Source organism: Megalops cyprinoides, chromosome 19, assembly GCF_013368585.1.
Source record: "Megalops cyprinoides isolate fMegCyp1 chromosome 19, fMegCyp1.pri, whole genome shotgun sequence".
In the NCBI taxonomy this organism is placed as follows: Eukaryota; Metazoa; Chordata; class Actinopteri; order Elopiformes; family Megalopidae; genus Megalops; species Megalops cyprinoides.
The window spans coordinates 19,836,562-19,907,208 of NC_050601.1; the positions used below are offsets into that span (position 1 = coordinate 19,836,562).

Sequence of the window (70,647 nt, forward strand, 5' to 3'; positions counted from 1 at the left end):
AAGCAGTACCATTGAATTAAGGTTCTAAATGCTGTGAACCTTTCTTCCCCACAGCTGGATTCATAGCAGCGTCACAGTTCTGTCTGTCAGTCACTCTAAAGAGCTGTCTTGTCTTCTCACTCCTTCCCTCCCCTCATATTCATGCAGCCCACTCCCTCCCTCACACACATCTCCCACTTGCTGTGGTTTAGAGAGAAACAGACAGACAGTCTCATCTGTAAGACATTCTGTCCTCACACTTCAGCTCCATCAGGCAGCAGCCAGGTGTTTTAACAATCAGACCACCTTCAACACAAATAAACCATACAAGCACTGTGGAGCACGCCTTGTTTTTTCCTCTACAGATACTGCAGACAGCACATGCTGACCCAATGCAGAACAAGATAACGTTCTGCTCTCAGAATAACCCGCACAGCATTGCTCTGGGGCTACTGCTGATGAATTGTTTTTTAAGCGTTCCCAGTACTAAAAAAATTATTTATGGATGCCACCTGGAGAGGTGGAATACAGCGAACTGTTAAAGCTGCTTTAATCTTCCTGAAGTTACTTGGCACCAGATACAATTGCACCTGTTCACAAATGTTTTGCCTCAGATCCTTTTCTGAAGGTAGGAAGACAGGCTTGTTTGTCATGCAAATGTCAGTTCTGTTAGGTGAGACTTCACAAGAAAAAAGTGAATTCCCCTGTGATCTGTTTAAAGTGCAAAGCCTCAACATTGTGCTGTGTGATGGGGGTTTATGCTATAACCGGTCCACCAACGAAGCACCTGATCTAACTTTATGTAGAGAGCAAGTGCCATCCAGCGTTGACTCTGATTCAACTCTTTGCACAAAATAGCTGAGGTGGTCATTAGGGCTGGGTCAGCTGATCCTGGGTCAGTCCTCAGATCATGCCACTTAACCCCAGCCTCAGGCTAGCAGTGTTTTTGAATCTCTTGAAATCTCCATCTCCTCGAAACACGGGAAACAGGGCGAGCATGGCAAACTGATCTGAAAAAAGGCTTCCTGTAATCACTCAGATATAAAGGAAACCATGTGACCCACAGGGCCACCAGCTGGAAATCCCTTGTGGGCTCCTTCCCAATCAGCATAGTACATGTATTCATTCTCACAGCAGGTGAAGGAATGGGAGTGTTATGTAATTGCCTGGATTCATGCACTGTGGCTGTGTGAGGCATGTATTAATCTAACTGTAGAGGACATAGCAGCTAATGTTATTCATCGCTCCAGCCCAGATTGTATTACATTCATTTCAAATGCGAAGGTGTCCTTATGAAGCATCATTCTGAAAAAAAATATGCCCAGAAAGATCCACTGCTTTATTTGGAATAAGCTTAATAATTTATTTTAATTTACATTTGAATGAATTAAACTTTCCATAAATTGAACATACTTGGACCGAGTGTATTACAGGTCATATTTGAGTATTCATTTTTAGATTTCAGTAGTCCATATACCCCAGCCATACTGAGTTGAGTATTAAGCTTTTAAATGAAGTAAATATGAAACCGATAATCAAGTAAATATAAAATGTTATTTTTGAGAAGTAAAATTGTTGGCCTTAGAGATGTGCTTACCACAGTAACCTGGGCAATTCTCACAAACTAAAAGAAAGTCATTGCAGTAATGGTGATGAGGATGATGATGATGATGATGATGATTATTATTATTATTATTATTATTATCATGATTACTAGTTGTAGTAGTAATACTGGTAGCAGTAACAAGAGTAGCTGTAGTAGCAGTGATAGCACTGTGGTAGTACAGTAATAAACACACTAAAATAAGTTCAATGCAATGATGATTCAATAAAACTGACTGAATGTAAATACAACGTAACTGATGAGTCCGGCATGACATGCACCTCCTGAAGAGAGTCTTTATAACTAATTGTAACTGGTATTTATTTGATTTGGTTTGATTTGATTTGATTTGATTTGATTTGATTTGATTTGATTTTTTAAATTTATTTATTGGGTCACTAAAATTTGTCTGGGGTCTGATTGTGGAAATGCTGTCATTGTGACACGATGGTATACAAACACAAATAAAAACACATCAGAAACATACATGCCAGGCAGAACAATGTGTCTACAATGTATGTATGTGCACATCAGCATTTCACTGCACTTACAACCTCATTAGGGCCACAGTCTGAGCTGCAACTGCATGGAGCTCAGGCCTAAAATCACTGCTTAGAGATGGACCCTGGGAAGAAAACATTGCTTTTAGACAGTCGTGTATACCGTATCATGCTGAATTTTGCATAAGTTTCCCATTTGCTTGCTAAATGTGCCATTTCCTTTAGCTTTGCGGGGGGGGGGGGGAGCGTGTGGTGTAAATCCCATAATGAACTATTTGTATTGCTGAATATTTTTGGTCATTCGGGCCAATGTGATGTTTCTAGGGAAAGCAACCAGAGGTCAGTACCCCTGCTTCCTGTGGTTTACACTGAGCCTGGGAGTGCCCCTGGTCCCTGACACGAAGGCCCCAGGCAGGAAAAGGTTAATGCCAATCTGCGGCCTGCACTTAATCACAGCAAAGGAGGAGTAATGGATCCCGGCCTGCGAGCCGCTTTGTTTCGCTGCAAATTAGGCAGCAATTTGCATAGAACCTTTGCTCATTCTCATCGCTATGGAGACAGTTTGTCCTTTTTTGGGCCCAGCCGAGCGTAGACCCCCCCCCCCCCCCAGGCGGGTTTGACAAATGAATTTCGGTGTCCCTGTTCTGAGGCGAGAGGCTTGTGTGCGCTGCTGGCAGTAATTGATAGCTGACGTGGTAAATAGTGCAGAACTTTTTTAAATTGGGAGTACCAGAGGTGTTTGAATGTTTTAGTAATTGAGAAATATGACGGGGGGGGGGGGGGGGGGGGGGTGAGGGGAGACTGAATGAGCTCTGCTTGATTAAAAGCACCGATCCTTCAGCGGGCACATGTGCTTCTGTGTGTGTGTACTGGAGTGTGTCTGGGGGAGCAGAGAGTGACTTTAGAGGCCACTTAAAATTGACAGTTGAACATTTGCTAGCCAGCTGTATATGATTTCTATGCTGTATCCATGACAACTAGTTGCTCAGAGCCTGCGGGCCACACACCGAGGACGTTGCGTACTGGGGCAATGGCGGCCTGCTCTGGGCGTAGGCAACCTGTAAAACGAGCTTAAAGGTCATGGGAACACCATAAACATGCTGCCTAAACTCTCTTCCCGCTTTGCTTATGTGCCAGGGAGTGGCAATGAGCCACCTCGAGGATTCACACATACTATGGCCTAAAAACACAGCAGAGAGCATCCAGTGCTGTAGATGCAGTGCGTACTGTACAATGTGCATCCATTGCTCTGTCATGTCATTCATCGCAGATCACAGATGTAGCTTTACGACGCATCTCCATGTCTCCCAAGCAGAAGGATGAAATTCTGGGTGGTTTGGAATTGCTGCCAGTGCAGCCCCTCCCCTCTCCCAGTACTCAGTGCTTCCTGTTGACAAGTTATATCTATCAATTCCAGCATCACAATAAAAACTCTGGAAAACAAGCTTTTGCAGGGCCGGGAGCAGGCATTGTGATGTGTGTAGCCATCCAGCGGTCACTACAGCCTCATGGTGGAGATTACACAACATGCAAATAGTGCCCTCCAGAGGGGAATCTGTGAACTGCAGTCTGCAAATAAAAAGCTTCCTTGTCTACTGCCCTTTTTTTTCTACTCTTGAATCTCCACCATAGAAGTTCACCTCACTCAGAACAGACATGGAAAACGGTCATTGTCAAAGCTGCAAGTGTCCCGATTTGTAGGCTCAGTATGAACATTCTTGAAGGGGCGTGGTTATTCATGGCAAGAACAGGAACGCAGAGAGTTCCGGAGCCTTCTCTGACCAATGGAAACCTTGTGGGGAGAGGATGGAGGGAATGCATTAGCTGAATATCCAGTCATAATAGGAAATAATATCTGTGCTGACTGCGTTCTAGGGTGAAAGGGGCCTCCGGAGGGGCGTATGACTGCTATGAAGCCCAGAAGGGAGAGGCTGCAGGGGCGTGGCTGGGGTGGGCCAGGGGTGGGAAAGTGGGAGGGGGCGAAGCAGGCTGTCCCCCAGACTCTGACTCCACCCCATTCCCCCATTGCAAGAAACACCAGACCAAAACACTTGTTACTTGATAGGAAGTGCTGGAAATCCATAACATTTTATCTGTTTCAAGGTGTGATAGCTGCTCTTCGAGTGGGATGGGAGGGAGGGGGGTGGCGGGAGAGCTGGTTGATTAATAGAGGCTATCATTCACTGTCCCCCATTTTGAAAGGCAGCTCAGTTCCCTGTAACCAGCCACGGGAATAATGAGGGGTGGCGTTCCACTCCTCGTTCTGACGGAAAGTCATTACGCCAGTCAGAGCCAGGGCCGCGGTGCCATGAATCAAGCCTGCTCTGCTATGAAATTAAAATCAAGGCCACACGCTGCTCGTGGAAAAAAAAGAGACTTCCTCCCTCCTGTCTCCTGCTCCTCTTGCTCACCCCCCCCCCCCCCCCCCCCCCCCCCCCTTCCCCTTCCCCTTCCCCTTCCTCCTCTGAGCTTCAGGCTCTGATCATCTACATAGGTGGGTGGGAGCAGGATGCAGACACAAAGAAACACCATCAGGAGCTTGCGGTGCTCAATCTCTCTACTTATCTTTGGTCTCTTTCTCTCTTTCATTTTCAGTTTCCCTCTTTGCTCTATCTTTCCTACTCTCTCTCTCCCTCACTCTTTGCTCCCACTTTGGGGTATCTGTCTTCTATTCTCTCTCCCTGAGTTTTACTGAGTGGAGTCATTCAATATTCCACACAAATGCTGTGGTGAGGCAGTAGCTATTAGGAATTTTGTACAGTATTTGGTATGACTGTTAGACACAGCGGGAGGGTAATTTCGGTAGTAATGGGATCTGTGAGCTCACTGTGTGCACTGGATAATACACAGCAGTTCAAACCATCTCTGAAACATCAACGAGGGAAATGGTTTGCTCCAGACGTGGCTCAACCGGTCTGTGCAGGACTGTCTGCTCAAAGTACACATGACAGAGAGCTGCAAAGCCTCCGCACTGCTGAGTCACGGTTTGGAGACCTTCAGCATTGCTGAGTCATCCTCCTCTTGAATCAATATTGAATATCCATCCTTTGTGTCACATGTGTCTGTTTCTGCTGCAATGTGGCCTATGAATGCAATATGAATGGAGGTCATAGTAAATGGAAAATTCAGACTCGGGGTCCGTGGGAATGAGGCAGCCGTTGAAAGAAATGTCAGTAAATATCAGAGGCCACAGGGAAGCCCTGGCCAAATTAAAGGTGGTTATAACTGTCTGTCAGTGAAATATGGAAGGCCATTTCATGTTCCCATGGTCATGATGTGCATTATTTACTTCCTGAAAAAACAAAGACACACACACACACACCTCTTAAACTAGTACTTTCCCATTCTCCAAACTGTCATTTTTATATTGATTTAAAGGCCCTATATATTATATGTTGTAAATTATATGATGATATTAATAATAGCATACATGAGTAATACTTGAAATAGTAGCCTATCCTAGAACCTAAACAAACAACATTGACATGGGGTATCATTACTGGAAAAGCGCAATCACACAGATATACTGTCAGTAAACGTTTGATGATAATAAACTGTTGTGTCCAGCTAGTATCCAGTAGTACCAAGCATTACTGAAGTCTTGTGCAGAGTCTAACTACACACATGCCTTTGAGATCACAAATAAAATGCTTTTGGCTTTAAATTACAAATACCACTAGAGGCCACAGAAGGACTGTGCTCTGATTGCGTGAGTAAAAATAAAACACTTACAGAATTCCAAGGTACGCTCTCAGCATTGCTCAGTTCTCAGTATCCCTTTTTTTTATCTTCTGCTTATCTGTGGCAGCTTTGTGTTATAAAGAGGACCTCACATGGTGGGCCCCTGAGTGCAAACAGAGCCAAAATGTGTTTCTACCTTGGCAACATTAGGCTGTCACAGACAATCCATAAAGCGGGTTGATCTAATTGCTGAAAGGATCCAGGTGGCGGCAGTGTGGATGCCAGCAGCCATCCTAAACATAAACTGTATTGGTAGCATGCCAGAGCTGTCTCCCTGTCTACTGTCACCCACGTATACTGAATAGGGCAACTGAGTGCATACTGCACTCTGGTGGCCACCGTGGGAAGTACAGCTTTGATGCAACATTTCATTTGAATAACGGTACCAGCCTTTATTTTCAGTTAATGAAGACATGAGGATAAATGTGATGGACTTCACACCTCGTGGAATGTCATAAAGTATTGAAGAGAAACTGGAGGGGAAAATAACAGTTACATTCCTATTGAAACTGTTATCTTTCAAAATAACGACAGTAATCTTCCCATCAGAGCTGGCTTGACTTCACTTGGCGGAATTCAGCCTACAGGGCCCATACACAGGGTGTACTATAATCATCTTACTGTACCCAGCCTAGCAGTAAAATAAATGAATAAAAAGTGAAATAAAATGTTCACTTTTATGGATAAACATTATGCAGAGATCCTGTACCAAAGAAATGAGGAGGGAGTTGCCAGCTGGGGAAAGACAAATTCACAAAAGACTTCTTACAGTGTTTGAAAACCTACTTGGAAGTTTGAAAAACATATGAATTCCTTTAATCAGCTATCTCCCCTCTGTCAATACTGTTAAAGATAATCATATGTGTAAGGGGAACTAAGTATTAAAGCCTACAGAGAGTGTCTTATGATCAAAGCTCTTTTTGACTGTTTCTTTCAATAAGTTGTGGATTGAATGGTATTTTAGCACATTGTAGTTAGTTGACATACATGCCATAGCAATGGAGCGATTATGTAATTGCCTGATTACCTAACTTACTTGGGCTATGCAAGTAAGTCAGCATGCACATTAGTGGTTTAAATGAAATATGATAATTATTTCATAATAGTTGTGCCTTGTTCAAATATCTTTTGAATCACAGCGTTATTGAGAAATGATTGCTGTTATAATAGATTTTTGTTGAAATTTCTTATTGAAATATTGAAAAAGTAAACAAGATCAGCTGACATCTTGTAATTTATTCAAAGTCTAAACTAAAAACACAAAATCACCATTATGCAGACAGTATTAAATGATCCACAAAAAAGTCCATTTAAAAAATATTAAAATCCATGTTAATACTGAATACTTTCCCTTATGAACAATTTCATGAGAGACATTAGCATTCTAGGCACTAGAATGAATTAATATCTTAAATGAAAAATGGAATTAATCTTTTTGAATGAATTTTGTCAATCACAGTAGAAAATGTACCACAGCAATTTGCATTGCTGCTTACGCATATTGCTTTGCATAAGCTTGCACCTCCATGGATATTGGCAGAACGTCTGGATCAGAGGATGCATATAATGTAGCCTGCTGTAACTCTGTGGCTGGCTATAAATAATTTATGCTATAAACTGCCATTTTTCAAACGCTTTTAACCAAACCATGTTGTCAAATGAAAGAATGTATTTGAAAATTGGACCAGCTGCGTGCCTGTAATAAATGATCCCTTGTAGGGAAATTGTATGGGAATGCAGGGAGTCTTCTGCGCTCGCGTTCCTTTTATGTTGCTGCAGTTCCCATATTAGACCAACAGAGGTCAGTGCAACTGCACAAAAGCCTGCTTTCCTTGTTGGCTTCGCAGCAGCGGCGTTGAACTTGAGGATGTGTACCAGAGCTATAAACACGTAGGACAACCTTTATGGAATGTGGGTTGAAAGTGAATCAGCACTCTGGACTCCACCTCCCTCCAGAGGTCATTGTGATTGATCAATTACATCATTGTTCTTACATTCCTGTCATTGCACAGGACAGGGTCACATGTCTCTCATTTATCGCATATGACGGTCACAGGGAAACGCCTTAAAAAGACAAGATTCTGAACATTACATTATTTTCATTTAGCAGATACTCTCATCCAGAGTGACTTACATAGGTTACGATTTTTACATTATCCATTTATACAGCTGGTTATTTTTACAGAGGCAATTTCGGGTTAGGCGCCTTGCCCAAGGGTGCAGCTGCAGTGCCCCAGCAGGGCATCGAACCAGTAAATTTTTTTGGTTACAAGCACTGCTCCTTGCCACTATGCGACACTGCCACCCATGAACATGTACAAATGTGTTCAGGCAGATGACCTCACACAATGCGACTGGAACAGTGTTGGCTGGGATTTGTACTCAGAACTGTTCAATCACAACTTCAGTGCTTTAACTATTCAAAGTCACCTGTTGTGCTTGTACTGGCCTGCAGCTGATGACGGCCCACCCAATAGCATCGGGAAACATTTGCACAAGGCCCTTGTTCGTTGGTCAGATGATGCCAGTAATCAGTAATGAGCGCAGCATCATTCTTTAACAACCCCCCTGGACGGTTTTAAGGGGGAGACCTTGATGTCATTTAAATATTTCAGACATCAGTTTCCTTAAGCTAATGAAATCACTTTGAATGTGAACCTGTAAAATATAAAAAATATTGTTCTTTTTTACATAATTTAACATGCGGTAGAGAGCAAAATAGCATGTTGTTCACAAACTAATATTATGACTTCACTGTGAGAAACAAGGAGCTCCCCTGTCTCTTTTAATTTTGATTGATGTTATTGATTAAAATGTGTTTTGAATGAATGGTATCAACGCCCTCAGTGACCGACTCCTCACACAGGGTCTGCTAGAGTACTGAGCTGCCCAACGGCACAGGACCTCATTACAGATCTTTTATTGGAAGCTATTTTTAGTCTTGACTGATAGTTTATTCTCCAGTTGCATTGACAGAGGGCACAGCATCTTCAGGAACCCCATTTATCTGAGAAAATGGTAACATTTTTCTCTCAGGTTTACCCTGCCTGACCTCACAAAATTATCAAACAGTCATAGAACCCTCAGTGATAACTTACATGAGTAGTACAGCTGTTTCTTAAGTCATTCCATTTTGGTGTGCATAACTGAGATGGCTTTTGCCATTAGAGATAGTATCATAAATGAGCTTAAACGTTTGAAGTGCCATTTGGAAGTAATTGTGGTTAAAGTCCCATTCATGGAGACCCCAAGACCCAAAGCTGAGAGAATCTATTGCAGTCCATTATGAGTAGAACAGAGTAGCAGGCCTTGGCTATGTCTCTTATTAGCATGGTATGTTGTATTTGAATGTTTTATGCGTTGTTATTGTGTATGCGTTGTTCATGCAAAATACCACAATCCACTTACACAATTATTTTCTCTCTTTTCTTTATCTATGTATGTTCTCATTAGGACTGTGTGGATCAATCTCTTTATTAGTAGGGTAATGAATTTAACCTTTAGTCAAAGATTTACGAAATTAGTGATTTACAAAACCTCTTCATAAATGAATATGCCAAAAACGTTAAGGAACCGAAAGCCTTAGTCCTGATGCATGCATAAAAGTTACATACATAAGGCATATATAAAAATAACAATAACATTAATAGTAGCAATGATGATTATGATGATGTTGAGAAACACATGCTCTGATTGCGAAACTGTTCTCCCGCTTCCTGGTGCGCTTGGGAAGTGTTTTTTTTTTTTTGGTGACTGGCTGCAGTGATTGTGTGTAATGATGTGAATGAAGGGGATGGTCATGAAAAATGGTGACGATAAAAATAGTAGTGATGATGATGATGATGATGATGATGATGATGATGATGATGATGATAGTGGTGAAGATGATGATGGTGAGAAACACAAACACTAATTTCGGGATTTTTCTCCTGCTTCCTGGTATGTCTGGGGCAGCGTTTTCTGGTGACTGACTGCAGCGGTCGTGCGTTCAGGTGCGCTCCGGCTTCCCTGTGCGAAGTGGACGAACCCGCCAGACAGGTGGGAGCGCGGCGTCGGGATTTGGCACGGATGCCGTTGTCAGGGGCCAAACAGAGAGAGAAGGCGAAACGGAGGGAGAACAAAAGATCGAGGATGCCTGCCATTTTTCGGATTGCTGAGATAGCGCTCACCATCGAGAGCGAGAGCAGGGCAGCGCCGCCAGTGACAGTGACTCCGAGAGTATGACAGACGTGTCAGCCATTACTCGTTTGTCGAGGGGGAGAGGACCTCGTTCTCGACAGCGAGTGCCTTTCCTCGTGATAGTAGAGGTAGATAACCACATATGCTGTTAACCAAGCGGAGAAAGTGGGTGAAAGATCATGGTAGCCTTGCATGTAAACACCAATGAAGTCTGAAGTTCAATCAATTAAAGCTTGCCAGTAGCAAGAAGGATGCAGGCCTCCCGCCCCAGTCATTTGGAACAACATTCATTTTTTGGGAAAATTCTTCAGCTGCTATGGTTGTTTGTTAATGGATATGGCATGTGTATGTGTATGTATAAGCTATGTGTGAATCTTGGTCTTCGCCTGGAAGATATTTTTAAATATTAAAGCTTGTTTTGCTGTCACTTTTACTGAGTAATGCGAGTACTCAAAGACACACTCTATCATCATTACTGCCAAAAAATAAAAAATAATAGTGGTTTCACAGATCCTCGTAAATGCTTTCGATATTAATTTAACTTTAGAATTGAACTAAATCGCCAGTAGATACAAAAAAAAAACACAAAATACACACAAAAAAATCTTTCTTATGAATCCTGTAAAAGGACTATTGTTGCACTGTATAAAAATTGAGACTTTCTTTTAAATACAGACACATATACTTTTGTCAATGCATAAAATGCATTTAAAAACGCAAACGCAAACTATATAAATCTTTCAGATCATATTTAATAGTTTACAGATATTTGTTCTCCCAAAATACCATACTTAATGCAAAAACTTTTACATTGCGTTGTAAATGAATATCATCAGGCGCTTTAGCTACATAGATAGCTACCCCAATCGTGGGCGATAAAATCTACTTTGGACCCTATCCTTGGAACTTCATTGTCTGAATGTAAAACTTGCACGTGGTACAGACCAAACACGCGAATGCCGGTGAACTGGAGCGGAATGCATGACTTCACGGAGGCTGGTGGGGGGGTGCGATCTTCAACAGGTCAGACAGGTTGCGGGCACACCCCTCATCAACGGGTACGGCCGAATCTCGACGATCCTCTGACGTAGGCACATCTGACAAATTGGAGAGGAGACTGAGCGACCAGTCAGCTGTAATAATCACAGACATCCCACGCTCAGAGCTGTGTGGAACTAGTTTCAGGTAAGAATTTGCATTTACAGCAAATAATTATACTTATGATGGCATTTGTTCACGTTTATGGATATAAATATTCATTTTACGCGTTTTGATCAAAACAACATACAATATATTGTACAACTGGTAACCCCTGTGGGGTTGTTTTGTTTGCTGCTTTTAAATGTGTGCATTGAGGTAAAATGTAGCGGCCTTTGTTTGCTCTCCGATTTTACTTTTGCTATTTACTGTTATAGAGATGAATTAGAAACTATTTCGTGGAAAATCTACGACCTAATTCCTTTGCACGCAACCTTCCATATATTGAGTTTAGGTGTCTGTATTGTGTTAAAAATTTAGCGCGCTTGCAGGTATAGAACAATTAGGTTGTTAAATATTCGCAGTTAAGTGGATTTGGTCCCTACTGAGAGTTAAGCAACTAATCCTATAATCAGCCAAGCTATCATTAGTATAACTTAGTATTAGTATTTAAAAAGGATCTGGTCAGCTTCTTAAAAAAAAAAAAACTTTGATTTTGCCGCTTACAAGAGACCATATGACCTGACCTGTGATCTTCTAAACAGCCGATGCGACGAGGGAAAATTGAGTCTTGCTCTCTGGCTATATTTTTCCCCAAAACGTCTGCTATAGTGATGCTCTGCATATTTTATAGATAAAAATGTAAGTTTTACTTGTAATGCAGTTTCAAGAATTGCGTTCAGTTATGCGGCTTTCGCAAATTATTGCATAGCTGCGTACATTTTTAACGATTGACAAGATTAATATGTAATTGTGCAAATTTGTCAGTGGTGATTAGGAAGAAATTTGGTTGTCTGTTGTCCCCATACGAATCTCCCTTTATCCGCTAAACAAAAATATTACTGAACATCCACTTTAATAGAATGCAAAAAGCACGTCTAACAAAATATTATGAGAAGCCTAAGTCACACAGCTTCGGTTTTAAAATGAGCACCTTATGGTTCAGGGACGTTTTTAATGCTTACGGCCTGTGTGTTTCGCTAGGTTTGACATCAGCACTCGCTAAACTTTCAATTCCTTTGTAATCGTGATGTTGCTGTTTGATTTCTTTATCGGAGATGCGTACAAGCAGCAATTTCCCAAGTGTACGGCATGGCCCCCTCGATTTAACGTCATAACTAACTTAATAGCTTCATGAGTGCCGTAGTTTCTCTGTGCAGTTTCTCTGCACGTTTTTAATGCAGAGCTTTTGTTGTCATGAGCATGAGATGCCTGAGTGAGTGATGTGTTTGTCTTGTGACTCACTTACCCAAGCATCTGCAATGAAGCTCTTAAAACCTGGCACAGACTTGATCATGTGTCTTTGGTGTATTGCATGACAGCAAAGGGTTCAATGAGAATAGGGTTCAGGAAAGCTGACAGTCTCAAGCCCCACACCCTAACACCTGCTACTTGTCGCTTATATTATTGTATTATCACAATGTGTTATGGATACTATGATCCAGTGACTGTGTTATATGGTGGTGTATGTACTTGATTTCCCTTAGTTTTCTGGACTGTCTCATTTCAGGTTAGCACAAGTTAACTTGTGGTGCATGAATCTTCTCACACTCACCGGTCTGGGAGCGTTGTTAGCCCTTGTCTGACACTGTTCCTCATGTAGCTTGGATGGATATGCCTCTATTCTCTTGTGCTGCAAATTCCTCTACATAAGAGTGTCTAAGTGAATTTAATGTAGTGGAGTAATGTAATGTAATGGAGTGTGATATACCTCAGGATATAATGGTCTTAAATACTTATCAGTATTAACATTGAACTTTAGCTGTTGACACTTTGCCATAAAGCTCTGTAAGCTACTCCTGTGACAATGATTTGCAGGCCCTTTGGTCTGGTCCCATCTGATCCGTTACCCTTAATTCAGTTCATTTGAAATTAATGTTCCCACTGACCCTTGCTGACCTCACTGAAATGAACACAATGTTCCTGCACAGATCTGCAAAGCCTGGAAAGGTATGTTAAAAAGCACATAAAAGTGTGAAAACACTTGTGGTTCTACACCATTGCCATACTATGGGCTCAATTTCAATAACAATTACACATTCTAGGATCCAGTTTACATGAATGTAGATGTGTGACTCTTCTGCAAATTGGTGGTATGCTAAAACCTAGGGTTTCTCAGTGAGGGGGTTCATGCCATTCAGGGGGTGCTGAGGCTAAAGGGTGTTGGAAAAGGGGTGTCACATTTTGAATATCTTATGTTGATAAACCATGTTTATCTGTACTGGAAGAAAGAAAATGCCTGTACTTGAGCTGAGAAAATCAGTAATGTGAGTCAAAGGGTTTGAGTCAGAACGCTGAACTCGCTGACAGTCTCGGCCTTTGATCAGACCTGAGATTCTCAAGCCTAAAATTTCCTTGAATGAACATACAGTGACTTGCGGCCGAGCTGTCAAAGCACGAGACAGAAAAGTCATGTGAGCTGGTCTGTGAATTAAAGGTCTGGAATTTTGGAATGGGAAGTGTGCGGGAAGCCCGTGACCGGCTCGGTCCGGTCCGAGAGGTGGAAAAACACAGAAGTGCAATCTCACGGGACCACTGGGGGCCTCTTGTCGTGTGCGGCAGTATGTCACCCCGTCGCATTCCTGCGGGAGCGACCGAACCCGTTTGATCACTTCCCGTTTTCTCCGCTCCGATGTTTCTGGGAGGGCCGTGGTGCTTGTTCTCGAGGTACAGCTGGAGACGGCCTTCTCAGTTACCTCGGCGGGTGTCCGTTCACTAAAAATGCAGTACTCATTGTGAGGAATGAAATATTTAACGGTGTTAAAAAGTTTCAGATCAACAGTGTGTTGGGGTTCAACCATAGAGGAAATGTAGTAGTTCTACAGTAATGATGTGTGTGGGTTTTGTTTTGTTCTTCTGGGGAATTCTTTACAGCAGGAAGTTGGGATTATATATTTATTCAAGTCGCAACTGGTATTTTATTTTGAGCGTAACCAAAGTGACAAAGCCCATTTCATATCAATAACTCTCCTGCAGTGCACACTGGGGCTTGTAGGTTGCAAAGCCTTTTGTTACTTGCAGGTGCATCAGAAGGTTACAGGCTCCTTAGTGATTGCACAGGATGTTGTGTTGAGGTGGTTTAAGGTGTACAGTTTCCAAAATCAGAGTGTAAAATAGGGGAATAACACATTTTAGAAGGAAAATTTGTTTTGATTGCATGTTTTGCCAAAGCTGGGGACTCAGGAGTTGGCTTCAATCAGATGTCTGTCAGAGACTGTGTTTCATGCTCCAGGTGTTCTGGCTCTCTGAGATTTGATCATCCCTTCCTAACAGTCCCTGCCTCAGCTAAAATGATTGAGTGATTGAACTGGCATCAGCGGGCATGGCTATTTAGAAAACTTTTCATCCAGGCGGGTTCTGAGGACAGACAAATGGTTCCTGGATCTGCAACGCCTGATAAATATGGTTCTGGCTGGTCAATGGTATCATCCAGTGACAAGGAGGTGGATCCTGCCGGCCTTGAACTTCTCCTCGGATCAGCCTTTTTGTTTTAGGCCGAGATCCTTCTGTTAGGGTCACATGTTCTGCTCTTGTTTCAACTGCAATGAGCAATGGCAGTGAGTTCAGTTCATTTAAAATACACAGGACAGGCCAGGAGCACCAGCTTGCAGGGCTCACACAGCATTTCAGAGTCTCACTTCATTTCAGAACAAGTTAAAAAAAGATGCTGCAATGCTCTCCCCTCCCCAAGACAGCCACCTGACCTCAGGGTGCATTAACAGGGCTTTGGATCCTGTCTCCATGTCTGTACCAAAGGATTTAAACAGGTGGTTTTGTTGGTTCCATATTAATAAAATTATATATTTTTTAGCAATTACCAGTATATCACTGATGTCCTGATCCCTGAGTAGGAAGAGTGACAGTGGCTGGTTCTGATTCATGTGGTATGATCTCCTTTTCAAACTCACCCCGGCTCAATCAATAATTTGGAGTTTGCAAATCAGGCTCTTCAGTTAACTTTAGAAATGCCTCTGAGATTGTTCTAAATTTCTTGTGCTGCTGCTTGAAGCTTTTTTGATTTGCAGAATGATTCATAAGCATACTACTTAAGCACTATGAGTCTCTTTGGCCACATCACGTGTTTTCAGATTGAGGGGTCATGTTTAGTTTCTCCGAGCATTTTAAATGGATTAAAAAAAAAAAAACTTACAAAAACACAGCTATTAGTCCGCTTATCAACTGTTTAGTACCAACTAAACTACAAAATTAGCACAGACTTTGTTACATTTATTTATACTCCCACTTGGAGTTTATGCAGCATTTCCAGTTCTTTTGTCTTTGTTGAAGTGTCCACATTGTCGTCTTAGGCAGAATTTTTGACCACTCCTAGTTGATTAATTTTTCCAGCTCCTTAAGTTGTCTTGATCTTTGCTTGTGAGCTGCTTTCTTCAGTCCAAGCCTGGTATACTCCGTTAAATTTAGATCTGTATCAGCCATCAGAGAACCAGGTTTCCTTACAAAACATCATGGGCTGTATTTGGGTTAGGAAGAAACATGGCATTAGGGGAACTGGCAGCTTTGCTGATTTGGGTAGGCTCTGATACGCACAGGAAGCAGCCAGATCTGCAAAGCAATGGATTCTTAAACAATATGCTGTTTACTCATGAGGACACTAGTGTTAGTTCAGCTTTTCAGCTTGAAACTTGTACGGCCTGTACTTGTCTCTTCTCAGTGGGTTTGTGAGAAATACCAGGCAGTTTCTCTGTGAGACTGCACATGTCATGCTGTACAATCCATTGTCCTTTGAAGAGACAAGAAAAGAAGAGGAAAGCAAAATGGGAGTCTCCCAGGCCTTTGTGTCTTCTAAAAACCCACAGCAATATATAATGTATTGTTTGGGTTGTCTACATGTGGGCTGTTGTCAAAGAAACTAAGATATGTCATAACTTAAATTTCTTCAAAGTGAGTAACTGGGAATTGTGTACAAATATTGTCCTCCTCTTAGTCATATTAATTCCAGGCCCTAACTAACACAGTGAACATGACTAACACTCAGCCTGAAAATCTTCAGTAGGTAGATGACTGAAATGGAATTGTACAACTGAAAGTAATTTCAATTTGGGTTTTAATGTGGACGCCCAGTGAGAAAATCTCCATAGTTATGTCACAGTGAGATGGTCGTGGTGACTGTTTTCTAGGTACATTCTGTACATACCAGGAGATGGATCACAGGTGATAACAGGAGAGGGCCGCGCTTGGCTGCAATTTGGTTCCCAAACACCTCTTGGCGCTCTTTCAAGCCATTTGTGGTTCAAGACCCATCATCATAGTTGGTTTAATGGATAGCACTTCACTCCAGAAAACAATAGAAAACTATTTCAAATGTAGCAAAAAAAAAAATCATGTCCATGATTTTTTGTTGACTCTGCATTTCGTAGAATTTATGTCAGCTTTACTCAAGTAAGCCTGCAGTAGGCGTGAAAAAAAAATCACCTACTACACCCAAAATCCTCCCTGTATCTGACACATTAATTTTGTTCAGAATTTAGGCCAGACAAAAGCGGATGCTGAATTTCACTTTGCGGGACATGTTCTAAAGAAACAACCTTAGGGAAGAAGCTGAGGGAAAAATGAGGAACATTGTGTACATCAGTGTTGACTGTACATATTTTCACACCTGTATCATGGATACTTTACCAAAATCAGGTAATGTGGGCCGACATTATCCATATAGGTCTGCAGTCTCAGCATGAGAGGAAAGGCATAAACCCATGTTTGGGCAAAAATCAAAACAGATTTTACACCCGTGTGTCATGCGTGTGTTTGTGCAGCTATGTGACATGAGGGCGTCCCCTGGCTTAAGGTACAACCTATTTTCGACGTTCCTCCCATTCATCAAATTCCTTTTATATGCAACATTTCACTGCAACAAAGTCAAAATATGTGGAGATACTGGCATGGTTCATGTGTCTGGAGGCTGCTGGCTTTGTTGGTGTTTTATCTCTGAAGTTTGACTAAAGACATTATTGAAACTTTGGAATACCGCTTGTTTTTCCTTAATTTTCTCTTCAAGGTATCAACCGTTTTTAGAACTGGATTTTAATACTGTACCGAATACATTACATTTACCTCTGAGCAACAGAAAATGGAAAACGCTTTGCATCGTCAGTAAGTATCTCATTAGTACGTGTTGGCCCTGCATCACACGAGAGAGCCGTTTGCTGATCTTGACTCTCATCTAACTCTTCGATGTGTGCTTTGGAATTGAGCCTTGTGTTTTCTCTCATCAGTAAATCAATTGAATGGGTTTGTTATTGACAGTGCTTCGCTAAATCATTCAAGTATAGATTTGTAGGGATTTTTCTGGTGGAACTTGGCATTTTGTAGCAATGTTCCCACTGGGGACATGTTTAGTAGTTTCCATCTATGGCAAATCTTATGTCCAGTGTTACTGTTGATAATGGAATAATGGGGTTGTGGTAGAAATGCAGGTACTGCTCATCAACCGTACCATTAGACATCTTAAAAACCAGAGGCGTTATTAGGATCTTGAAATATTGGGGGCTTAGCTTAGTGTGAAGTAAATCTGCTGCTTGAATGACACACGGGGGACCAAAACATATTTGCGTTTGTGATCAACGATATCATATTATTTTCAAGGGTTTTAATGCATGATTGGAATGACAGATGAATAGATCTGGGGCTATTTTTTTATTATTCTTAATTTTGTAATTTTTTTTTTTTTTTTGAAATCTGGGGCTATTCATAAAACATTCAGGTCTGTAGCCTCGGACGCCCAGGCCTAACGACTCCACTGTTAAAAACCACTGACAATGGTCTTTAACAAAATAAATTGGATCTTGCATATTCTATTAAGGAGGGAATATTTCTTGCCTATTACGTAGCTTGAAACTACCTTTTGATTTGAAGTAGTTTGCACACACATTCCACAGAATCTGAAGATGGGAGGGAAATCATAATTCCCTTCAAAATCGAGGTACATACTTGAACACACCCTTAAATTCCAGGTTGCATATTTGCCTTTCTTTCTCTTACAGTTTATAATCTACGACCACAGTTTTGAATCTTACTTGAATATCTAGACCGACAAGATGTCTTGCTTTCTCCCTTTAGAAATTGATTCATCTGCCTGTCTGTGTCTACCTGCATGAGAGAGGGCTGGGACCGCTGTGCAGACACTTTCAGGTAAGGAGCGGAGAAAGAGCGTAGCTAATGCATAATTTTCCTACAGTAAAGTCACGTCAGCGTTAAGAGAACGCCATGTCTTGCTTGGTGTCACTTTCAGCATTTGTTGAGTTGTTTGAAAGCTTGTGCTTTGCTTTGTGTTCTAATGCTTGAAATTGTTTCTTGGCTTTTTTCGTCATCGCTGAGAATGGGTTAAATGAATGTCAGATGTTATCATGAAAGGTGTAACCGCATAGATCTGAGGGCTCTGTTCCTCGCCGCTGAAATCTGCCATTCCATCATTGGAATCGCTGCCATCTTTGTTTGCTCGTCCGGGCGTCCTCAGCCAGGTGACCCCCTTTCATTTGTTCCCTTGTCTCTTTCTCCTGCAGTCAGCTCTGGCCTCATTGCGAGTGTGATGAGAGAGTGGCTGTAGCTGAACCAGTAGTTTCTGTTGGAGAAAAAGAGAATCTGATAGGCCATTAAGATGGATTTCCACGGCTCCACGATCTCCAGTAGCCAATCGATGATGAGTGGCCTGGACAAATCCCCAGCTGGGGGGAGCAAACCCACTCACTCCCGGAACAGCAGCATCGGCTCGTCCCGGCACTCCCGCCAGGTCAGCGTCCTCCCATCACCCCCTCACACACACAAACACAATCACACCCAAACTCAACCCCCCCCCCCCCACCCCCACCTACTACTCCCCGTCCCCCCAATACTCCAGACATGCTTGTCTTCCCACCCACGTGAATTTGTAACTTTGTGGTGTGCGTGTTCATGTATGGATGTAAACATACCCAAACATACATCATCATTAATTATCACCATTTGCATCTTAATGTCGCAAGCGTCACTGCTTGTAACCTGCTTGCTTGGTGTGCTCAGCTCAGGGTAGTTTTCTCTGTGGTGGTGAATATGATCAGACAAGGTCCTCACTTTGTACACAAAAGTACAGTTCTTGACATTAAGAGGTGATGGTCAATACCAGGCCACAAGGAGTGGAGTCCACTAATTATCATCTGTCCTTTCATAACTGAGGACTTTACAAAACTACACAAGATTTGCACAGTTAGCATGTAGGTTTATTTTTGCGCTTCATAGTTTTTCTCTGATGTCATATGTACCAAGAGGTGTAAAGGAGCACGTCTATATCTGTATCAAGTCCCAGTGGAAGGGACTGTGATAAAGTGGAAAGTAAGAATGTTCCCACAATGTTGCTGTGATGTTGTAGCAGCAGTGCTTATCACACATGTGTTTTCACAGCACTGTATGAATGCTGGGAATATGTCTTTGTTGTGTTTCTAATGTTAAAAGAAAAATTTGAAAAACTGATTCCTAAAATCTTCCTAACCGCAGGGTTAATTTGCCACATGCTAATTATTACCTGTGCAGCACAGAGCAGTGGTAGGTAAAGGTACAGTACCCACCGCTTTAGAATCTTGGTATATTAAGGTTGTCTTGAGTTCAGGCTGAGCCCTGATGATGTGCAAGACCAGTGAGGGTCACCTGAGGTCCTGATTTTTCCCCCCAAAATACTTAGAAACTGAAGGTTCTCGGTGCTCACGGCCCCCCTTGTGCTTTCCCCTACAGAACTCCAGGCACTGGGAGGTGATAGAGGACCTCCAGGGTGAGGTGGTCTTGGGAGCCGAGATGGGGCATGACGTAGCCGTTCCTGGCCTCTGTGAGGGCTACATGATGAAGAAGAGGAAGTGGCCCCTCAACGGCTGGCACAAGGTGAGCGGCATGCTGGGAAGGCGCGACAGAGCCTCAGCTGCTGTGGACCATCTTTTTCCCATCTAACCTTTCTGATTTCTCTCACAGAGGTACTTCATTCTGGAACAGGGTATCCTCCGCTACTCCAAGACCAAGCAGGATGTGAGTATCTCGTGCTCTCCTCCTTGGTTCCACTTCAGTCCCCGCCCCCTAATACCTCATACCTCTAGTATTTGATACATCGCAATGCTAGATGTAAAATAAGTATTTTGGTTTCTGTACTCTAGGAACTGTTATTTCGTAGCATACCTGGCTTCCGTGAGATTGCACAAGTTAACTTGTGGTAGGGCTCAGATAGTGTTATACTCACACTCACTGGTCTGGGAGTGTTGTTAGCCTGGTCTGACACTGTTGCTTTTTTAAACTGAATAGATACACTTATATTCTATTGTGCTGGAAGTCGCTCTGGATGAGACCGTCTGCTAAATGCATGTAATGTAATGTCATGTCGACTCGTGACATCCTCGCTGGTTCAGGCTACATTCCTCTCGCTTGTTGAGAAAGGTGGCTCACCTGTCTCTAAACTTTCTGCACACAGATCCAGAAGGGAAAGTTGCAAGGCTCTTTGGACGTCAGCCTGGCCGTGATGTCCATAAACAAGAAGTCCAAGCGCATTGACCTGGATGCTGGGGACAACCTCTATCACATCAAGGTGCTTTGTCATGCCCCCACCCCCACCCACCCATTCTTTTCCCCTGTCAAAGTTTCTTCCTGCTTCCTCTAACAATTCTAGAAGAAACTAGAAGAACCCTCTCTCTGACGGCCGCATTACCCACTGAGGTGGTGCTGTGACTGAAATTGTTTCAAAGTGAGGTTTCAGCACCTGATCTATAAATAAGATAAACAAAAGGAAGCGAGAGCCGCAATCCTGAAGGGCAGGATCTCAGTCAAACGGGAGGAACTGGTTCGGTGCCTCGTGTAGTTTGAGTTATGTGAGCCGCTAAGGAAAGTCGCTGCTGCTTGATTGATGCTTAGCAACTAGGGGGAATTATGGATGGACGGCTCCAGCCAAGCTTAACTTGAGTTCAGGCTGAGCCCTGATGTGCAAGACCAGTGGGGTGTCACCCGAGGTTACCTGGAGGTAAAATCTGTGGTCCTCATGCTGTTTGGAATTTAGCTGCTTGTCATGCTTTTGTAATGAGTCAAAGGACTAAGTCGTTAAGACAAACATCTGTGATCTGGGGACGACTTGGTCATATGTCTGAGGTAGCTGTAGAAAGTCATTTTAAAAATTGGGTGGATCATTTGATTCCAAAATTCCACAGCTGGGCTTGACTAGTTGACCTGGAGGTGGAGTGGTGGGGTGAAGGCAATCCCTCAACGTGGATGTTTGTGAACTCTTGGTAATTAATACAGTGGTTGTACAACGGTTCTATTCTGTCCTGATAGGCAAAGAACCAGGAGCTGTTCTACATCTGGGTGACCAAGCTGTCTGCCCACCGCATATTCAAGAAGAATGAGGCTGTACACGCACACAATGGAGTCCTGCAGGCACTGTCAGCCAGGGGCAACAGCCTGCCTACCATGGCCAGCCTGGCACAGAGGAACAGGGGCTTGCCAGACCTGGTGAGTCGATTGCAGAGCATCAGAGCATGGTCTGCTGTGATTCCTCAGTCATGCTTTTCATAGAGTCCATTTAGTCTAGTATGGACAATGGATTACAATTGTATGATCATTGCAGCTGCTCATCTTGCATTGCTGACTTTTCCTGTTCATTTCTCTTTGCACTACAGTCTTATTCCCAGTACCAGAGCAACATGTCTCTATGTCCAAGTGAAATGGGACACTGCAGGCACGAGCTCCCCACTGCTGCCCCAGGGGTGGACAGCAAGGTGTCCGACTGGCTGCAGCAAACCCACGAGGCCGACTGCTGCTCTCAAGGTGAGGGATGGCGGAGGAGCTTTGGGAAAATGACGTGTGGTGTGCAGGTGGCAGCTACATGCCTGTTCCAAATACTCACACCATGCTGCTAAGTTGCCTTTATTGATTTCTTTAAAAAAAAATCAACGTGAAGCACAAAAAACAATGCCGGCTGTTTCTCCGGTGGGAAGAGAGGGGTCTGTATTCTGCCCTGACCCCTTTGTTGTTGTGCTCCCCCGCTTTTCTCACAGAGCTCCGTCGTTGCCAGGGCGACCTGGTGGAGCTGAACCAATTGGTCCAGAGGCTGCAGTTCCTGGAGAGTGGCCAGCCCATCACCAACGGCGACCTGGAGCGCAGGATAAGTATGCAGGTGAGTCCTGTTCAGCCCTCTGCGCCGCGGTCTTCTCCCAGAGGCACAGTGGCCTGCCCCCCACAGTTTTAACAGGCTGCCCTGTCATACTCCACCGCACTGCTGCTCGCATAGGATTGTAGAGAACAAGTCACCCTGCTGTCTCCGTGGCAACATTTCTACTCAGGTCAAATGAGGATTTGGACTACAGAATGTGGGACTTCGTGCCCTCATTTGACATAATATTCTCACCACATTCCTGTAATGATGTCATGGTCTGGGAACAGCCCAGCAATGTTCCGAGAATATTATGTGTTGGGTGGATCAGCGTTATGCCAAGTAACATGTTAAGTATTTGAATGCTAAGAAAAGTATGTTGCCTATTGATATCTAGTACTTACTCTAGCTACTGTGTTGCACTTGTGTACCACTGTAATTATCACATCGTAAAGCAAATAAACCTTAAGGTGAAGTTGTTTTCCTTAGTTTTCTGTAGGTCAAGTGCAAGGGGTGTTTAGGTGTATGCATTATTGCTGTGAATTTCTGTATGGTGTGTTGAACATACCCTGCTATGTCTCCCTCCAGAATCTCACACTAGACAAGCCCAAGAAGAAGTCTAGTAAAGGCTGGGGCCATTCTCGTACCCTTTCCAGGGTGGAGGCCCTTGGTGTGAGTACTACATTTTTAATCATTCTGAACGTTTTGCAATGTCCTGTCTACCAACACAGAGATTAAATTCTCAGTGAAATGTGTTTAAATGTTTATAAAATTCCATTTCCAACTTTACATCTGTAAATATTCTATCTGTAAATACTTTTTTTTGTGTAATTGGCAGCAATTTTAAATGTCTAAAACAAATTGTCTAGTAAGAATTATGTAAATGCCCAGCAAAAAAATTAATTCTGACATTTCACATATGGTCTACTGTTCCTTTTGGCAGAAAGGTGACCGCTGGCATATTTTGGATAATGAGGACTGCCAGACAGTCTAACTGCTGTCTAATAGTCATTTACTGATATCATTTCGTTGTGTTATCAATCAGATAGAAGGGATTAACAGAACAGATGGAGGTATTATTTCAGCTTTAAATCCTCCCTGACAAGTAAAGGAATGCTTTTAATAATTGCGTTCTTAGAGGCATTCATTTTTTCCCTAAATATAAAAAATTCTCCAAATATCCCCTCTGTGAAATGATAACATAGCCTGACACCCCTTCATTCGCCATCTCCCCCTCACAGCTTTCCTCCAGTCACCTGAGCACTTCCTCACACCTGGGGGCCTCGGTTCAGTCCATCCCGGACTACGTCTACTCTCAGCTCTCCACACCGGGCATCGTGTCCCCCGAGGGCAAGAAGGTCCAGAAAGACATCTGCCTGCTGGCAGAGAGGGGTGAGTGTCGCCCTCGCTGGGCAGGAGTGGGTGGCAGTGGCTCATCTATCACTGGAGCCCTTTAGATGGAGCAAGGCCCTGCTTAAGCAAAACTGACAGTCTCTCTACTGTATTTGATGACCGTGATATGTGTTGTAACTGATGTAAGTAATAGTGCCAGATGCCAGACCATGGTTAAGAGGCACAGAGCGAGATGGAAGAATTATGCAGAACCGGGCATTTTGTTCAGCAACAAGCAAATGCATTTAATGCAGTGCAATGTAATGATTTAATATGTGTATTTTTGCAACAAATACCTGTAATATGTAAAATACATGCAAGAGTGTAGTTCTTGCCACACCCCTTGCCAGTCCAGGAACAGAGGTTGAATCTGGGGGCCGGGAGTCTGGTCCAAATAAAACTCCATGAGTGACATTACTTTTCACTGTATGACCAGAGTGTGGGTGATGTTCTGACACGCCCTGTCCCATTCCATAGTGCACAACTCTTTGCGGTCGGTGCAGGAGACCCTGGCCCAGGAGCGGGAGAAACTACGGACTGCCTGGACCAGGCCCGACCTCCGCCAGTACACCTCCCAACAGCTGGCCACGCTGTGCACCACCCTCTCCGAGGTGAGAACCCCCCCTGCCCATACCTTGCAGCCCAAAATGTCTGCCTCCTTATAGTGGACTCGTGTAGGTTTTACATTGTGCAGAGCTGCAGTGTGTGGTGGATACATTAGTGTGGTCATTAGTGGGGTTCATGTGTGGTCTGACACGGTTCAGGTGGGTGGAATCCTGTTGATGTCCTAGCCCTCCTGCTTGTGATTGCGGTCAAGTTGACCGTCTTGGCCAAGGGCTGTCCGGAGTTGAGCGCGTTGACTTTTAGCTCGATCACACCTGTGCTTTTTCTTGCTACACCACTCCTGTACTTCAAGGTAGACCTTCTAAAAAACCAAAATGCGTTAAACAGTTTTTCTGTGTTGACAGTGTGAACTGTCTTGAGAAGTGGGGTTTTCTGTTCTTTTGTGTAAAAGCATAAATCTGCCTGGATGGATCTAAAATACAGGAGTGATTGACTGGTATTGCACAGCTCTGTCTCTGGGCACTATGAAAGGAGACTTTTTGTTCTCTAGGGAGAACAGGTTAGGCCGGCTCGGCTGGGATGCAAGGAACCTGTGAAGGGTGGGGGATGGCTTTTTGGGGATAATTCACAAAGTTTACAGAAACCAACAGAGCAAAAAACAGATGGGACTACCCAAACCACAGTCAAAAGCATTCAAGTTTCCAGCAACCAAGTAAACTGTTTTGTGCAGTACCCTTAGTAATGCGATTTTCACCAATTTCACCCTCAGAAACAATCCTAATTAATCTTCTGATGAACAGTTCTGCTGATGTTACTTCATTACATTACTATTGGCACTTCAAACTGTATATGTAGAATATGTATAGTGCAGCGTTTCCCAAACCTCTCCTGGAGGACCCCTTGTACTGCATGTTTTAGATCTCCCCCTGCTCCAACACAGCTGATTTAAATGATCAGTTTGTTATTAAGCAGCTTCAGGAGTTCATAATGAGTTGAGCATGGAGGAGAGAAGATATTAAATTCTGATAGCGGATTAAGGAAGCAGGAGCTGTCATTTCTTTGGATGTCCCTTTTTAACATTATTGATCTTAATGTGACAGTAATATTGACCTGCAAGCAACTCTTGATTCGTGTGCAATCAGATTGCAGACTGTTGTCCCTTTGATTCAGCTTGTTCTGTATAGGTTCCCTCTAGTGGTCAGTGTGTGACACTATCAAAACCCCTTCCTTTACATATGTTAATTTGATGTTGATCAGTTTCGACAGACTCTAGGGAAGACAAATGCCTAGTACAACTGAGCTGTGAGCACAGCCCATTTCTGTGAAGACTGACTGTGAAAAACATCGAGACTTAGGAAGAGTAGAGCAACATAACAGTTGTTTGGTCTTTTTGTGTCTGCGTCTCCATCTGTGTCTGCTTGCGTGTGTGTCCACAGTTGGAGATGAAGTCCCGTCTGACCAAAGTCCACTCGCTGTCCTTGTCTTCGGACTCCTCGGATGAGTCGTTCTGCACCGTCAACCAGGAGCAGGTGTGTCCTCACTGCATGCCATGTCCTCTGTCTCTCCACAAGGACACAAGCACAAGCCTCCTCTGCCATTCTAAGTCTAGGACTAGTCTTTCTGCAGTTTACTCATCTTTAACTCGTGTTTCTCCCTCTCTTTGTGTGATAACAATAAATAAGAATTTTATTACTGTCTTGCTGTTCTTTACCTCATGCTTCTCCATCTTCATTTCACATGTTGTGGCACCTGGTTCTTGTTGCCAGTGTTGCAGCGTCATGCATTGACACTTAAACTAAAGTGTGGCTCAGCGTTCTCGTTCTCTGTACTGTTGTCTCTGTTGCCTTTTTATGTCCAGCTGTCTTAAGTCGCCCAGGCAGAGAGCATCTGCTAATGAATAAATGTAAATTTCTCCATTGGGACATGCTTTTTTTCCTTTCTTTTATTCTGTTCCTGTCTTTGTCTTATCCTCTCATCTGTTGCTGTTATTTCACCATTGTTTTTCCTTCCTCTCCCCTTCTGCCTTCATCCCTCCATCCAGCCCACGCCATCCCTAGGTCGCCACTCTCTCCGCACGCCCTCCGTGGCCGAATCGGCGGCAGAATACTACGATGCGAGCGATGTCACTGCTCAAGAGAATTCACCGGAAAACGAAGTGTCGGATGAGTCCGGAATGAGCGACATCACCACCAGCAACTCTGAGCCTGAAGAGGGACAAGGTGAGCTCTCCCTTCCCATTTGTCTCAAGAGTCCCATTAAAGGTACAGGAATGGCTAGCATGATCAACCAGAGAGAGGCCAGTATTTTTAAAAGCACTGCAAAGCATTCTGGCATGGTGTCAATTCAACTCAGAGAGACAGGCTTTCTTGGTATATTACACACCAAAATAAAAATTAAAATGCAGCTACATTGGGCAAGGTGACTGCTTGTTACAAAGTGGCCTGCTTAACATCAAAAACTTTATATTAAACAGTGACTTTGACTTGGTTACCTCGAAGATATTCTATTATGGTGTGCCAATTGTCTGCATTGTCTCATCTGCAAGTACAAGCAGCATTATAACCATATCTAAACTTACATGAACTTCATCTAAAGTCATTATTTGAATAAGACGTGGAGAGTGAATCAGTTGCTGATCGAAACCTTATTTACTCTTAGTTCAGTCAAGAAGTCTAAGTGTATCTCCCACCCCTCATGTTTTAACATCCTCTCAAAAATGGCCATTCTCCTCACACCAGTGACGTCCACCCAGGACTACCGTGCCAGCGTCTCCAGCGCGCCCGACGTGCTGAACGTCATCCCCAAGGACACGGGCCACCGCACCACGCTGCCCGCCACCTGCCCCGACAACAGCCACATCGGCCTCATGACCATCCTGTACAACAACATCGGCAAGGACCTCTCCCGCGTCTCCATGCCGGCCGCGCTCAACGAGCCCCTGTGCCTCATGCAGAGACTGTGCGAGGAGCTGGAGTACTCGGAGCTGCTGGACACGGCCAATCGCACCGAGGACCCCTATGAAAGGATGGTAGGTCCCGTCTGTGTGTCTGTCTGTCTTTCTGTGTGTACGTGTGTCTGTGTCCATGCCTGTCTCCATATGGCTGTATCCCAAGATTCCATTATACTCTCTTCGACCCAGTTACATAGAATTCAGGACTTTCAGGGTTCAAACATTTAAATATCATCCTTTTGTTATTTAATGAAGACAAATGTATTTGATGAATTGTTTGAGAGGGTATTTAATAGAATAATGATCAAACCGATAGTGACAATTCCAAGTGATTTGACTAATAAACAAGATGGTAATGGTCAAAAATTCTTACGGGAAAAAAAATCTTCCTAGGGCTTTATTATGAGAGCTCTATTTCATTAATGTGCCTGATTAATTGTCCTAGTGTTAGTTGAGTGTGTTTTTCAGAACTGTTGTGATAATTAAGTTGCTTACTGGATACTCTTGTCCAGACTGAAAATTTTTGTAAGCCATGAGTACTACATAGCTCATTTATGTTGCTAGAACTTTGCAAAGCTAATAAAATAAAGTCATTTGCTCAGCTGAGGTACGCTTACTATTTTCCCTGGCCTCTCTACTGTGCAGGTTTACATCGCAGCCTTCTCCATCTCTGGCTATGCCTGGGCGAGCTACCGTAACCGCTACAAGCCCTTCAACCCCATCCTGGGGGAGACCTTCGAGTGCATACGTGAGGATCGCGGTTTCCGCTACGTCAGTGAGCAGGTGAGACCAGCACCAGTCCAGGATGTTAAGAAATGCTTTCTGATGGTACAGAGAACCTGGTTTACAGCAGGTGTTTGTAGTCGGTTTTGCAGTGCACATTCCAGAATCATCATAAAAGCTGTGTGGTTCTCACCTTCTGAATAATTTAAAAGATGCATCAAACATTCTTTCTCATGTTGAAAATGTGAATGTTCTTGGAGCTGGGATTTTGAGATTCTTTTACAAGTGTTTACCCAAATTACCCAGATGGGTCTAAAATGCATGAATGACTTGAAATGCTGTTGCAAAATTTTGTCTCTGAGCAGATGCACAAGATTGTGTGTGTGTGTGTGTGTGTGTGTGTGTGTGTGTGTGTGTGTGTGTGTATACACACAAATTGTGCAAAATGGTATGTCTACCCCACTGTCATGCTCACATAAATGTGTGTCTCCAGGTGAGCCACCATCCCCCCATCTCTGCCTGCCATGCTGAATCAGAGAATTTCTCCTTCTGGCAAGGTAAGTGTTCTCTGTAAAAGGTTCTTTGTGCTGAACCTGTAAACAGTATCCTGATTTATCAGTGAGCAAACCAAGCCTGTCTCCTCTTCATGTTCTAACCAATTGTGTAATTAAGTGGTTTTGTGTTCATTGTAAAAACAATGCAGCATTTGCCCTCTAGATTATTGGGGGGAAAGGAAGTGCAGGTGGAAAGTGCCCACTCTGACAATGTGCTCTCTCCAACAGACCAGCGATGGAAGAACAAGTTTTGGGGCAAGTCTTTGGAGGTGATCCCCACTGGAATGGTGAACGTGACTCTTCCTCGGTGAGTGCTAGTCCTCCTGGAGCTATAGAAGGCAGGAATGACAGGCTTCAGGTTCAAACCATGTCTTTACATGAAAGCTCTTTAGAAGAGAATTGCAATGGATTGGACTTGTCTGTTGACTGGAGAGAAAGTGACTGGTAAGCAACTTTAATGAATATGGAGCCACTTTGTTCTGAAGTGCAAGAGTCACATATCCCTGCCCTTTGTGAGGAGCAATAGTCAACATATCCTCATGAGTAAGAGTAGCTCTTATACCAAATGAATCATCAGTCACTACCACTCAGTTCCTCATGTGGAGCAATGAAAGCATTTTGTAAGCAAGTAAGGCATTTGCTATAAGCATTTTTCAGTGCTTGACAGCACTGCCGTTCCACTCTTAAAAGTCCCATCGCCTGACTCCGTTGTCATTGATTTTTCTATCTTAATCTCTGTGCTCCCGTGCAGGTTTGGAGATCATTACGAATGGAACAAGGTGGTGACCTGCATCCACAACGTCCTGAGCCAGCAGCGTTGGCTGGAGCACTACGGCGAGGTCATCATCCGCAACCTCAACAGCTCCGTCTGCACATGCAAGATCACCTTTGTCAAGGTGAGCCCTGCCAAACGGAAGCTGTGACATGGTTCCAAATTTGCACAATAGTGTCCACCCATTTATTTTACCTGATAGACTTTATAGGGCCACACAGAAATTTGGAGCTGTCCAGCACCTATAGCCCACAGATGGGTCTAGATCAGAGCAAATGGGTTTGTCTACCTCTCTCAGTGGTAAAACAGCTGTGGCATTGGATTCTGTGATGCAAAGTTTCAGAGTCCAGTACTTCTATCACTGCAGACAAACCTCCCTGAAAGAGGCTGTTATGGAGCAGTGCTTATTGCATTAGTGGGTCATGAGTTCAAGTGGATATGCTGCTGTTGAACCAAATACTTCAGTTTTATTCCATACAGATCCTGTAGTTTAAATCCAGTCCTGTCTGTATAATATAGATACTGAAGTAATATATTCACAATGTCTAGTGTAAACTGGGTCATCTGTAGGGACACACAAGTTACAAATGAGCTATCATTATGTAAAATCCGCTCTGCACTCTTGATGGATGGTTCATTTTTCTAGCCTGCTGTTCCTGTGTGAGACTGTGTCAGTGGTGTTTCTGCCATTATTCCCAATCATATTTGACTAATGCACCACCCCTTTCGCCCTCAACAGTCCAGCTACTGGAACTCTGACGCAACAAGGAACGAAATACAGGGGCAGGTCCTCAACGAGGCCGGAGAGGTTGTCCACCGATTTGGGGGCCTGTGGCATGAGGGCATCTTCTGTGACACGCTGCCTGTGCCCCAGTGCATCTGGAAGCCCAGTGAGTACTAACCGCCCTCCTTAGCCCCTCACATGTATATGCTGTAACCACAACAGGACTAGGTCCATCCAGGCATTACAAATATGACTAAAATCTCTGAAATGTACCTCCAGTCCTAATGTTGCATCCTAATGTTCCACACCAAAGCTGAATTCTGTCTAGTTGGAGACCAAAAGAACATGACCAAGGTGTCATTCTTGGCTCCATTTTCACTGCTGACCAAGGTTCTGGATACTTTCTGCATCCAAAATCTGAGCCATGATCAACTTTACCAATGCTAATCTTAACATAGCAACTAACATAGGGAAAAGGAGACACTGCTGTTGTGACAAGCATGGGCTTTGTTGTTCTCCTGCAGACCCACAGCCTGAAAACTACTTCCAGTACTATGGCTTCTCGCGCTTCGCCATGGCGCTGAATGAGCTGACCCCTGAAATGAGGCCTCTGCTGCCTCCGACGGACACCCGTTTTCGTCCAGACCAGAGGTGAGTGGCTATTCCTCTATGCCGTGGACAACCTTATCCTAAATCAAATCAAACTTTCTTCCAACAGAGAAGGTCTATATCTGTGATTGGTTTGTATTTTACATGCTATGTTCCTGTGTGCTAGCCATTGCTCAGATGTTTTTACTTTTTTTTTTTTCTTTCTTCAATAAATGTTACTTGTCATTGTATCTGAAAAGTGTACTGGAGATGCTAGCTCAATTCAATCCCATTCAATATTCCATGCATTTTTAAATGAGCAACTCATAGGGTTGATTTGAGCACCTGACCATGTAAGGCTTCAGTAAGGCACTTAATTTTTTAAATGCAATGAAACTAGAAGTTAAGCCCTGGAGGACTAGGGTGATCATTCTGTGTCTACTGTGTTAGCCATGTGTATGCCATTGAGCCAATTCCTCATGTCTGTGCAGCACAGGACTTTACGGTGGCTGACAACCTCTCTACTCTCTAGGCTCTTGGAGGAGGGTAAGGTGAATGAGGCAGACAAGAAGAAGGATGAGGTGGAGGAGAAACAGAGGAGTCGGCGGAAGGCCATGGAGAAGAGAGGAGAGCCCCACATGCCACGTTTCTTCGTGTGAGTCCCAAATTTCCATGGCAGGGTTCCCACTCAGTATTGCATGGACCAGTGTTCTCTCACAAATGCTAAGGCGCATCAACTTCGCGCAAGCAGACACCCTGCCATGCAGACTGAGCAATTATCAGTTTGCCATTGAGCTGCTGGGGTTGGCCTTGTAACTCTGAAGGCAGTGCTGGAAGCCTGATGCTAAATGTATAACATACAGCCACATGATGTCACCGAAATGACAAGCTAAGAAGGAATAAATGGCCCATTCTCACCATTAACATGTTTACTGTATGCTCTTTGATATGATTTTTGTTTGAAATGGTTTGCAGTCTCATTTTGAAGCTGCCATCTTAATGTAGCCTGTAACACTGCTTCCTCTTTTTTTTTTTTTTTAGGAAATCACTTGATGCCAATGGCAGGGATGTGTGGCTGAATAACGGAACCTACTGGAAAATCCGGGAGGAGCCGGGATTCGCAAACACGGAAAATCTCGACCTTTGGTGAAGCACTCCACAGCCGGTCTTCTGTTGTCAAGGACTGAAGTGGGACACTTGTGTATTATAGCTAAATGTTGTGTTCATAGACTGTGTCATTGTGTCATTTTACGAGGGTGTGAGGTGGGAGGTGGAATGCATAACCCAGCATGGAGGAGCTGCTCTGAGCTGCCAGGGGAGCAGGGATCATGCTGAGAGGGAAGATGGAAGGACAGTTTTGGAGGCTTCGGGCCTCCTGAGTAACGGGCCAGATCCTACCCATGAACACGTTCATGCTCGCTTCACAATTGCAGAAACCCCCAGGATCGAGGGCCAAGGCTAATGCAATCCAACTTTCCTAGTCTCTACGTACCATAGCTGCTACAGCCAGGAAAGTGTATATTGAGTCAAGGAAAAAATAAGGGTTTTTGTTGTTTTAACATTCCTATTTATATATTTTTATGAAGGGACTGTTTAGTCAATTGTGATTTATTTAAAGGACATAATGTACTTTTTTGTGTCATTCTGTGTTACTCTACCAAAATTGACATTGCATTTTAAGACTGTTATCGGGGGTTTACATTTACACAGACAATGAAGGTTGAGTACTTTATGGGCCTTACTATGAATTCTTGTGTTTACTTGCAAATTGTAGTTGTCTTTAATGAGGTCTTTTTTTGTTGAGTGGTACACTGGTGTGTTAAAGCACATATGAAACCTCCCATCTTCACCTCTGTGCTGGAAGAAGAAGTAGTCTTAATGTTGCACAGGTCATCTTGGTCATTTATTGTGGAAGGACCAAGTTTGCATGCTCTGTAAATTTCTTAAATATCTCTGTGAACTGACTTTATGGAAATGTTTTTATGGTGATGTTGGTAAAGTCTGAGCCTTGTTTTCAGTTGATACTATGAAGTTTTTTTTTATGGATGTCTCAACAGCAGGTTCAAGAGAAGAGGACATTATAGAACCAGTATGAAATATTCAGTTATTTTAGACTTAAATGTCTGTATATGTGACTCATCAAAGACTAGCTCAGGTTTAAATAAATATTAAAATAAAATTCAATGAAAGTGGTCTGAAAGAGTGCTCCTTTAATATTCCGATGAACTGATTAACCAATTTGCCATTCTGTTTTAGTTTTAGTTGTTCCTCTGAAAGTTAAAAAGGACATTTGTTGCTTCTTCAATGGGTAGTTGGGGGTAAGGATCAAAACTTACAATTATATGGGCTCTCACATTCTTCTTACAGCTCTGAAGGGATTGAGATAGAGGGAAATACAAAATCCAGCAGATTTTCCAGGAGATAAACTGAAAGTGGAAAAATGACAATTAGTAAAATCATTACATTATAAGGCAAGCTAGAGATCCAGGGGCTGCTTGAGGAGCAGCAGAGACCCAGATGAGGGAAGTGCAACACCAACTGGCAAATGAAAATGACTTTATCGCTTTGGTACAACATGCAAGCTGAAGATGTGGTGTGCGGACCAAGATGCATGAAGCCTTTCAACAGATCCCGCAAAAGGAGAGCAGTCTGTCCACAGCCCAATTGGAGCGGTAAAAAGCGTAAAGCATTAAGCACAAGAGTACAAATGCGGAGTCAATTCAACAACGAGTACTGTCTGCCACATTCAATGACGTGACGGGACGGTGGGGGACCTAATATTATTTATTAATTTTATGAAAAAACTGTATCACAGTATCACATATCACATACGAACGTTCACGACGGATATTCCATGAGGGTAATGTTTTGCAGAGTGAAACTTGGAATTCTGTATGATATATTCTGCTGTATCTATTATGTTCCTATGCCTTTGTACGGAACTACTTCTCTTAATGTATAAACTATACGTATTTTGCCATGGCTACGTTTTATTTTGGTCTAAAAAAAATAATTTGGAAAATAAACGAATGAATGAATAACTAAGCATAAGCACCCGGATGTTCAGAGAATTAACAGTTTCGCAAGATTCGTCTGACAAATCTCTCCATGAAAATTAATACGAAAATGGCTACAGTTTTCATTTACTATACCATTATTATACACGACATTTACAGATGAATTCATTCATATGTCGTTTTTTAACTGAATATTTTAATTGTTTGTGATTCCGCTCCCGCTCAGTCGTCGCGAATCTAATAAGTGAAACAACAGGTTTTCAGAAGCGGAGAGGAAGGAAGCGCTTTTGCGAACAAAGGAGCTGCTGGGGTGAGTTTATCTTGCGCTCTCGAAAAGGGAAAATTTGTTTTCATATTAAATATAAGTCATTTATAGATTATTCGTTAATTTGTCATTATTTTTGTTCCTAGAATGCCCAGTAATGTTTTATTTCCCTCTGAGTTTGTGAGCATTTAATGGACGATGCGTTGTAGCCATTCATTTTTGCTTGCTTCGCTAACTGGCTAGGTACAGTGCCTGAAACGATTCCTTTTTTCGCTAGCTGCAGTATTACATTTAGCTCGCTGGCTATGCATTTGCATCTGTATTTTAACCTTTCATCATGGCTAGTAAGCTTACTAGCTACTTAACCAGCTAGCTAGTCCATTGTTGGGCGTCTACCCACACTTTAACGGTAGTTAGCTCATAGCAAGGGCATCGAAAAATCATTGCGTGGAGTGCAGCTACAGTCTGTCTTGATAGTTGGTTTATTAACGGACTGAAATTGGGGTTAGATAGGTTAGCTATATAAATGGTAACTCGGGCGAGTTAGCTGGGTAATCAAGGTTTGTACTCGACTGAAAAACACAGCTAGTAGCACGTTGGCTGCGTAGTTGTCTTACAATTGCTAGCATGCCTGATTACTAGCGTTATTTTATTATTGGCTAACAAATTTTCGAACCCAAAATGAGCCATCGAAGACGTTTGTTGTCAAAATCGGCAGGTGGTAACTTAAACTTGCTAGCCAGCTAGCCGATGGACACAATGAAACACGTTATAGTCCATATATTGGCGACGGATTTTTAATGTACGCCTGCAAAATTTTTGTCAGTGTTATTGTGCAGTGTTCCCTGAAATGTTTTCCTGTTTTAATCCGAATTGAAATCAGCGTGAATATGTGGACTATAGCCAGCACAGCCGCCTGTGTGGTTCGTGGCTGAGGAAAGGTGTCTTTTCTTGTTACCTCCATTACCAGGCTGCACTGATGCTGTGAATTGTTGACGAACTCAAGTACGTTGCCTGTTAAGAATCATCATTTGGCATCATTGGCATCTCTTTTCAGATGGAGAAGAAGCGCAGTGGTTTTAAGTCTGAAGCGCACTAAAGTGCTTTTTTTCCATTCTAAAACGATTTATTTATTCCAGACTCAATGACCGGAATAGCCTGATATCTTCCGTCCGTCATCAAGATGTCAAGTAAGGAACTTCAGTTAATGTGGTATGATTGTAGAGGCAGTCGAATAACCTCTCTTGTAGGCTGTTTACTCTAGATCTGTCTCTTGTTGCTTCCCATTGATAGAACTCGGCCCATCAAGGCCTTTCTTTTTTTACCCCGCCAATAATAATTATTACTTTATGACCCTTTTATGAATTGAAGACACAAAAATATTAAGTTTCTCACTAAAAAAAACAACAATTAAAGGGAACTCCTTGCCTCTCATTTGTGTCTTCCATTTTTTCCCCTCATGCAGAAAGGCCATCTTATGCCCCTCCCCCCACCCCAGCCCCCACTACAGTAAGTATCCCAAAAGCTGTGACAGGGGGCTTCCTATATCCACAGGGGCTCATGTCATCTCTTCTGTACTGGAGTCGTCTTCAATGGCTAGGGCATTGTAATAACAAATTGAGTCCGTTGCAGTGGGTATTAATTACCCATCAGCCTCTGTGAGCAGCTGGAAAGGTGTGCATAGTGGAAGTGGCCAGGATTCCCCCTGAAGTTCCTTCCTAAGTTGCTGTCTGTAACTGTTTCAACTTCATCCGATTCACCTGTCGCTCCCTTGGGTTAAGGCTTTGATCTCCACAGATTGTTGTAAACATGGTAACTGTAACGGTGATTGATGTTCTTTCCTACGCGGAGTGTCAATAATGCCAACGTAAAAACCGACATTGCTGCTTTGAGGATTATTGCTTTTGCATGACTATATGCGAACCATTCTTTTAAATTTGGGTTTTATCCCTCCATTCATTGTGTTTTTTGTCCTCCCCCTCCCCCCTCTTTGTTTGTGTCATTTCTCATTTGTGTTTTTGTCTCATTTGTTTTCATCAGCAAATGCCCAACACCCCTGGGTTTGTGGGATACAACCCATACAGCCATCTGGCCTACAACAACTACAGGCTTGGAGGGAACCCAGGCAGCAACAGCAGGGTAACGGTAGGACCAATGATAACAAAAACAGATGAATAAACTGGACTAAATATAGCAAACAGCAAAATAAAAACAAAACAATTTGGAAAGGATAGACAGGGAAAAGGTGTTTAGGCCTCCTCTTAGAAGCTTCTTGACAAGTTTTCTGTAGTGAATTGATGACCAGTCTTCCTGACCTATCTGGAACCGAGCTTGCGCTAAACCATGCATTCCTCATTTCATTTCAGATGTTCACGATTAACATGTAGTTCAGTCTTCCTCATATTTACATTTACATTTACATTTATTTATTTATATATATAAATCTGCACCAGCAATTAGAGATGGACGTCCTGTCACCGACTGACAGTTAATCGTTCCTCAGACGTGTCGTCTGTTCTTTCCGCTACACCACCACCACCACCCAAAACTCCAGCCACCCATCCACCCCCACTGCCCTGTCTTACGTAGGAGATATTTTTGTGTACCTGCCTGGCATCATTATCCCCCCCTCCCCCACCCCCAATACTGACAGCCATGCAAACAGTGATGTGGTGTCATTGCTGTCACTATGGTATCCGAGGCCCATTGCTTAGCATGGCTTCCGCTGCGTATGACCTGCTGTTTCATTCCAGTGACCTCATTCACTATTAGCACTGTAGCACCCGAGGCCCTGTCAGCGGTGCAGCATGTTAAGTGTGTCTCACTGACCGCTCTTAATTCAGGCAGACGTGACATTCTTGTTCCAAAAGACACAGATGGTAAGACACAAACTTACGCCTTAAGTTTTGTGTGGGGGGTAAAAAACAATGAATATAGAAAACGTTTTGATGAGGTTTCCTTTATTTTAGTTTCGGATTTCCCAGCCTCCAAGCAGTTTATCACGTTGTCACTGTGCCCCCCCCCCCCCCCCCCCCCCCACACAGGGAATTAGTTTGGGTTGTGTTCAGTCATTAAGCAGACACTGCACTTATTGGTGTCGTTTGTATTCCATTCTCAGAATTCGTCAGGGATTACAATTCCAAAACCACCGAAGCCCCCCGACAAGCCGTTGATGCCCTACATGCGATACAGCAGGAAGGTAAGAGCCTCGCACCGACGCTGTTTGTTTGTATTGGGGCGGAGGGGGTGGGACCAGATGGACCGGACCGAATGTCAGCGCTCCGAGAGCCTGACGTCCTGCCATCGTCAGGCTTTGTCTATTCTCTGACTTGTGGGTGTGTGTTTTCCATCTGTTGTAAAGAGCAAGGTTAAACCATATGGCCGCCTCTGGTTTGTGACCTCTCTGCTCAGATTATTTTTTCTGTATTGACCCCCAAGCACCATGTCTGGTTCTCATCATCAGGTTTGGGACCAAGTAAAAGCCTCCAATCCAGATCTGAAGCTATGGGAAATTGGGAAGATTATCGGTGGCATGTGGAGAGACCTCACTGATGAGGAGAAACAGGACTACTTGAATGAATACGAAGCAGAGAAGGTTGGTTTACAGGGTGTGGCAGATTGGTTTGACCTGGGGGATGTTTGGGGAGCGTGGAAGTGAGAAACATTTCTTTCCCACACTGCCTTCCCTCAGTGATTTAAGGGGAAGGTACCAGATACAATAGGCATTTTAGTAGATTCACTCTATTCAGAATTGTTTTTTTTTACAGAGATGCTCCTAAGTTATATTAAAAATTGAGTGTAGGTAAAATGTTATTCTAAAATTTTAAACCACAATTTAAGAAATTTAGAAGCCCTATTAACAAGCAAAAAGTCTTGTTCCAGTTATAAAATAGATTAGATTTGAAGGGATGAAATGAATTTACTCTGGTTCTGTGGCTCATCCATTAGCAGTAGCAACAGCTGTTAGCTTTAAGAAATCCAAGCCCTTTAGTTGTGGGCTGGGGACTTTGAGCAGACAGATTTGTTACACATACAAAGAATTAATTTAAGTTTATGTCAGTGTTTTTCCAGAGTATCACACTTGTCTCATTAATATTGTTTATTGAATAATAGTAATTTAACATTAGTCTGTTCGAAAATATTTCACATGCTCTCTGAATACAAAAACCCTGTGTTACTCACTTATACATGTCATATATTACTAATTAGCCAGTACATACAAACCTAATTTTGGCATCAGTATAACACCAACCTCAGTTTAGACCCCGTTAGAGCAAAGAGGCACCGTTACAAACCATTACTACCCCAGAAATTGGCACTGTGACTTCCCATTTTGTCATCCCAAGAGAATGTTGGCTTTCAGAGTTCTTGTGTCACGTGAAAAACTCTCATGTGCTGTAAAGTGGCAGTGAACGCATGAGTGACTCTGCATGGCTACTCTGTTGCAGGCCATTTACGTACAGTATGTGTGTAAGTGCTGCACCATGAGTTTGTCCAAATCATACCTGTCACCCCCACCCTGTCTCCGTGTGTAGCGTATATGATCGTGTTGTCTGAAATTAAAATTGGTCGACTGTTTCTTACCAGCTGCACAATTTTCCCCTCATTCCATCAGTACTTTGGATGTATGTAGTATGGGTAGTAATTTCCTTTGCACCTTACATTTACTAGCATGAATCACTAGCACTTTTAATACAAGTTATATTAAGTAATGGAATAATACTAAGCAGTCACTGCTTTTTTGTTATGGTTAAAGTTTTTTTTGTTTGTTTGAGATATTGTGTTTTTGTACTGAATCTTTTGGGTTAGAGCGATACTGTGCTGAAGAATTCCTAAACTTAAAACGACAAGATGTTCTCTGAGATGTGTACACACACACATAGACCCAGGAACAGACATGCTGCCACAAACCCTAATGATGCTGCATAATTGTAAAGGAACAAGCGTAATTTTGAATTAAATAGGATGGCGTACATAGTGGTTTAACTGTACACTCGTTGCACTTTCTAAACGGAAGTTTGCTAGTGGCAGACATCTGTAAATATGTTTAATTACATAAAGTGTTGGTGGGTATCGGTTTGCGGTTAGTCCCAACCTTATACATTACAGTACATCTCATAAGTGCAATGGCTTGAAGCAAGAGAAACTGTTCGTCTCGCATATTCGGAAATGGAGCAAATGGAATTATGTAGCTAGGGGGCAGACAGAGGAGCTGAATGAGAATGAAGTGCAGTAGTCAGTATGACATCGATCAGGCGGCATGAATCCTCCCCTCTACAGTGAGGTAATGTATTAAGCACAGGCTGAAACAGAGAGTGCTCTGTTCTGAGGAGACACGTTTGCTGTCTGAGGTGAAGCAGTAGGTGTGTTGTTGGGAATCTAGATGTACCAGTGAGTTTCAGACCAGTGTAAATATCCAGTAGAAGGTTTGCGGTCTCAAAGAATGAATCAGTATATGAGCAGGGTGATCATTGTAAAATGTGGAGGGGCTTGATTTTTTATTGATTTGGAAAGTACAGGAGCATAAGCACAAAGGACAGTATTAGACATTGCTGCAGTTGCTGTGGACTGTACATGTAAAGCACAGTCAGCCACATTATATTCAGCAGGTGTGCCACCCTCTACATATCCTTTGCTTCTTGGCTGAAGCTGAGTGGTGCTGGGTGTGGTTAGCACTTGGATGGGAGGCTTCCAGAGGAAAGACCAAGTTGCCACTGGAAGTGGGTGCAGGTGGAAACAGTCTTCCCCCCTGGCCCAAGCAGGATTGTCGTGATGGGGGGGGCGTGTCCTTCGGGACTGCCCTAGTTACAGCATGGAAGCGGCACTGGCTGCCGAGGGGCAGCGCTACTGCAGTGCGTTACTGATGCGTGGAGTGAGCCCCTGTCCGCTGCGCTGCGCTGGGCCGCGCGGCCGCACGCCTCTGACGGGCCTGTCTCTCCGTCTCCGCAGATCGAGTACAATGAGTCCATGAAAGCCTACCACAACTCCCCGGCCTACCTGGCCTATGTCAACGCCAAGAGCCGCGCGGAGGCGGCCCTGGAGGAGGAGAGCCGCCAGCGGCAGTCGCGCATCGACAAGGGCGAGCCCTACATGAGCATCCAGCCCGCTGAGGACCCCGACGGTACGAGCCGGGCGCCAGCCTCTGCCTGTCACCTGCCCAATTACCACAACACACTGTTTCACAGCTTTCTGCAGCAATTACTCTACTATTTTCTGTACCCTTTGAATATGTATTTATATTTCCTGGGTCTCCATCTAAATATAGCAGGTAAAACATAAGACTTTTTTTGGATCAGAAGATGGTGCTTTTAAACACACAGGCCTACAGAAGACAATAACCATTCCAAAACCCTGTGGCGCAGTTGAGCCCGTTTAGCATACTGTAAGATGCAGCTGTAACGGAAATGTTGTAGGCAAATGGTCTGTGGTGCCATAGTATTCCTACAGAGCAGCGAAATGTTGGGAGGGCTTGATTGCAGTGCTGGGTACTACTCGCTGTTTAGCTGGAAGTAAGATTGGAAGTTTGGAACCGAGTTAAATACGTTAAATAGAAACCTCCCTCACTGCTGTGCTCTGTATTTCAAAGGCAGGTCCGCAGCTCTTCTGATTTATCTAATATAATGAGACAACTGTTTGGTCAGGCGTTTTTAAATGTTTCCTCAGTGACTGTAGAGACACGCGTTGGCTTCAAGTGACCCGACCAAAGCTGTTTGACCCTGTGACAGTTGAGCTTTCCAAATGCACAGAACCTCTAAATCCCACCCGAAGTTTCATCCCTCTGCTCTCCTCCCCGTCAGATTACGATGACGGTTTCTCCCTGAAGCACACGGCCGCCGCCCGCTTCCAGCGCAACCACCGGCTGATCAGCGACATCCTGAGCGAGAACGTGGTGCCGGACGTGCGCTCGGTCGTCACCACCGCCCGCATGCAGGTCCTCAAGCGCCAGGTCCAGTCTCTCATGGTGCACCAGGTAGGGGGCATGCTCCCGCTCCTCACTCGCCACACCCCCACACCGTAGTGCCTGCCAGATAGCCCCGTGGGCGTCTTACGTCTAAAGAGGCCTATGTCGGTCTGTCCCGCAGAGGAAGCTGGAGGCGGAGCTGCTGCAGATCGAGGATCGCCACCAGGACAAGAAGAGGAAGTTCCTGGAGGCCACAGAGTGCTTCAACAACGAGCTGAAACGGGTGTGTTTTTCAGGGATGGCTCCTGCAGATCGGATTTGGACGTTTTATTACAAGCACTGTGCATTTTTACACCTTTTACAGACTAAAATATGTCAGTCATTGATATTCTCATGAGCATAAAGTTACTATTTGTGGTGTTTTTTCACTCTAAATTTTTGCACCGACACTTAAAACTACATGTTTATACACTTGTAGAGAATGTTCCAATATTTCTCTGAAAACATTACGGAACATCTGGCTTTGCTTATATTGTGCCGCTTGGCTGGATAAAGGCTTATCTTTAATAAGTTTATCACATATACACTTATACACGGCTGTTTTAAATTTAGAATACAGCAGGTGAGCCTTGTTTCAAGTCATCAACTTTCCCCCATATTTTTGAACCTGAGGGTCTGATATTAGAATACTGTAGTATTTCAGGGAGGTTATAGATTTCATGAATTTCATGTTTTCATGAATGTATATTTCTAAGAAAATTAACATTCAAGTGCTTTCTGTTCACTGGGCCAATGCAAGAGCCATGTGGGCCACATAGACTACTCTGCCCATAGAGTGGTCACCTCCGATCAAGGGGGTCTCTTCAGAGCATGTGGGTTGAAATTCACAGCACGCTGTCAGTACAGTTTACGGCAGGCATGATTACCAGAATGCTCTTTGTTACTCAGGTGTGTCATTTAGCAGCTGCGCGCCTGTGTAAGTAACCCCCCTTTGTGTGTCCAACGCATCCAGCTGTGCAGCCTGAAGGTGGAGGTGGACATGGAGAAGATTGCGGCGGAGATCGCGGCCGCGGAGGAGGCGGCCCGGCGGCGGGCGGAGGAGCGGGAGAGGGAGGCGGCGGAGCAGGCGGAGAGGGCGGCCGCCGCCCCGGAGGAGGAGCAGCAGGCCAAGCCCCCCGAGGACACGCCCAGCGAGGGCAGGCCCAAGGGCACGAAGAGGAAGGACGGCGAGGAAGAGGAGGAGTCTGCTTCCATGGAGATGGGTAGGCATGATACGAGTCCTCGCTTATGTGCTGACCTACGTAAAAAAACTTTTTTCACAAAAAGCTTTGATTTGAGTTAGAAATCTAACAGCAACATGAATAGAGCTCAATGATTTAGACTGAGCAGTAAGTCCCAGTGCTTTGTCTGGGGTGGTAAATAGTTTGCACTTACTTGACGGTACAGCTTTTTTTGCCAGTTTGGGTCCTCAGTATGTTGAAAATACAAACCGATAGTCAAACAGCAGAGACAAGCTGGAGAGAACAAAAAACTTACTGTTTAAGCATGGTGCAGTGGCCCCAGTTTAAAGGCCGAGCCTCCGTTGTCTCTTCGACAGATGAGCCCCGGGCAGAGGCTGGGGCTGAGGGCCAGCGGGGAAACGAGGAAGGACCCAGCGCCATGGAAGATAAGGAGAGCACGCGCGAGGGGGCCGACAGCATGATGGAGGAGGGAACCAGCGACAGCAACACGAGCTCCGAGAGCACCACCACCCCCCCGGATGACGCCCTCCCACCCGAGCCCGCCTCTGAGGAGGGTCCCAGCAACAAGCCAGAATGACTCCCAACCTCAAGCAGTAACAAGCCACACCCCTATCCTCACCAACCTGGCACCCATTAGACGCTAAACACAGGCTTCTGACATGTCACAGCTGTACAGCCCCGAATACCCGTATCTGTGACCCTTTTTTTAACCACTCATTGATCCTGCAAGACCAGCATTGCTCTGTATAGTAATGTTTCCCCTCATATGGAAGTCTCAGTCGTTGTAACTATACTACTTCGGGGCACAAGATCCACTGTGTAGTGTAGTTGCTAACTATTGAACACATGACAACTGACTGTCAGACATGCTTTCATGTAGGGTCACATACAGACAGTGACACGCAGTACTGTCAGGCAGAGGGCCCTGGCAGTTCAGAAGTATCTCAGAATGGTGCAGTGCTGCTGGATGGATGTGCAGGATCAGGGATGGGCCTTTATCATATTACTGGTGTAAACCTGATGTTGTTTTTCTGCCTTGTTTTGATATCCTACTTTGATACCCTTTTATGGAGATGTTTGGTCAGTCTTTGATGGACCCTAGAGTTCAGCATTCAAATGAAATGGTTATGGCCTAAATGGCCTTCCTGTGTAAACTTCAGTTTACTTTCATTGGAATTGGGTTTTTAGCATGACTGCATTGATATGAATATATAGCAACCCCCCCTCCCCTAAATTGAAAAGTATATAGTGTCCAGTTGAAATGATTGTCAATTTTTTCTTTTTAATCTTACTTTTTTATTTTTAGTATTTGTTTTTGAAAGTGGTAAATTGTAAGTTTCTATCATTGCTAGTTCCATTTTTGTATTGCCAAATTTCATTCCCCAAATAAAATGAAAACTTACATTTGTCTTTTTGTTTTGTTTATCATGGAAAAGTTCATCTTAAACTTGAATGGTCATACGTTTGCATAAAAAACAATGGCCATTTAGTCATGAGCATTGCCTCTGTCCTTAAGAAAAATGGGACAGCCTGTCAAACTTAATGTAATCAGGTGCATTTGCTGTACAATATTTGTACATGGTATGGTATGAATTTTTTATAATTTGTGTTCTACACAGCCTCTGTAGTTGATAATATCTGGTTTGTTGCTTATGAAAATTTATTATACTTTTGTTCTTGAACCAGAAAGAAATAGAAATTGAAGTACTGGATGTGCTTTTAGGTGACTTAAGGTTGAAAATTTAAAGGTGAGAATGTTAAAATGATTTTTTTTTTTTTGTTCAAGTTAGTTTCTGCTTTTCAGTGCAGCTTCATGTGTCTCAGACCCCAATAAACTGATGGAATTGACACATTGTCTAATGATGGAGCCTATCTCTGTCTAATCAATCAGTTATATCTGACACAGTGAAGTACAGTGAAGGGACACTCCTGGCAGCATAAAGTGGTTTATCCTTCCAAAATGTTGCTTATGTTACACTTAACATATCTTTTTATTCCACCTAGAAATGACAGAAATATATGCTGAGACATAAGCTCATGCCTTGCATCTTTATCTAAGGCTTTGTGTGCTGTTTAAGTCAATCTATAGGTATTGGGGGGATATATATTCCTGCATTTTGTCAGGAAAGCATTTGGTACATAATAGCAGCTAGCCAAATTTGCGAAGTAATGCAGTTCTTTACAACCCACGTGGGAGTATCTACATCAAACACATAAACACGCCCCTGATTTGCCGTGTTTCCCCTTTAAGATCCCTTGGTGGGTCACAAAGGGATATTTCTAGGAAAACATTTTTTTCCGGTGAGCTGTGCACACGCGGCATGTTTTATTTTTGGCGCTCTGCGTGACGTAAACGTGCAAGAGGGGCGATCGCTCTGCTGGTTAATGAGGAATACAAAGCGACAACGCGTATGTAGGTCGAGTGTATGAGGACGCTGGTGACTTAATTAGCATGTTTGGCGTTGAAGAAAATGATATTTGGAAACCCGTAGTGGTTTCTGCCCTTATAATACAACAAACAATGCAAACTAATACGTATGATTATAAGACGCAAACATTTCAAAGTTTTCTTATCCCATTAATCTTTAAAATTTAGTTTTGGCCCTTGATTTTAGTTTTGCGTATAAATAAGTGGTGAAGTGGTCACCTCGTCTTACAAATGGCATATACTCAGTACCTAACTGCACGCTTGAACGACAAATTAATTTTGCAGAGTTTGAAATATAAAGTTATCACAGCAACAGCTGATGGTAACTAGGAATATTGTAGATACTCGCAGATCAGTCAATATTTTTGAGGTATCACCAATTTTGAGGTCTCAGGGACGGAATTACTACAATGCAATAACAAAATGAACAATTACGAAGCAAAATAAATAAGAATTTCTTTGCATGAGTGGAATAGCCAACGACGATGAGTATTATATAGCTTTTAGTAGCTACTGGTCTGTCTACCTTTATAACAAATTTATAACAATACAGATGTAAGGAAATGTTTAATGATATATGACTTAATCCAAAGAAATAATGATACAAGTAGCAGTACACGTTTTACCAAATGTTTAGTACCCACGACTTACGTCTCCTGAACACTCGCTACCATCATTAAGTTGTTTCATCGCTTCCCTGGTCCACGAGGCAAGTGCAACGCAGTTGGTCGCCACTGCATGTTGTCATTGGGGATAGGCTACAGCCCAGAAGCTCTCTGTTTAACAAGTGCTGTGAGTCTGCCGTGCTAGACTTAAACAATCGGTTACGATGAGCGGTCACGGTTTGTGCGTCTCTCTTGCCCTCCTGTCTTTGACTTCTGGCACGGCGTCCGAGTACTCCACAAAGTTTGACACAGACTACGAATTCGGCGACTACCGGGGCAAGTGGTGCATGGATGACCACGGTTTTGTCTACAACATCGGGGAGACGTATTACCCTAGCCCCACAGCTTGCCCTTGCACCTGCACCGAAGAGGGACCCCTTTGCATACAACCCCAGTGCCCGCGGATACATCCCCGATGCACGCGCATCGCTTACAAGTCCTGCTGCCCGGTCTGCCAAGCTGTGAGCAAAGTATGCGTGTACGGGGGCAGAACTTACAAAGTACTCGAGGAGTTCATGGTAAGAGTTCTTTTTCGTTTCATTTCGTTTTTACAAAAGCGCTAGACGTGAAAAGTTGCACAAAGTTACTGCCTTTAAGAAGGCGGACGTTCGCGCTGCACACGGACTCGTGTGGTTATTTGTTATGTTTCATGACGGTTGTTTGGACGTATTAGGATGTGTGCAAACTTTTTTCAAGTGCAAATCATGTTGGAAATAAAAATACTTTTACAAAAGCCTTTAAAAAAAGTTTTTTAATATCAGCAAAACCTAACTTCACAAGGTCATATCCAGTCCTTTTATTGTATTTGAGCATGAAAATGATCAGAGGAACTAATTCACGATCTTGCTATCGTCACAGCATGATTCCAGGAATATGATGGATGCATTGTTGGATACATTGCCAACAAGCTATTGAAGACTCTCAACTCTTATATAACTGTTTTATTGATGCAAAATTAGCAGCAACTGAGTACAGAGGGACAAAAACTCCTATTGGGCCAGTAGTTTATTGTACAGGAACTGATAACACCAAAGCCATTGATTTTCCAGCTGTTACATAAGATTTATTTCCATTAGACCGAGTCCTGCGCTGTGTACCTCAGTGTGGACGTCACTAGAAGGTGTGTTTCCATTTGCCCCAGGTGGAGCTACGAGAGGCTGAAGGCTTTCTGTTTATTTGCAGCTGCACAACTAATACTTAGTTGGGACAAACCTTTGTGGGGGGACGAAGATGTAAAATCTGCCCTCAGTGTTGCCACAGCAGGTTAAAGTGCTATGTAATAAACTTCAGCCCTGTAGAACCAAAGGTTATCATATTAAACTGTATATTTCACTTTAACTTATAATAGCTTGTAACAGTTGTTTTGATTAATGCTGAAACTGTGTGAATACATAAGACATAAGTAAGTACATAAGTATTAGAAAATCTGAGATTGCATGACTCTGCTTTACAGTTGTTTTGTTTGTTTTTTTTCTGTTCCCAAAATTGCTTCAACGGCAGCCATACATTTCGATCTGTGAGTGCCAACTTGAGTGCCCAAAACTATGACAGCATGCTCCATGGCCCCCTGTCAGATTTTATCACAGACATAAAATGTGGGGATTTATGGAGCATCTGTGGATCTAAATGCCAAGAGGTATATGTCAGTACACCAAATGGTAAATGTTATTTCAGGGTTTTTCCAAAAAAAAAAAAAAAATTCACAAATAGAAGAAAATCCAAAATGGTGGATGTCATATGTTGAATTACAAAGGGTTTAATGACCTATGAGCAATGTGGTATTTTCATCATGCTCTACTGCTAACTCCTCATTTCCAAAACGTGAAAAATGCAATGTAATGTAATGTAAAATGTGTCGTCCAGCATGGTAGACATGCAACCTACTGACATCAAATTGTGTGGTGATGCTTCCTGTGAGTTTGTACACTACTGCAGTTTCATTAAGTGCAAGTGATGTCAGGCATTATTTCATCAATACATCTTGTACCCGCAAATCGGTTGGTTTATGGTGGCCATGTTGTTTAATGTAGGAAGTTGTAAGGAATAAGAGGGGGTTGTTTATAATTTTTAGTCCAGATCATCAGGTCATTTTGATCAATGAGTTGTGCAAAGATGCTGTTTACATCCTTTGGGTCAGAACCCTAAATGGTTAAAAAATTCATTTTGATTATTACTTCATGAAATTCATGCAATTTGTTTGAATGCATACAGAAATAAAGGAATAAGTATAACATAGCCTTTCTTTAGTTAGACCTTATTGGCTTATTACATATCAACAATGTAAAGTGATTGGCTTGTGGTGGAAATGGCAGAAACTTAGCATGGCGAAAATAGTTTTACGTGGAACATCCGAGGGAGTCATTTAAAGAAGTTACACGTCCATATGGCTAATTATTGAGAATATCAGTCTGTTAAAGCATTGTTTTAAAAAAAAACTCAAAATGAATTTTGGTGCAGGTAACAAACATTCCCTGTCCTGGGGAACATATTTCATGACTGTACATTACACTGGTGAATTTTGAAACATGATTGAAAGAAATTCACAAAATCGCTTTAAAACGCAATATGGCAGCTATACTATGTGACATATTGGTGCTGAATTGGCTGTGAGCACGTGTCTCATAGCAGAGATGAAAATAGCACTCCAAATGCGCAACAGTTTAATCCATGCCAAGTTTCTCTAAAATCAGGTCAGAGTGCCGAGTGGCTTTCAGTCAGTGGAGTAACCTGCTTCCCGTAAGACCTGGAATAGGTGAAACCACTATTTCCCTTTCTGTGTTACCACTGCAGTCCTGCCAACTGTAGCTGTAAATGGTTATTAGGAGATTCAGGTAATCAATCAGGTGTTTTTTTATTTTTTATTTTTTTCAAAATGGATGGTGCCATGTGTTAAATCACAAAAAATGTCCTTATCACATGAGAGAAGTGTGCAGCAACTTTCTTAGCTCAACTGATATCTTAAAGAATTTTTTTCTGTGTCAAATGTACAAGCATTACCCAGCAGTTAACTCATAATGTTGCTGGCATCGGAAGAATTAGAAGAATAGTGTGTGTTACTTTAATACATTGCTAGCAAGCTACTGAAGACTCCCAACTCTTATATAACTGTGTTATTGATGCAAAATTAGCAACAACTGAGTGTAGAGGAAAAAATAGCCATTGGGCCAGTAGACTATTGTGCAGCTTGGTAGGACCAAGGCTATTGATTTGTCAGCTGTTACATAAGTCTCCTCTCCATTAGATTGAACCCAGCTGCTACATAACTTATTCGGATCAAACTGGTTTTCAAGAAGCAAACTGGCAAACAGCCCAACAACAAAACAAAAGACCCAAAAGAAAAAGCAAAATGCCCCAAGGACTGAGTGCAGAGTAACCAATGGGAGAGCGATTGATCCAGAGCTGACTACAGAAACCCAGAACTGTAACCAATAACCTGGCCTGAGACTGGTCATCTGTACTGCAAAGACATTCTCCCCAAGACCTACTTTTTTGTCATGGAATCCTTTTTCTATCCGTGATTTTATGGCTTCTGTTCATTTTTCAGTTATAATGTTGAGCTATGACTTTGCCTTTTTGTTTTGCTTCCTTTTTCTGGGCCCCTCTCTAAATTTGCTGGGCCTGGCTGAAGTGATAGCTTGATATCTGTGGCTTATTATATCAATATTTCTAATAGTATGAACCAAGAATATTTGGCATCCATATCCCAACCACATAATTTCTCCCTCCAACAATATTTACCCACACTGTTAGACTGTACGTACCAGAAGGTGTACTCTACTTATGAAGCCCGGTGCTTCTGGTGGGTGAAGCTAGCTGTACACACAACTAACTGTCAGTTTATGGTATAGTCGGTCAGGGTCTGCCGAAAATTTCTCACTGACAGATGATGCCAATTCTACATGTTGAGTTGTTACGATGGATGGGAACACCAAGCAGACCACAGGCAATGGTCATCCACCAACGTTTTTTGCCCGACCATCAGGCGTGCATGCCCAGCTTTAGGCGATTGGACAGGCTAATGGAGCCTTAGAGCATGTAGTCAGATGCAAAAAATGCTGTCAGCAATTAGACACAGCGCAACAGTCCAAGCAGTGCCTTCCTGTGCGTGTCTCGATGTGTCCCTCCCTTCACGAGTCCACCGTAAAGTGTCCTCTGTCCCGCGCAGCTGTCCCCGTGTGAGAAGTGCCGGTGCGAGGCCAACAGGGAGGTGTACTGCACGGTCGCAGAGTGTCCGGCCCTCCACTGCGTCAACCCCACGTACGAGCCCCACCAGTGCTGCCCCGTCTGCAAGAACGGTGAGTCCCTGCACACCCACACTCACTCAGGCCTTCAGCGCTAAGCCAACGTGTACAACAGGCTCCGATGCTTTCGTCCTGGAGCCTGAATCCCCCCCCCGGTCTGAGGAAACGGAAGCCAGTTTCACCCCAGTGGCTTTCTTTGTGACTGTGTCACTTTTGGTAGGGGGGAGATGTCAGGACCCCTACATTTTGACAAGGGTGAAGGCAGCCCGGGCCACTGTAGGTCAGGAGGTTGAGTTGAGTTTTGACTGCATAACCTACACATAGACATTCCTGCAGTCTGTATGCAAAAGTCCTCCTCCCCTCCACCTAGTGACAGCTGTGACAATTCTTAGTTATAACAAGGTCAGACTTTCTCCTGCTTTTTGTACCCACAGTCACAGGTGAGGAAAAGTGTGCACGTCCACGTGATCACATCAGCAGTAGTGTTGCATAGTGGTTAAGGAGCCTGACTCGTAACCGAAAGGTTGTCAGTTCCATTCCCTGCTGGGGCACTGCTGTTGTACCCTTGGCCAAGGCACTAAACTAAGAATTGCCTCAGTAAATATCCAGCTGTATAAATGGATAACATGTAAAAATGTAACCTATGTAAGTCACTCCGGATAAGAGCTTCTGCTAAATGCAGCTAATGTACTGTAAATAGAACATGTTAAAAATGCTGGTGATTTTTTTACTGTTTTTATTGCCTTTGATTGTCTATTCATGTCTACAAAGAATGTTTGACTCACGCCAGGAATGAGAGAAAGTACTCAGGTGCCCACACACATTTAGTCCATGAAAAGCATAATATAGCAATAGTTCAACAGTCATGCAATGTTTTCCAACCCCGAAATAGACATTTGGACAAAAGCCGGCCCGAGCAGCTGAGGCACTGTGAGGTGTGAGGGAAAGCGTGGGAGAGGACCCACCGAGGGAAGTGTGGGCGAGATAGGAATAGGTGTGTGTGTGTGTGTGTGTGTAAATAGGCTCTATTTTGGTAGAGATAATCTCTCACACACACACATACTCACACATACACATACAGGGTCCAAAAACTGAATTGAAATAGCTAACAGGTAAATTTGGCATTAGGAATAAAATGTGCAGCTAAAGTGGCATATCACTGCAACATGAATGAGGGTGATGAACAGGGGAAGTTAGTGTTGCGAATGAAATAATTAGCGTGTATATGAGAGTGCAGGATTCCGTGTTGATCTATGTCCTTTTTAGCTGTTTAGAGTGCTCTTACCCCCATGTGGGACAGAGAGGCAAAATTGCCAAATGTTTTTCGTCATCACGTTCTCATTCTTTTAGTTGTGTCCTGTTGGATGTGGTTAAGCAGAGAATGAACCTCTACTATGGATTTCTGAAGGTCTGAAGGCTACAATATGAATTTCGTTAGTATTAACGATAGCTACAATGAGTGAGTGACGATAACAGGCCCAAACTAACAGACAGAAGAAAGGGCACTCCCAGTGTAGCTGCTGATGTAGTTACTGATGTAGTCACCCACGCCACGCCTCGCTCGCTCTGCCCCCGTAGGGCCCAACTGCTTTGCGGGGAGCGCGGTGATCCCGGCGGGCGTGCGGGTGGAGGTGGACCAGCAGACCGTCTGCTTCTGCTCCTACAAGGACGGCACGTGGGAGACACACCAGCAGGCCACCTGCGAGCGGCGCAAGCAGCCCAACGGCGCCGACGGGACGTCGGAGCAGATGGTGGAGACGCGGCTCGTGCCGGAGGTGGACGTCATCCCGTGAGCGGCGGCCGGGGCGGGGAGCAGGGGGGCGGAAAGGGGAGGGGGAACGGTGGAGGGGGCACGTGTGTGACCTGCTGTGCCTACTGCTGACAAGAAGGCTTGGTTTTATCTGTCCGTCAATCTGCTGCCCTCCTCCACCCCGCCACCACGCCCCGCCACCCCGCCCCTCCCACGCCGACCTCTCCATTTTGTGTTTTAGAGCCAGCAGCTGACCACACCTCTAGTATAGGGCTCTTCCGTTCATATGTGCCCAAGGAGGGTTGCAGGAGGAAAGAGCACGAAAACGGAAGCCATTTCGTCGAAGCTCACCTCACCCCTGCTTTGTGTGTGTCGATTGCCCCCTCACAGTGAAGGATGAGTGGGTGGAGACGGATGAGCTTACCTCTCAGGCAGCCCCACACCAATCAGTGTGTTGCACTGTGTGATTGCATCACAGTGTGACTGAATGCTATAAATATGGGAGGACCACCAACAGCTCAGCCAGGATGCAGGCGGACAGTGATGACAGTCCAAACAGTGCCAGTTAACCATAAGGGGAGATACACTGAGCCAATTTAAATTTTTATGCAAATAATTGAAACCCACAGGGGACTCTGTGGGTGTTAACAAAAGTATGTGGGTTAACCCTTTACTTTCTCCTCCTACGAACCTCCTTGCTAGCATGCTACTTTGAAAAAAAAAAACACCTCTCTGACGGTTTAGGGTATGGATTTGTGAATATTAAAATTTGCCCTCTGAAAATTATGTTTTCGTTTAAAAACAGAAAGAAGCATAATAAATTATTGTCACAACCTGTAAAACTGGTCATAGATCTTGTGAAATTAATGGATGTTAATTATATTTTGAAGCTCCCAAGCCTTGCCAGAAAAACGGGTGTGCAACTCTCACTGGGAGTGATAATGCACCTTACGGATATACACTTGACTGCTTAGAAAGCAGGATTTTTGGTCATTCTTGGAGTAACAGTTTCCATTGAATTGTACAGACATGCAGTTTCAAAACAGGGCAAAGCTGTAACTGTAAGAGATTTTATACTACAAGGAATAATTGCTTCATTGATAGAATTTATAATGTATGGAGTATACCCAATTATCCACACCCAATACGCAATTGACATCATAAGAATTGTATTAGGTTTGTATATTTCCATGACTTTTACTAATTGTTTGTATATTTCTCACTTACTGCTAATTTCTCACGTTGTACCTGTGGCTGCTGTGCTAATTTTTGTGTGAAAATTATGTCTTTATTTGTAATAAACACTGATTGTTTCAATATCTGATGCTCTGACCAAGGTCATTTTCTGAGCTGTGTGAAAGGGGTAAAGGGGAGAGTAAGCATGGTCAAAGTATCATTACATCGTATATCTGGCTGAACTAAGACTCTATTCCAGTCTGTCTTTCCCGCTCCTCACTGCCTGAACCTCTGGGAAAATTTAGCACCCATGGTATAGAGGGCACTGGGTCATCTGGAATAGCTAGAGTTGTTCCTAGAATGCTATGCCTCCACCCACCACAGCCTGGCCTGGGTTTCTGTTGTCATTGTTAGCGTTGCTCGTTTCCTGGATCTCTGTATGACCTGCTGGCGATTTTCCGCCTCCGTGAATAACCCGTCGGTACTCCGCCAAGTCTGTGGTCACAGCCCACATGCTTTTTCAGGTGCTCGCTGAGCCAAATTAGTCCTTTTTGATCGCATAATTCACAGCCTCTCTGTGGCCTGTCTGGACCCATGCTGGATGGACCGTGGAGGCTGTGCTGTACAGCTCTCCATTATTATGAGTTTCCATCAGGCACCAGGTGTCAGCAGCATGCTAAAATATAACTGTAAATTTACAGTGGACATCTTCCTGTTTTTTTAGTCTGGCTTTTGACAGGAGTACCTAAGTATCCAGCTCTGATTCTGCCTTACTGCATTGAGCCTGAACATGCATGTGTGAGAAGGAACTCAAAAAGGACATATCAAGGGTGCAAAATCACCAAGATGAACCTTGTACAAAATGTATATTCTCTATAAATATCTAAATAAGCACACACAAGGTCATAAAAACAAGGTTTCCGATTTAAATTATTGATGTCGAAATGGAGCCAAGTATTAACTGTTTTGTGCTCTTAACATATGAAGACAAAGCAGTCTTTCAAAATGTATGTGCTACATCAGAGTGTCAAAGTTTCCTACTTTCCTACAGCCAACTGGTGCCTAATTGTCTGAATTTGGCTTTTGGGCTTGTCTTGTGGGTAAATACACAGTTGTGACATCATTTTTTTAACAGTATTAATTCAGTTTTTTAAACATTTGCCATTAAAACCATATTTTTAATGTATTGGTTCTAATGTATGGGGGCTTTGTTCCAATATAGATCTATAATTATTTTTCAATATACTCATTTACCCCCCTGGAAACACTGTTTGGTAATGTTTTCAGTTTTCCATTGGAGCTTATGATAAATAGGCACATTTGCCTTTTGTCCACTTGATGGCACCAAAGATAGCAATATTTAATGGGATTAGCCAAAAAGGGTCTTGTAGTGAAGGACAAAGGAACATTGCAGACACCATGATTACCCAGCCAGAGACCCAGAGGCTAAAGCTGGACAGCTCAGGGCATATATGGTTAGGTCAGAGTTCCACAGAGGACAGGGTCACCATGGTCACACGAAGACCTGTCCTTACCTTGCTTTTCACACCACCTGACTCACCCCACTGCAATAAATAACAGTGTAGCTTGTATATTGGGAAGAGAGGGAAAAAAGGGAAGAAAAAGTCAAATACACAAGAAAAATAAAGGAGGAAAGATTCTCTTTTGTTAACAGAATAACAAACCAGAACTGCAAGGCTTGTTTGTGTATTTGGAACATTTTTTCTGTTTGGAATTATAATTATTCTGAGAGTTCATGTTCACTGTGCATCTGTAGGCGTTATCCAAAAAGACCTAGTATGGTCCAGCCTGTTTATTTGATGTGTTCCTAGGAATTTGCTGAAGAGTTAACTTTGCACATTTTTTTGATGATTCTGCTGTTTTGGGCCAGTGATATTTTAACTGATGGAGGACATTTTAGGGTGTTGTGCCAAAAGACATGTTTGCGTGAAAAGACTATGCTTTTGCTGGGGTTAGCTTGCATGTGCAAGACTGCTCTGTTTGAGTTCTGTTGGGTATTCGGACTGCATGATTAGGTTTCATAACATTCTGTGCTCAGTCAGTCAAACATGAAACAGTTTTTCTTTTTTCTGTGTGATGTGCCCACCCTCCATTTCATCCTCAGTTGACATTACTGAGTAGCTGTTACATTATCTTTTAAATACAGCAAAGGCCTGGCTGCTTTACCCGCTACCCAGGTACCTCAGGAGCTTCCTGCAGAGGTAGCTCTGACTGCCAGGGACTGGGGCCCATCTGTGCCACTGGTCCTATTCGACGCAGAGAAGAGCTCACTTGATCAGAGGGCCACGGCGAGTGTCCCAGAGCCTGGGCTCGGCCTCTCCTGTCATGTCCCAAGCAGCAGAGTCCCATACTCACCATCACCAGTAGGAGGCGCTGTCTGGGGTCACTAGTGCATGGCATGCTCCACCCCCATCCCCTTATAAGCTGCATGGCCCTTGGCTGTCACCCAGAGGCCTCTCACAGAGATGTCCCAGAGGTGTCAGGGACTTGAGGTGTATGCAAGTATATGTTTTCTGTCTCTTTCAAACTACAGAATTTAAATTTTCTTACCACTGTTCCATCCTTAACTATTACAAGTGAAACAGCAAAACTGATCCTAGATCAGTACTTAGGAGCAACTTCTGCCAGGAGATGCATGTGTATGTGTATGTGTACATTTGTATGTGCCCACATCTCTGGATGTTGTGAGTGAGTGTGGCTTCAAAAATTCTACATATTCTGTCTGTTACCACTGATTCACACATACATATTCACATACACACACACACACACACACGCACAAACATGCAGACACACACATACACACACACTGATATGACATACAGATCATCCACAGCGGCCAGCACAGACACAAGCAGCACTAACTGGGTCTGGGCCAGTGGTACACAACAGAATACATATAGGAACACATACGCAGGCTTACCCTTTGTTTAGATTGGCTTCATCTTCCTCAGTCTTGAGCTCTGGTGTCCCTTTCTACCACTAAATGCCAGGCCTAACAACAGGGACACACTCACTGTATGAATAATTCAAATCACATTTTGTCTGTCTGTGTCTCCCATTCCCTCTCTCTCACCCTCTCACCTTTTCTCCCCCCCCTCTCTTTCCCTCTCTTCCTCTCTGTCTATCCCTCTCCACACACACACACACACACACACACACATACATACATCCAAAGTTCTCTGTCTGTGCATACATTCTGAGAGAACAGGTTTTTATGTCACAGGTTTATTGCAAAAACTAAGCTTTTCTCATCTTCTGGTGCTGCCATGCTTGGAGCATATTACAATAACGGTAGAAAAACCCTAATGTTATCAGTGCTGTTGCACCATTTTGTCCTTCATGCTGGTAATGTACAGACAACATTTCCGTTACAGAGTGTAAAAACCCAACCGAACATGTCAGGCCTTTTACTAATTGCCTCTAGATATACGTACACTATAATAATAGCAATATTACTAGTAATGTTTCTTATTTTAAATTAATACATAAAACAATTAGCTAATTATAACTAATGTGCAGAATTGCTCTTGCCCAAGGCACCCAGGCTTGTAATGAATTGGCAATTACAATGTCATTTTCAATGTCAGAACAGTGTCACATCGAAAATGTCTTCCTCGACACACAGGCCTATAGTAAATCAACATTTGTCCTTAACTTTGGCTCACAATTATAAGTGTTATCTTCATTCTTCAAAAACACAGTTTGGTGAGTTCAGTGATCACCATAAACAATTAAGTGAGTAAAATAGTTGATTAGAAAAGTAACACTCATATTTATTTTTAAGTTAAGGAAATTGTTGATTCAATCCCGCCCACAGACACGCAGAAACCCTAAAATGTCTTTCCTCTCATAGACACATTAAAATGTTATTTATAACTTAGAGATGCATTGTAAATATCTTCCTTAACCCCAACGCCTTACTGTGTGTTTCTTAACATGCAGAAACCTTAGCATGTCTTTTTTAATGCGCACCTTGAAATGTCAGCATTGCTATACAAGTTAAAATGTTTCTCTTAACACAGAGATATATAAAAATACATTTCTTAACACAGAGACAACTTAACATGTATTTCTGAACACAAAATGCATTAAAATCACACTTTTTTAAAGAGACCCTGTAAAATGACAACACGGAAGCATTAAGCGAATGGTAGATGCCAGTAAAAGTCAGAGGAAAGCTCACGTCTTCCTTTTATGCTGTTCATTTCCTAGTTTGTGTGCAATTCACGGAGAACATCCCAGGAAGAGAAAAGAGGAAATTGTGGAATTAAGAAATTGCTGGGGTTTTTTCAGTCTGTCAACATTACATGGCACTGAATACTATTGACCACCAGTCTGATCCTCCTTTCCAAGAAGGGGCCCATTCTCATTCATCGCTGCCATGCTGTTCATCGTCCCGTATTAAAATCTCCGGTCGCCGCAGGAAGGAGAGGAGAATAAAGGCTTGCTGAGCATTTAATTTTTGACAAGTCTGGAAAAGGAGACTGACGTTAATATTGTCCCATTGGTTTCCCGGACCAATGAAAAAATGTGGTTCTCGTCAAGGTAAGTAAAAAAAAAAGTCCCAATTTAATGTTCAGCTTGTAAGATGCTTGGCTGTCTACTTAAACCTCAGAAGCCTCAGTGCTTCACATAAAATGTCCACATTTATAAATGGGCATTAACATATAGACAGACAACTAGAGGAAAAGCACCTCTCCTAGCATCTTTCTTTTCCATGGGTTCCTTTCTGCTGGTCAGTTGAGCTGGTGGCAAGGCTCAAAGGCTGTCTGTTTTGAAACTCCACCATAGATCTCAATGTTGTTTTCTAGCCATGCAAAGACATTACCCGCTTGGGCTTTGCTATTGCATGTGGCCAGGTTGTAGATCTCTGTAGCTGAGAGCTTCCTGTCCCATATATTGAAATTCGCCATCTCACCAACAAAAGCCTGCGTGGCATCAAATCCTCCTCCAAGCATGTCCTGTGGAAAGAGATTTTTTTTTTTTTTTAAAAATGGCACATTCTGAATGGATGTCACACAAACTCAAAGACTGCAGTTATTTCTGGCCCTCTGAGTTAATTAAGGAAATGATGACGAATAAGGACTTTTAAATAATGAATGTAGATTTTTCATCCCTCTCTTTTCAAGACGACACACACAAAGTCAACTTTTCACAGGGCCAGTAATGAGGCAGGATCCTCTGAATAGAGCCGTTAGCAGCCCGAAAAAAAGCTCTGCCATCAGTATAGGTTTTGGACCAATGTGCCCAGTCGTTTTTTGTCTTCGCTGAAAAAGATTCAGAGGATTCTTTATTAGCAGAATAGGAGCCACCCTGTGCTGACACAGCATTTAGAGCGTGAACATAGTGAAAAAGACGGAATGTAAATACATTGCCACTCTGATACACAGTGACCTGTGCTCACTGTGAAAGGCCAGCAAGTTAGAAGCAGATTGCTGTGAAAGCGGAGATCGTGACGAGGATGAACAAAGCCGCCCTGGGCCTCACCTGCTCCTGTCCCAGCACCAGCACCCCTTGCGGTTTGATCGGGTGGTATGGGGCCAGGTTGTCTCCGGTGGTCTTCAGAACCCCATCCTGGAATGCCTCCCACACGCCGTCGCGCGTTGTCCAGGTGACGCAGATATGATGCCACTTCCCGTCGTTAACGATGAAGGGCAGCTTGGCCACCTGCAGCAGGGGGAAACCGTCATCAAAGTAATTCAGGTATGGCAATATAGGGACACACATATCTGTCAGCCTAACACATTATTACGGCCATATTCCAGGGTAATGTTGCGGGTAATTGTTTGATGTCGGTATCCTAGTTTGCGTGACTCTTGCAATGTTTTTTGTGCATTAGTTAGGACAGATACTACAATTTGCACATATATGTGTGTGTGCATGTGTGTGTGTGCTTTTTCAAATGTATTCAAGCATGGGCATGAGTGTTTGTGTGTGTGTGTGTGTGTGTGTGTGTGTGTGTGTGTGTGTGTGTGTGTGTGTGTGTGTGTGTGTGTATGTGCGTGTGTGTTAGTTTACCCTGTCATTTATGAGAATCTCCATCGGGTTGTTCCCCCACTCAATGAGCACCAGCTCGTTGGCCTGTCCTGGGACAGCGTAGGAGAAAGGGGTGCCCGCTCCCAGAGATGCGTCTGATTTGATCCACAGGGACACAGTGAAGGCGTACATCTCTGGCATGCTCTTCATCACTTTAGCATACATGTAGTTGGTTCGCAAAGGGAACTTCAGCAGGAATTTATCCAAGGGCTTGTTTTCTTTCTGACCTGCAGTCAAAACAGAATTCTGCTTAATTACATATCGTAAAGACAAACTGCGCAATATTTGCATCCCCAACGCTGCTGGGAATTGATATTGCATTCTTTTTTTTTAAGACAGCATGGCTGTTTATTACATAGTACTTTCTTTTTTGGGGATTTTCTTCATGTGATATTTTGAGAAATGGTTTCCTCTTCGGCACCGCAGCTACAGAACATCCGTCTTTACCGTCAACGGTTACACAACTAATCCAGTTTCTGCGCTATGAGAGCGGTCACGTGAGCGGAGCGCAGGGAATAGCACTCCTTCTCGCGCTCTCTATCTCTCTCTTCTCTTTCTCTCTCCCCCACCCTGTAAGTCCTTCTCTCTCCGCCCACAACTCCCGTGCATATTACAGCCCTGTCTGGTTCCTGCTGTTATGCGAGACACCTGTCAGCCATGATCAATATCCCAGATGTGCGCCAGGATGAGGGTAGCCTCTGCAGGCGTCGTTGTGTGTGCTGGTAAAGTTTAGAGACTCAGAAGCGCTACAAGGACACGTCAATAAGCAAACCATATCACAGACGCGTCTGATTTACTTTCCTTTGTAGAAAGAGGAAGCTTATAATTCATCGAAGCGGAATTAATAAAGCAAGGATTTTGATTCTTCTGTGCCGTTAATGTGAATTGGACCATGCAGAGCAATGCGGTTCTCTTCCCTCCTCTGTCCACGCGTCATGGCACCGTTGTTCCAGGTCATCGTGTGATTTTGATGAGAGGTTTCGTAGATTTACGATGTACCAGTGATAAATCTGATGTCTCTCGCTTTTATTGTTAAACTGTCATGTTGTGGGAAGAAAGAAAGTCCTCTGAGTTTTAGGGAGCAATATAAAAGTACACTGGTGAAAGATCTTTTCCTGTTTACTAAAACCGCTTACCCTTTTCCAAGTCGGTGATTCTCTGGTGTAGAGAGGTGAGCGCAGTTTCAACCCGGCCCCGCTGTTCCGTCTCGTTCCTCAAGCCAGATTCGGTCTCCTCAATGCTGTTCACACGGGACAGGACTTGCCTCTCCAGGTCGTCGATTTTTTTCTGAAGCAAGTCTTTCAGACTGTTCGCTTGAGCTGAATTGTTGCTCCTGCTAAATTGCTAAAGGAAAGATAATAGAGTATGAGCGAGCTTTGCATCAGATTAACACTTTTTTAAACATTTTATCTGGAACATTGCATATGTCATCTCAACCAACACAGTTTTTTTTTCCTGGTGATGCTGAGCGCTACTCAATACTCACTATTCAGTACCCGTATCCAATCTGGTATTTATCCTCATAATGGCTACAGTGGTTTCGTTATATGATGGAAGTAAGTACATTCGTAGAACAGGGAAGTTCTGTTAGAACTACTAAGCCTGTGGAAGGTCAAAAAACCCTATCAACAAACAACATAATTCGAACAGGGGATTGTTTGCGCCCAAAATCCACCTGTCCACACGATATCCATTGATACGTACCTCAAGCTTTTCAAGTCTCTGTTTCAGAGACTGCAAAGTCTTTTCTAACTCCCCCAGGGTATCCGATGGACCTCTGGACACATCCCCCATGGTGTTTTTGGACGCAGTTTCTTTCCTCCTGTCCCCAGCTGTGGAGTCTCCGGGCTCGGACAGACTCTGGCTCTCACAACGAACCAATTTAGAGGTCAGTTCCCTGATAGCGTCTTTTTGGTTCATAATGGTTTCCTTTTGCTGAAGGACAGTCTCCCTTAGCTGCATAACCGTTGTCTTCAAATCCTCCTTCTGGCCAGCGTTCTGCACAACGGCTGCACACAAGTCCATATCCTTTGGTACCGACGTGCAGATGAACTGGGTCTGCTCCATTTCTTGGGTCGACACCTCCAGAAACAGGAAAGACATTATGAGAAGTTTCCAGGATATTCCATCCACGGTTCCCTCCATTGCGAGTGTGCCAGTAGTTTTTAGTGTAGTGCGACAGCAAGGCTCTGGTGTTTGGGAATGACTTCAGCACCACGGAGCTGTCCCGGAATGTTGTGACCAGTTCGTAGAGCGCGCCTGCCTTATATAGCGCTCCCGCAGTTCATTGGTTCTCAGCATCACGCGGATCGGGATTCCTGGGTCCCTGCATAATCTCCGCCTCTCGACCAAGTCGAAAATGCAGCCCTTGTTTCCCTTGCGTACTGAATGATCAGTTATCTATTTTCCCACGATTATTGGTCACTTATCGGTCTTTTGATGTTTATTGAATCGATATCTTAGGGTTTTTTCGTTAAGAAGCTTTCATGTTGGGAAAGCTGGGAAAGTAAAATATTATGTCAAAAGGGACCAGCTGCGGTTTCCAGCACTGTCTACGTTATTCGTCCCAGTAATGGCCTAAATTAAAAATATCAATTATTGAGATATTATTTTTTAATATTAATTTATGTCCGAGTATTTTATTCAGATTGTGTCAGTTTATTTTTTGACGAATGCAATGCATATAAATGAAAACCAGCAGCATTTACCGATATATACATATAGCCTGTACCAGTGAATAATATTGATCTTAATTTGAAATCTTTTTTCCATTTTTATTTCTATATACAATAAATACTGATTTGTACTTATTGTTTGTCGCCATCACTACCATGATCATCACCACCATTCCTGTGGGCATTTGTCAAGGCAATTTTGTTTTTGCTTGGCAAGTTCCACCAACAGATAAATGATCTATTCAAATTCAGTAAATTCATGCAATTTCAAAAAGATTACAGCCACTGGCATTTTTGTGGTTTTGTTTTATGCTATGTCTGTTTCATGTACTGTTGTTTTTCACCTAAGTATTGGCCCTTCCCTACATTAGTTTCTGAAACTGTTTTAAAAAATGTGTTAAATTGTACTTAAAAGGCACGGTCCCCTTGGCTGCTCTTTTGCCCAAGGAAAAGTTTACATTTTCTGTACGGTCAATGTTGTTTTATACACATCACAAAATTCTTCATATGTATCAGTCAGCAGATGTTTATCAAAAGTTAATAATTGAATTGTAATACTCTTATGGTAATAGTAACATTGCACTGTTCTGTATTATTATTATTCTTTGTTATTTGTGAAAATATCTGGTACATACCAAGTTAGCATTTAATTCTAACTCTTAATAAATGATCATTTTAGCACAGTTCTAAATTTAACATTTTAAGTATTTTGGCCTTATGATCATTACATTTACAGTTTCCTACATCTTCCTGTATTCCTATCCTATTTCTGTCTAAATAGATGCTCTGGTCAAAACTAAGAGATCATCCAGTCACATACACAGAATGGCGATTTTATTCACAGCCAAACATATCATCCAAAAGTTTGCCTTTAAGGTTTCATTTTGTTGTACATAACACCTTTTCATCTGTAGCCATTAAGAAATGTTATTTCTTAATCTCACAGCATCAGACATTCCAAGAATGTTTCATGAACATTTAATAAATGTTCTCTGATTTCTGAAACCAACCATCATCTTACTACAGTGGAGGTGAAGTCTATGCATTTTCAGGTCCCTGTGCTGTGAGAGGAGTGGGCCAGGCCTGGGTAGAAATATATATATATATATATATATATATATATATATATATATATATATATATATATATATATAAAAGAAACATAGATATATGAGAATATGTAATGATTAATGCATTTAATCTTTGTCCATAATTTCCCACAGTTATAAAGGAATATATTTATAACTGTGGAAAATTATGGACAAAGATTAACTGCGTTAATCATTATATATTTTGAACTTCCATTCTGAACTGGTCCAGCTCTGCCTGCTCCCACGCTTTCATCTCCTCTGATCATAAGATTCAAATTACATCATGGACTCTGTATGTGAAACAACTCTCAGGGCATGTTTTTGTCAGATACAGACAGGGAATATATATATTTAATCTGTGCATGTATCTGAGGAAATGCTGTCAATTGATTGTAAGAGAACTGCTATTTATCATCCAGAGGATAGTCTTGAATTATTGTGCAGGGCGTCTAAGTGATTATTGATTGTCTTGTCTATGGGGATAAAGATTACAGTGGAGAGGAATGTAGAAGTGGAGGATCTGTGTCTCAGACTGCTAAGACAGCTCACAGCCAGGCTTCATGTCTTGTAGTTGCAGTGCCTCTTCTGAAGTGGGTCCGCACTGCAGCAAAGACCTTACTGAATTCCTGCGCTGGTTCTGTCTGGACAGACTGGATCAGAATATAACCACAGATCCAGTGAAGAGCAGCAGAGTGGCTCTAGTCACTGTTGCCCAGTCCATATGAACTGAAAACAACTGAGTCTGTGTCTCTCGATACAGCGACATCCATCTGAGCCTGTGTCTCCTGGTGTAGGAACATTCAAGAGAGCCTGTGCGCCCAGCACAGTCATATCCCATCGCTGTGTGTTTCCCTGCACAGTCTGATACCACTCAGCCTGCATTCACCTTCAGAGTAAAACCCAGTTGTGTTTCTCTGTAGTTTCCAGTGCTGTGGTATCCAAATGTAGCTATAGTATTGAGTCACAGCTGAGCAGTTCTCCTATGCTACCACACTATGCTGCGAAAGCCTTAACAGAAATGTGTCTGCAGCTCACTCTCATTGGCTAATAAAGGCTAGCTGGCACCCTGAAGCCCATCCTTCTCACACACCAGCTAACAGCCTGCCTCATTTCAACCAATATGGCTAACCCTACTGCATGCTAACATAAATAATAGAACTAAAGCTTTCCCCACTCTGAAAATAGACATTCTTTATTTGTTGAATATTTCATTTGCCACCACTCCCCACCCCTCTCCTCTCAGATAGCAGAAAAGGGGTATTCTCGGAGGGCTGTTTAAAAACCTCTTTAATATAAATCTTGTTTGAAATATAAAATGCATTTTGTTATGTTACACAACATTCTGTATTCATTTATGTCATGCATTTTTCACGTGTTCATATATTAAATTATTATTGAGTTAATGCAGTATTTGTGCCTGCAACATGTGCATGCAGCTAGGCTTTTAAATCACATTGCTCCACCTCCACAGCTTATGATATGTGAATAAAATATGCAATTACAGTCATTATCCTCAAGTCATATGCTTACTCAGGTTTTGAGAACAAGGCAAAGTTAGAACAGGATCTACAGTTAAGGGTGGTGTTTTCAATAGATAGATAAAATATTTCTGGCAATGAGGTGTTCTCTTTTTCTATCATCTCAGTTTTCTGTTGTTTAGTAAAGTTATTGGTAAACATATTTTCACATATAATGCCTCAAAAATAGAGGAAGGAATTCACTGCATCACTGCCTTCTTGTAACACAGAAACTTTACCGTTTACTGACATTTTGATTAGCAAGCCTTCATTGGAACAAATCGCTCAGTTTTTTTTGACGAAAGTTGCTGATGGAAATGTCAGCAAACAGTAAAGTGTCTGTGTTGCTAGATGGCAGTGATGCAGTGAATTCTTTGTCTCGCTTAAAGTTCAGCCTCCGGCTTTGTTCACAAACACCTGCAAACACACATCAGGTGTACAGATATAATCTCTACTACATGAAATGCCTCATAGGTAAGATAAGACCTTTACAGGTTTTAAGCATGTTTTAGTCTAAAGATGGCCAGTTCAACCGGTCATCATGCAACGCACCCTCTGTTTTTGCTTTGCTTCTCTTAAAGTAAGGCAGGATCATATGCATTCCATCATATGCAAACCATTCTAGGACTTTTGAGTCATTTGAAAGTTGAATGTATTATTCTGAATATATATTTCTGCAAAAGTTACACTCATCTGTGTTGCTTGCTTACTGCAACTTTTTCTTATAAATTGACAAAAAGTGCAGCTGCCTACATTGGACACTGTCTGGGCACCTGTCAGAGTGACAACATAATTTTCCAGTTCTTGTCAAGGGGAGACATCCCAACCATGAAATGAGTGGCACATCACCATATTGTTCTGCAGTGTGACTTTAGAGAGGAAATCGAATCAGCTTTCCTGTTTTGACAGCAAATTAGACGACACAATAACAGCATCATCTGTATTGACTGCCGAGGTTCACACTGAATTTGACTGAGCCCAGGCTGATGAAGACATGCTATTCGTCCCGATTAGACTGTGTCTAAATACGTGGCAATTTGTACCCGAAATTAATATATGTCTCTGACTGAGATTAAACTTGACACGTGAATTGACAAGCCAATTGTTTCTGCCGTGTGGGCGTTGCAGCAGGTGGCCATGGCTTCCGATGTTGGCATACCCGTGGGCAGGGTATTCTGCAGGGAAAAGGAGGGAGGGAATGTCGCGGTTCCACAGCCCACAGCGTGTGCTCTGATGTTTGTGGCGTATGCGTGTTTACGCCCGCGCTTGGACTTTGCGGGTGCTTTGTTTCTGCTTTCTGATGTTTTCAGTCCAGGCGTTGTAAGCCCGTGACCTCTGTGCGAATCACGGGGAGAGGAGTTGTAAACGTGGCTCTCCACACACTAATCCTGTACGCCGCTCAGAAGCCGATTAAGTCCCTGTAATTACAGCAGGCACTGACATGCCACCTATTTAAAGCCACCTTTCCCACCGACCCTGCCGTCCCAGTGAAAGGAGGCAGCCCCCCGTCTGTCTGTGGGGCTATTTTTGTGTCCCGCTTACCCCCCGCCCCTGTGTGCTTCCGGCTGCCCCAGTCCCACCAGGCTGTTTCTTACTGGGCTGAAGACGCATCTCCCCTGTGTTTGTGAGATGCCTTGCTCTTGGCTCTCAGCTCTCTGCTCTCAAAAAAAGGATACTCACAGGTACACTCTCTGTATGGGGCACAATAGCATTTACTCTGTATCTATTCCTCTGTGATCAAGATCCTAAGAGCTGAGAGTTGATGCCTCCTCCACGATTTGGTAGACTGCTCTGCTGTGCCAAAATGTTTTTTTTCTGTAACAAAAATATGGCTAATAACCTATTGCTTTTGTATATTAACATATCATATGGAGCTTTAAAGCTACATAAGAATATTATAACATTGCATATGACAGCCAACACCCTTGTTCAGAGCAACTAGCATAACAACTAATATAGCTACCACCTGTCATACAGTTGCACAGCTGGATGTGTAATGAAGTCAGTCAGGTTAACTACCTTGCTCAAGGGTACAACAGCAGTGTCTCACCAAGGAATTGACCTTGCAGCTCTTGGGCTGCAAGATTCTGTCTTTATCCCTACATCACATTGCTCACTGTTCATCACTGACAGCATCGGCATATCACTGCAAGTAGTTCAAAGAAACTGAGTTCGTAGTTTAGCCATGGAATGGTGGCCAACCAGAAGTGTTATGCAAATAGCAGAGGACGGTTCCAAACCATCAGCCTCTGGAGCGTGTCCTCAGCACCCTTCCACTGTACCACTATGCTATGATGAAGAGAAAAGACCATTCAAGGAAAAGTCACTGAGCACTTTTGGCTTGTCACTTTGCCTGTGGTGTCTACTGTAATAATAATTAACTTTGTTTACACAATGCCTCTCGTGCTTGAAAAACAATAAAACATATGACTGCAGTCTAAAATGTGTTTACACCTCAGTAATCATGCTTTCATCAATATGCCCTACCACTGCCATTTTCAAGTGAGTGTATAAACTACAAAACTACAGTTTCAAAGATATGAATTTGGTGTGGTGTGTGTTTTTTTTTTATTTTACATGTAAGAACACTTGCTTTGTTTTGTCTATGTTGATTGTGTTTTTACAAAGAGTTTGTGATGAAATGTCCTTTTTGTACCTAGCTGTTCTTGTTGGTTATGTTATGAGCTGTTACGTGCGGGTTGTCGGCCAGGTTGTCGGCCTATAGTGACATAACGAAAGGATCGGGCTGTTCCCTCCATGTTCCTAACGTGACCTCCTTAACCTGGAGGATTAAAGAGTCTGAATTCCTCTTTGCGTGGCGATTCCCAATCTCTTTGTGTTTCTGTCGTCTGTGGGATCAATGCAGCCTAATGTCTTTGCTGAGGGTAGAGGTCAGCGGAAGTCTGGTTATCATCTCTAAAGACCCGTCCATGCTGTAGCAAAAGCCGCCTTTTTGCCGGCTTTGCCCCACTGTAGGAGTCACATTTACTTTAATGTGAAAGGAGGCCACACACAGCCCACCTGGGACCCAGCCAGCTTCATCAGAAGTAGTTTATTTCCAGCTCTGAGCTGTCCAATGAGCAGGGAGAAACTCCTATGACATCACAAACACAAACAGGTTCAGGTTCTGAACAAATCTAGCAGGTGGCCGATGCTTCATGTTTGTTTAGAAAACGCACTTGGCAACCGCAGTGTCATGCAGTCTCCTTTCCCTCTGAATCAAACCACAAGGGACCTCTGCGTTCCCCATGCTCTCCACATCCGCTGCTGTGGATCACTGGTGTTTTGACTTGTAGCCTCTATGCAGACTCTGTGAGTGAACAGGCAGGCTGGGCCGGATGGAGGGCTAGCTGAGCTGCCTGGCCGAGCCCGGGCGGTGCACCTGCTATGTGGCTGTCTTCCTGGGCACACCGGGCCAAAATGGAGGATGACAAGGCATGCACGGCACCCTCATGAAATGCGACAGAAGGAGAGAAAGCGGAGCGCCGAAAATCGTCAGCTGCCTTTACTGTCTTCAGTCGGCTGATAAGCAAGCCATCGCTCATCTATTATTAATGGCCAGAATTTATTTTTGTGTTCCTGTTTTGGAAATGTCACGAAATTTCAGGCACTGCATTTCGGAGGCAGAAGCAGGTTGCTTAAGCAATTTCTTGCAATGACAGTAAAGAAAGTCTGACAGAGGATAAGTTTGGCTTCGCTATAGGATGCATCCTGGTCTCAAGTTTTAGGTAGAAGATTTCTGCCATTATAACCAGTCTGTGTTGGCCAAAGGCACTCATTTTTACTCAGATTTTGATTTGACGTGCCGCTGTAGATCTCAGGCTAGGGTGTATGGGTATTTTTTTTATATTAATTTCATACTTTGAGGGACATTTCAATGAAAGCTTTACAAATCCATCATATTATGAATTGTTATATTTGAATATATTTTGAATTGATCCTGATTCATCGAAACTGAGGTACACAATGGGCATTGCCAAGTGGGGGAGTTTTGGGATTGCTCATCCAGCTATCATTGCTCATTCTAGGGAAGAAAAACAAAAACAGGGCATGTGAGCATTTGGAGCATTAAGCCAACGCCAGGCTGATTAAGATGTATAAGGATTAGTGTTAGTGGTCACTTTCCCTCTGTTATGGTAGCAGGCTGCATTTGGATCTCTGTCTGGGGGGCATGGCTCTTAATTAAGAGATTCTGATTACATCTCGCCCCAGCCAACAGTGGGCATGTCTGGGAACAATGTGGTGAACAGTAACTAATCCTCTCAGCCCCTTTGAGCCAAAGTTTTGGATGGAGGATTTAGGGCTTTAATGGGGTTAAGCGGGCTGGACTGTAACACACAAGTGACTTGGACAGAAGCCACAGTGGGGTGACTTATGGAGAGATTATTGACCTGTGTGGGTGGGAAAGACAAGAAGGAGGGCTAGAGAGAAGGGGCCATGGGAGGGTAATATGTATAAGATGAGAATTCAAGGTGGCCCATGATTCTCAGAGGCAATTCTGTAATCTGGGGGTGGGGAGAGGGAGGGCCTAGCCACCTGTTTCTTATTAAAAGAAACATCATTCGTCTAGTCATGTATGCAGGTGTTTGTGTGTGAGCATGTTAGTCTCCACCATAAATTCAAATTGTCTTCCCCTTTACTACTAAGTAAATCTCTGTTTTTAAAATCATTTTTGTCCGTATAAATATTGAATTACTTTTGGTAATTGAGGAACTCGAACTGTTCTTCTGTAGGGTAAAACTATATCTTGAATTTAATTGTGAGTCAAAGTGAGGAATGATAGTTCATTGAATTAAGCCCTGAGACTTAGTGCCAACTGGCAGCTCTGAGAGAGGTGCTAATGAGGCACTGCTGATAGTGTTGGTGTGTATTAGGTGAACCACCAATCAGCTCAGTATGACCCAGCGTTAATTCAATTCAAAGTTCTTCGGTAAATGAGAATGGATATGTTTGATCCCTGCCGCCGGGGTCTCCCGCTGGGTCTTTGATTTCTTCTGAACCTCAGACTCTCGTTGATAGCGGTTCTCCAATTAGCGGATTGATGGAGCAAGTCTGAAATCATGACCACTCTCTCATCTCTACCCAGACTTTGCTGAAAGATTGGGTCATGAGTGACTTCCAGCGCAAGACCAGGTTTCCATGCCAGGTGTCTGTTAACCTCTGATCTTATGTGCCGTAATATCCCAGGAGTGTTTTGTTAAATCTGTCAGCAGCACATTTAAAACTGGATACGCAATATAGGCAATGCAGTACATAGGAAAAGGGAACCGCACTGATCAGCGAAACTATAGGCCTGTAAACGTAGCATTCCTCTCATGCAGAGGACTGGAATCAACCATTTGCCATGATTTGGAGCTGTTCTTGGATAAAACCTGCTATCTAAATTCACCAGTTCTGTGATTCTTTGCATAATTCTGTGATGCACACTGGTTTTAATAACATTGTGCCCTGAACCGTCACTGTGTTTTCCTCGGGGCACTTTTTACAATATTACTTATCACACAGGCAGTCATCAAACCAGAATCTTATCACCATTAGCCAGCTAATGTTAATGTCATTGCAGGCTCGAATGCCTTTGTTAGGTAGCCAGTTAGCAAGCTACTTCGTGATAGAGGTAATAAGATTATCAGTCAGCTGAATAGCTGCTTAAGGTTAACTGCTGAATGATCGCACTTAACAATTTTATCTTGCAGTGCTACTAGTTTGATTTTATGGTTGATAATTTGGGCATCAGTCTCTCACAGTTTTCATCTTTGGGGACATATGATATCAAAACCCAGTGCACAAGATGAAGCTGGGTATGTTTTGGGCTGCATACATTATTATAATAATTATTATTATTCTCAAAAAACTCTTTGAGCACGTAGTAGCGAAACTCGCAGAACCGCTGTCCGGTGTGACGAGCTCTGTCAAGCAAATAAGTACAGATTAAGTCTGAATGAAATTCAAGAACCAGATGGGCACGTTGTTTTAAAGAGGCAAATCAGGTTAACACACTGGTAACAGAGTGACAGTCCCTGTGTCTTTATGCCCATAGCATCACTGCTCCTCAGTGTATCCGAGCACTGTGTAAATGGGACATTAATGAGCTTTTCTCTGTAGTTGGAAGTGTAGTTGGACTGCAGTCTCTGTATGTATCTCACTCACTCACTGTGCTTTGCTGCCTGATGCTTCCTGCATATGTCAGGATTTCATAAAATGAGGTTCTCTCATGACTCATGACATTCTGCCCCGCAGGTGACTGTATTTACCCCCTCTGTGTAACATTCTCCCCCAGAATAGACTGTGTTTACCCCTTGTCTGTAAAAGACTGTCCCATAAGGGCACTGTGTGTGGTTTCATCTGATGGTTATGGCTATGTTGTGCATTATTTAGCTTTGCTTCATAACAGCTACGTATCTGAAGGGACACATTATATTTAGCTCAGCTTAGCCCATTTTTATTTCCTCTTCTAATGTTGTTTACCTTCTAAAAAAGTCAGAGGCTGTCTGTAAAGTCACACTCATCTAAGGCGGTTAGCAGACCTGGGCTGGCTTCTCAAAGCTGCTTACAGCATTGTTCCCACCAGCCTGTTCCTACTGCATGCCGTGAGAACTGATGCCTCTGAGATCCTCTACCAAGGGCCTGCTTACGTATGTGTGTCTTCCATGAGAGGGAGAGAGCGAGAAGCTCATCGATAAGCTTGCTGGACATGTACGCACATCCTTAAATGCATAAGCGCACCCACACGCACCCACACACACACACACACACGTACACACAAATACACACACACACACACACACACATACACACACACACTTGTGAAAAGTTTTGACCAAATACTTTGATAGTAGATAGGGGAGAAATGAATGTGAAAATGGTCCACTGTAACTGCCCATTGTGAATGTATAAATTATATTCGAATATTGCTTTATATTATAATTATTTTATATGAATAAAATAATTCTAATATAAAAATTGTAAATATATTATGACATTATGATGGCTCTACACGTTATGTTTTAACACTAATGTGATCACTTCATCTCTGAGTGTGCCCCAGCA

General features: G+C 43.1%; 4 protein-coding genes across 7 annotated transcripts; 3 read left to right on the forward strand and 1 right to left on the reverse strand.

Annotated features, from left to right (window-relative positions):
• Positions 1–11,121: 11,121 nt before the first annotated feature.
• LOC118794717 (oxysterol-binding protein-related protein 7-like) lies at positions 11,122–32,741 on the forward strand. 2 transcript variants are annotated; one of them, XM_036552977.1, is made up of 23 exons: positions 11,122–11,187; positions 18,274–18,345; positions 18,717–18,943; positions 19,918–20,061; positions 20,149–20,202; positions 20,639–20,752; positions 21,490–21,666; positions 21,834–21,981; positions 22,212–22,330; positions 22,895–22,978; positions 23,548–23,698; positions 24,176–24,309; positions 25,699–25,791; positions 26,304–26,481; positions 27,001–27,290; positions 27,858–27,995; positions 28,429–28,492; positions 28,718–28,796; positions 29,241–29,385; positions 30,001–30,151; positions 30,510–30,636; positions 31,106–31,228; positions 31,615–32,741. In XM_036552977.1, the coding sequence occupies exons 3-23, from the start codon at positions 18,812–18,814 to the stop codon at positions 31,721–31,723; spliced, it is 2,754 nt and encodes a 917-aa protein (XP_036408870.1). In that variant the 5' UTR covers positions 11,122–11,187; positions 18,274–18,345; positions 18,717–18,811; the 3' UTR covers positions 31,724–32,741. The 2 variants fall into 2 exon arrangements, with proteins under 2 accessions (XP_036408870.1, XP_036408871.1); XM_036552978.1 differs by lacking the exon at positions 11,122–11,187 and adding an exon at positions 17,097–17,307.
• Positions 32,742–33,827: 1,086 nt separating this feature from the next.
• On the forward strand, positions 33,828–43,400 carry LOC118795063 (SWI/SNF-related matrix-associated actin-dependent regulator of chromatin subfamily E member 1-like). 3 transcript variants are annotated; one of them, XM_036553416.1, is made up of 11 exons: positions 33,828–33,900; positions 34,995–35,045; positions 35,321–35,364; positions 35,896–36,000; positions 36,974–37,054; positions 37,319–37,450; positions 39,805–39,976; positions 40,653–40,825; positions 40,938–41,039; positions 41,769–42,018; positions 42,354–43,399. In XM_036553416.1, exons 2-11 carry the CDS (start codon positions 35,039–35,041, stop codon positions 42,572–42,574), a joined length of 1,287 nt encoding a protein of 428 aa, XP_036409309.1. In that variant the 5' UTR covers positions 33,828–33,900; positions 34,995–35,038; the 3' UTR covers positions 42,575–43,399. The 3 variants fall into 3 exon arrangements, with proteins under 3 accessions (XP_036409309.1, XP_036409310.1, XP_036409311.1); XM_036553417.1 differs by having other exon boundaries at positions 35,896–35,994; XM_036553418.1 differs by lacking the exon at positions 37,319–37,450 and having other exon boundaries at positions 42,354–43,400.
• A 1,815-nt stretch (positions 43,401–45,215) lies between these two features.
• Positions 45,216–51,124, forward strand: LOC118795133 (brorin-like). Its single transcript, XM_036553503.1, has 3 exons — positions 45,216–45,608; positions 49,256–49,385; positions 50,910–51,124. The coding sequence occupies exons 1-3, from the start codon at positions 45,255–45,257 to the stop codon at positions 51,122–51,124; spliced, it is 699 nt and encodes a 232-aa protein (XP_036409396.1). The 5' UTR covers positions 45,216–45,254.
• A 5,400-nt stretch (positions 51,125–56,524) lies between these two features.
• Positions 56,525–60,510, reverse strand: LOC118794787 (neuronal pentraxin-1-like). The gene is made up of 5 exons (XM_036553052.1): positions 60,022–60,510; positions 59,454–59,661; positions 58,300–58,544; positions 57,769–57,948; positions 56,525–57,242 (listed from the first exon to the last, which is right to left on the reverse strand). Exons 1-5 carry the CDS (start codon positions 60,460–60,462, stop codon positions 57,018–57,020), a joined length of 1,299 nt encoding a protein of 432 aa, XP_036408945.1. The 5' UTR covers positions 60,463–60,510; the 3' UTR covers positions 56,525–57,017.
• Positions 60,511–70,647: the final 10,137 nt, after the last annotated feature.

Excerpts from the sequence above, each read along its gene's own strand:
- LOC118794717 (XM_036552977.1), top strand. The coding sequence starts at position 18,812 with ATGGATTTCCACGGCTCCACGATCTCCAGTAGCCAATCGATGATGAGT. Across the intron at positions 20,753-21,489 it reads ACAACCTCTATCACATCAAG|GCAAAGAACCAGGAGCTGTT; the intron begins GTGCTTTGTCAT and ends CTGTCCTGATAG. Across the intron at positions 30,152-30,509 it reads CCAGTGCATCTGGAAGCCCA|ACCCACAGCCTGAAAACTAC; the intron begins GTGAGTACTAAC and ends GTTCTCCTGCAG.
- LOC118795063 (XM_036553416.1), top strand. Across the intron at positions 36,001-36,973 it reads GCAGCAACAGCAGGGTAACG|AATTCGTCAGGGATTACAAT; the intron begins GTAGGACCAATG and ends TTCCATTCTCAG. Across the intron at positions 37,451-39,804 it reads ATGAATACGAAGCAGAGAAG|ATCGAGTACAATGAGTCCAT; the intron begins GTTGGTTTACAG and ends CCGTCTCCGCAG.
- LOC118795133 (XM_036553503.1), top strand. The coding sequence starts at position 45,255 with ATGAGCGGTCACGGTTTGTGCGTCTCTCTTGCCCTCCTGTCTTTGACT. Across the intron at positions 45,609-49,255 it reads AAGTACTCGAGGAGTTCATG|CTGTCCCCGTGTGAGAAGTG; the intron begins GTAAGAGTTCTT and ends TGTCCCGCGCAG. Across the intron at positions 49,386-50,909 it reads CTGCCCCGTCTGCAAGAACG|GGCCCAACTGCTTTGCGGGG; the intron begins GTGAGTCCCTGC and ends CTGCCCCCGTAG.
- LOC118794787 (XM_036553052.1), bottom strand. The coding sequence starts at position 60,462 with ATGGAGGGAACCGTGGATGGAATATCCTGGAAACTTCTCATAATGTCT. Across the intron at positions 59,662-60,021 it reads AGAGACTTGAAAAGCTTGAG|CAATTTAGCAGGAGCAACAA; the intron begins GTACGTATCAAT and ends TCTTTCCTTTAG. Across the intron at positions 57,243-57,768 it reads TGGTGCTGGGACAGGAGCAG|GACATGCTTGGAGGAGGATT; the intron begins GTGAGGCCCAGG and ends CTCTTTCCACAG.